Genomic DNA, 63,543 nt, shown 5'->3' with positions numbered 1-63,543 from the left:
GAGTGACCAAAGCCCTCCTACGAGACTCACCTCCTGGACAACACAACTGGATTACGCTTCCACTCTCTTAGTACCATCACCTTAGGACTTGGGGTTTAAGCATCTGTCTGAGTGCAGGAGCTGTATCCTGTCAAAATCAGCATTGATGAGGTATGGGGCCTGTGACCACCCCACTGGGTGTGGGCATGGACATTTCCATCACACCAACAAGGAAAAGACCTCACCCCAGGAAGAGCTTCCCAGAGCCCCATGCCCTTTTGGACCAACACTATTACAAATGGGACTGGAAGACAGGACCCCAGGAACACTCACTGTATCACTAGAATACAAAATTGCTTGTGTGAGTTCCTGGGTCTAAAGGGGAAATAGCTAGATTTTTCCACTATTTTCCACAGGCAGATTAATGTACTCAAGAAACAGTGCTCTACAGTGTAGGTGTTACTAAGAAGACCGGTGCAGACTGACATCTTACCCTGTGGGACTGTGTGCTGTATACCACATCAGACTTTCAGAGTTAAGAAGAAATATTATGTTGGATCCATAGCTCCATACCTCTTGAGAGAAGCTCACGCAAATGTATCTTATTCCCTGGGGTGAATGTGGGGAATGAGATTTAGCATGACTTCAAAAAAATTCTTTATTATTACTGTTGAGAAAATACATCCTCCTTCAGCTAAAGTCTGTCTTAATTTGGGGCCATTTCAATGTAATATTAATAACTATACAATTAATAAATGATTTATTAGCATATTAGAGAATTTATTAATTAATAACTAATATTATATATTAATATTAATAACTAATGAACTGCAAATAGTGAAAGAAACTGGCTGAGGAGTTAAAAAAAATTGGACAGGGTCACAAGTGTAAGGGAACGACAGACCTTGCTGCTTTGTGAAAAATATCTATATTTCACAAATGCCAATTGACCTTTCTGCTCTCTATTTATGCAGAGGAAATGCCATCAGCTATTTCGGGTGATGCGGAGATAAAGCACACAAAGGGGAGTGATGGAAGTGAATTATTCAATGTCTTCGGGGTTGAGGCAGCAGCAAAAGCTCTAGGTCTATTATAAAAGCGTCCAGCCGTCACAGTGGGCTCGGGATAAAGGAGGCAGACAGATTAAGCAGCCGCTCAAGCTGGGAAACACTCGGTTCCTCCTTCAAGATGATGTGAGAACTAACTGTGGAGCCTGAGAAGTGAGTGGAGTGAGGCCACCGGGTGACGGGTGTGTGGAGGCGGAGGGAGAAGAGCAGGTGTGGACACAGAGTAAAGGATATTTTAGAATGCTTCTGCCTCAACCTGCTGTAAGACATTGAACTTGATACTGGATGACTTGGATTCTAGACTCCTGCTGTATTTGTCAACTTTTCATTACTTAATTTAAAATATCCAAGAGGAGCTTCTTGGGAAGACAATGGCTATTTTTGCTCAACAGTTTGGAAGTTCATAGTTCAAGGTCAGGCAGCCTCAACAGTCTGGCTTGCTAGAGGCTGGCAAAGGCAGAGCAAGCCTGGGGAAATGGCCACACGGGGAGCCAGGAAGCAGGGAGAAAGGTTAGACAGAACTGGGCTTTAATAACCAACCCTCTCAAGATGTTCACCTTCTGAGGGCACGCCCCCAATGACCTGACGACCTCCCTCCCACCAGGCCTGCTGCAAGTCTTCACACCTAATCCACCAAACATCAACACAAAACCTCAGAGTTAAACACCTGTGTGGATTTAGGGAGGGAAGTCCTGTTCAAGTCATACTACCTGCCTATGTCTGCAGAACTAGTAAAATTCTCTGATTAAGAGCAGGTGTTCTGGTTCAACAGGTTAAGCTGCAACTTGGGGTGAGCACATCCCATATCAGATGGGATCAAGTTCTGCTTCTGCTTCTGGTCCAGCTTCCTGCTAATGTGCCTCAGAAGCAGCAGATGATGGCCCAAGTACGTTGGTTCCTGCCACTCTCATGGGAGACCTGGACGGAGTTCCAGGCTCCTGGTTTCAGCCCGGCCCACCCTGGCTCTTGTAGACATTTGAGGAGTGAACCAGTGAATGGAAGATTCTCTCTCTTTCTCTCTCTTTCAAATAAATTAAGTAATTAAAAATAATGTAAGCTGAATCTCATGACATTGCCAATGTGCAGAAATGCTTTAAATGCTACAAATTCTCTCCATTCTGGAGGAGAAATCACTCACTGTGTTGCCAGGCTACCTGGCCTTCCATTGGAGATTGTTTAGTTTTCTAATATTCTGCTTTCTTCATACAAATGCACCCTGAGCAAAAAACACATTGAGCCATTCTCATCTAGCACTTGACTAGAAATTAGCTGAGAGCCGGCTAAAGGATGAGAGAGCCGAGAAGAAAGCAGTTCTGAAAAAGCAAATGAGTGAGACCAGCTTTGCCTCTACAGAAAAGCTCTGCTCCTTTGACATTTCATTAACCTGCTTGTGTAACTCCAAGGTCATCACCAGAATGCTTACATGCTCAGTTCTTCCTTGACTTTGTAAGAAGCTCCAAAATTTGGTTCAAAAAATGTATCTCATGGGGTCAGCGCTATGGCAGTGCCGGCATCCCATATGGGCACCGGTTCAAGTCCTAGCTGCTCTACTTCCAATCCAGCTCCCTGTTAATGTGATGGGAATGCAGCAGATGGCCCAAGTGCTCAGGCCGCAGCACCCACAAGGGAGACCCAGATGAAGCGCCAGTTTCCTGACTTTGGCTTGGCCCGGACTGTTGCAGCCATTTGAAGAGTGAACCAGCAGACGAAAGCTCTCTCTCTCCTTCTCTCTCTGTAACTCTACCTTCCAAATAAATGAATGAAATCCTTTAAGAAATGTCCATGATAAGGGCCAGTGCTGTGGAGCAGTAAGCTAAGCCCCTGTCTGTGGTGTCAGCATCCCATATGAGCGCTGATTCCATACCCCCACTGCTCCTCTTCCAATCCAGCTCTCTGATTATGTCCTGGGAAAGCAATGGAGGATGGCCCAATTCCTTGAGCCCCCTGCCACTCGGGTGGGAGACCCAGAAGTAGCTTTGGCTCCTGGCTAGGGCCTGGCCCAGCCCCGGTCCTTTGGCCACTTTGGGAGTGAAACAGCTGATGGAAGACCTTTCTGTCTGTCTCTCCCTCTGTCTGTAACTCTATCTCTCAAATAAATAAAGAATAAAAACAAAAACAAAAACAGTAGATCACAAAATAACATATTCATAAATATTTATGAGGAATAACACAGTAATTACATTTATACTGTGCAACGATTTGAATGTCCTCACCAAAAGTCAGCTTGAAATTTATTCCCCACTGTGAGGTATTAAGAGGTGGGACCAGGTGCAACCTTTCCAGAGAGGATTATCCACACATGGCTGAATGGATTACTGGGCTAAGGGGTTGTATCAAGAAGCAACTGTCATGAAAGCCAGTCTGGTTCTGTCCTGGATGTGCCATGCAATGTCCTGCGCCACCTCAACACTCTGCTGAGTCCTCCCCCAGCACGATGTCCCCGCCAGATGCAGCCTCTGGTGCTTGGACCTCCCGGCATGCAGAACCCTAAGCTGAACAGACCTTTATTCTTTACAATTAATGTAATCTATGGTATTTAGTTATGCAACAGAAAATGGAGTAAGACTTGCAGAATAAAACTCAAGTCCAACAGGAATGTTTGCAAAGTGGATTTGTAGATTTCATTTGGGAGGCAAAACAGCTAAAACATGTTTGTCCTTCCAATGTGTCGTGGCGTCTCCCTGTTTGATAGAATTTCCCATCTCAGTTCACCCTTCCCTATACCCCAGCTATTGGAGAAGGTAGCAGAGCCACTCCAGGTGAGCTGCAAATGTTTATTGCTGTACACGATTCAGGTTGGTGGTTCTGATACAGTATAATTATGGCAATAAGCTAACCAATGATCTTCCTCATCCCAACAGCACTCTCTCCATCCTCCTCTAACACTTATCAGATTCTCATGCTTCATTCTTTTTTGCATTGCTATTTACAAATCTAAGGGATGTTTATTTTCAAGGAAATGACTCTGTGGCTTCTTTTTTTTATTTTAAATATTTATTTTATTTATTTGAAAGACAGAGTTAGAGAGGTAGAGCCAGAGAGAGAGTGGTCTTCCATTCTGCTGGTTCACTCCCCAAATGACTGCAACGGCCAGAGCTGAGCTGAGCTGAAGCCGGGAGCCAGGAGCTTCCCCTGGGTCTCCCACATGGGTGCATGGGCCCAAGGACTTGGGCCATCTCCTACTTCTTTCCCAAGCCATAGCAGAGACCTCGATCAGAAAAGGAGCAGCTGGGACTCAAACTGGCACCCATCTGGGATGTTGGCACTGCAGGCTGGGGCTTTAACCTGCTCTGCCAAAGAGCCGGCCCCCTCTGTGGCTTCTTAAAAGAACATGTGTGCCCTTTTTCAAAATGGCCTGGGTAATCCATGACCTCTAACTTTCCTGGCTTCCTGAATGTATCAAGCCAATGCTGAGTGGGAGCATGGAGACCTGGCACATCTCTTCTGTGCATGTAATATAAACCTTTCAGTATTTCACTTCACCATATGTGGAGTTCCCATCCAGTAAATTTAGGCACACAATTTTGAGTGATAAGAATTCACCAGAGCCAGTACTGAGACATAGAAGGCTAAGCCTCTGCCTCCAGTGTCAGCATCCCATATGGGCACCAGTTCGAGTCATGGTTGCTCCACTTCTGATCCAGTTCCCTGCTAACATGCCAGGAGAGCAACAGAAGATGGCCCAAGGGCTTGGGTCCCTGTACCCATGTGGAAAACCTGGAAGAAACTCATGGCTCCTGGCTTTGGCCTAGCCCAGCCCTGGCCATTGCAGCCATTTGGGGAATAAACCAGCAGATGGGAGATCTCTCTCTCTCCTCCTCCTCCTCCTCCTCCTCCTCTCTTTCCTGCTTCTAGCTCTCCTTATCTGTAACTCTGCCTTTCAAAGAAATGAATAAATCTTAAAACCAAAAAGAATTCACTAGGCAAATGAAGGAAAAGATCTTACAGGAATAAAGAACACAAGAATGAAAGACATAGTCTTGTGGGTTTGGGGAATTTCAAGTCTTTTGGTCCCAGGAGTAGATAAAACAAGAGAGAGATTACATCAGGTTTAGAGAGGAAGGGTTGTTAGCCAGCCCCCGAGACGGCCCTCAATAATTCTCATCCCTGGTAGGAGAACCCCACCTTGGCACAAGAGTGGCCACTGCAGAGGTAATGTGGTGTGACTTGTGAGAACAGGTCACAAAAGGACCAATTCCATCTTGTTTTCTCTTGGTCTTTTGCTAACAGCCAATATCAACTTGCTGGCCAAGTCAGTGTGCATCTAAGCCCCCATACAAGAGCTTTGAATGCAGACACTAGATACTATCAGGCCCCAGTCTCCTAGCCACTCTCCCTGAGCTTAACTCACTGAATCAGGGGAGTGGTACAGGAGGCCCTACAAGATTCCAATCTCTGGCTCATGAGAGCCTTTGCTTCTCCAACAGATACCGTGTCGGTGGCCAGTGTGGTCATAAGGGGTTTTGCTTAAGGGACTCTCAGGTCTGGACCCAGGCTGACTGAAGCCCACTTGGCCATCAGACCAACCAGGTGACACTGTGCAAACAGCTCATGCAAAGTATCTTGTTAATGCTTCAGGACTGGGCTGCCGACTTCCCGCTCACTAGTGCACACTGCCCTGGTCTTCATCTTACAGCCTGGTCAGACTAGGTCTAATCTCGCCACCTGTGGACCTCAAGGTGAAACAGAGAAAGGATGTGTGCGACTCAGCACCTGATTCCAGAGCCTTGCAGCACTTTCCCCATCTCACCCCACTAGCTCTCCCTTCTCTGTAGCCTCTCTAAAACCCCAAAATGTGGGAGCTCATACATACAGTACAAAAACAAAATGTAATATATATGTGTGCAATTGGCATCTTGAGATTTATTATTTATAGCCTTTGTCTAAACTCCTGCAGAATGGTGGTCTTTCTACTTTCTACTTGTTGAACTTTTTTATTTAGTGGAAGAATAAACCTGTGGCTATAAATTGAAAGTATGTTATCACAAAAATTAAAAGGAAAAAATGCATGAAATATGTTCTCCTTATGTAAATAAACAAAGAAAAAAAGATTAATAAATAAAACACATACACACAAACCCAGAGCACCCTCAACTGGCAGGGCAGTGATTCTTGAGACCCAGAATTCTGCTGCACCTTCATCTGCAGATAAAGCTTCTTCCTTTGCCCCCAAACGTTGTCCTTGTTATTCTGATGTGGCATCAGGGACAAGGACTGAGTTTTCAGTAACAGGTGAGCTATGGAAAGCAAATTCTCCAGCCTGCAGCTTCCTTTGACTGCAGTCTGGGCTGACTAAAATTTCATGAGAAACTTTGAGTCAGACTCACCCAGCTAACCCATTCCTTATTCCTGAGTTACAGACCCTGTGAAACAATGTCTAATTATTGTTCAGTAATTGAACAAAAGCTGAGTTACAGAGTTCCTTGCTGTGTCCTGTAGTCACGGGCGTCCCGAAGAGGGAGCGCTGGGTATGACTTTTGCAGTGTCCTGGCACTGTGTACAGGGCAGGTTTAGAGAGGGAGGTGTAGTCCAGGTGAGAAAGATGAAGGCCTTACGTGCATCTGAGGAATGCAAGGCTGAGGACAGGATGGAGGTGGGGGAGGTTAAGGAGCTGTTTGTGAGAAATCCTGGGCTCTCTCACATGGCTGCCTGGGCAGGAGATGGGTGACTTCAGAGAGCTGGGATGCAGCATGTTGGCTTTGGGGTGCTTGTAGGGTAATAAGCTGAAGAGCCCAGGCATGCATCTGGAGGTGTCTGAGGAATTCTGCCCTTATAATAAAGGTACCTACCTAATGGATCCAGACACACACACACACACACACACACACAGCAGTGGATATTATTGTACTATACCAGAAAACAAAAACAAAAACAAAAAAATGCAGGCCTGTATTCCAGATTATCTCATCCCCTTTAAGGCTGATGGATGTGATTTCAGGTATGTGAATGCTAAAAAAAGAAAAGAAATAAGAAAATCATAATAAACATAATGGAGCCATATCACAAAGTGGATGGGGAACTAACCAAAACCTTTTTTTTTTTTAAAGATTTATTTATTTAATCGAAAGTCAGAGTTACACAGAGAGAGAGGAGAAGCAGAGAGAGAGAGAGGTCTTTCATTCGATGGTTCAATCCCCAGTTGGCCGCAATGGCCAGAACTGCCTGGAGCCAGGAGCCAGGAGCCAGGAGCCAGGAGCCAGGAGCCAGGAGCTTCTTCCAGGTCTCCTACACGGGTGCAGGGGCCCAAGGACTTGGGCCATCTTCTACTGCTTTCCCAGGCCATAGCAGAGAGGTGGATCAGAAGTAGACCAGCAGGGTCTCGAACTGGCGCCCATATGGAGTGCCGGAGCTTCATGCCAGGGCGTTAATTCACTGCGCCACAGCGCCGGCCCCCAAAATCTTGAATTTATCTTACACAACACCAGTGATTTCTTGAGACTCCCACATAAAACTGGTCAAAACCAGTCAGAACCATGAAACAGCAAATGGCCGATCTGCCACTGGTCCCTGGGTGAACATGCAACTTTTTGGGCCCAAACCCCCTGCCACTTGGGGTGCCATGGCCACCATTTTTTAATGGTGTGATGTACAAAGAGGCTTCCACTGAGCTGCCCCTGCTCAGAACAGAAATTACTCCTTTCTTCCTTGACCAGTTTACCGTCTGTACTCATCTCCACCCCTTACTCCCTTCCCAGTAAATGTCTTTGGCATAAGCAGTACAGGAGGTTGGATTGGAGCACTGTCCTGCCTCCTTCCTCGGCAGCCTCCTAACAATGTCTCCTCCAGAGACAGTGGCTTCCTTGTGTCCTTGGACAAACAGACTCATCGAGATCCTGTCACCACTGCACCCAGCCCTTTCAGGAAGTCCTGCTGTGTAAGCTCCCAGCTGAGGATACCATCTGATACTCTTCAAAACCAGTGGTTCTCATCCTGCACCTTGCATTCAAAGCACAGGAGAAATCTTGGGAAATAAGATCACCCGACAGATGGCAGGTGTCAGCTGTAGCCTTCTTCCTGCCTCTGACCTGAGCCTGGACCACAGCTCTCTCTTCCTGCCACACTTAAGGGATCCTGCCTGTGAAAGGGTTCTGGGAAATGCAAAGCTTCATTCAAATGTAAATTGCAACCTTTAGCTTCAGAAACAGCAAAACATCTTTTTTGTTTTTTATGTTTTACTATAGAAAACATCTAACCATATTAAAGAAAAGGGAATAATATAATATTGTAACATTATATATGTGATATATAATAATAAACTTTAAATTCTCCTTCAAAAATTATCAACTCATGCCCAATTTTATTTTATTTATATGTTCAGTCTCTATTCCTTGAGTTATTTTTATCATGTCATTCATAAATATTTCAGTGTGTATATCTAAAAAATAAAGAATCCTTTAAAAAGAAACCACAATACTATTACCACACCTCAAATAACTACCAGTGGCTTCTATATATCAAGTATCTGATCAGTATTCTCATAATCCCACTAGGTGAATTTTTCTTTTAAGTTTGTTCAAATTAGAATGCAACTAAAGGCCGATTCCTTGGATTTTGATGCGTTTCCAGGGTCTCTTTTGATGTATGGATTCTGCCTTCAGGTCTTTTTTTCTCCTTGTAATCAATTTATTGAAAACACCAGGTAATTTGTCTTGTAAACTCTCCTTCAATCCAAGTTTTGCTGATTGCATCCTCCTGATTTGTTAGAACTTTATTTTCTAGATATTTTACATTTACAGAAATACTGTGACGCCTATAGAGCTCCTGTCCACGTCACCCAGTTGTTCCTATTGATTGGCATCCTGCATTACTCTGGTACGTTTCTTACAATAATGAGCCAGTCGGGATACATTAGTATTAAGTCATGTCCTGACTTTATTCAGAATCCCTTAGCTGTTACCAGATGCCCCATTTCTGCTCCAGGAGACCCCCCTGCTCCCTTCCTGCTGTCTGATAACATTTGTATCCATAAAGTGCTTTGTTTCAGACCTTCAGGAGAAAACTCAGGGAGAAGTTTCTTAACATTTGCATCCAAAAAGCCCTTTGTTCTAAGAGGAACAGGTGGGGAAGCAAGACCCATCTCCTAAAACACACACACACACACACACACACACACACACCCCGCCTCAACTGGACTGCCCGCTCAGCCCTCTGCCTCTCTGCTGAGTCGCCCGCCTGGTCTGGCCAGGTGTAATCTCTCCACCCAACCATGTAACCTCGCTTCTTCCCTCCCCACCCCTCCCCAGTCCGAGCGACTGGGCACTCTCTCTCAGGTCCTGTCTGGAGAGGTGCCCATCCGTTCTTGCGGATGTCCCTTCCCTAATAAGCTTTGCTACTTTTACCTCTTACTACTCTCTGTCTCACGCCTGAATTCTTTCTTGCGGAAGACAAGAACCCTGCAATTTCTCCAGTAACACTTCTATATGTAATCATCTGTGATGTGTCCAACTCCAATGCATACCACACGGATTACTCTAGTCTCTCCCTGTTTTTTTTTGTTTTTTGTTTTTTGTTTTTTTGACAGGCAAAGTGGACAGTGAGAGAGAGAGACAGAGAGAAAGGTCTTCCTTTGCTGTTGGTTCACCCTCCAATGGCCGCCACGGCCAGCACACCGCACTGATCCAAAGGCAGGAGCCAGGTGCTTCTCCTGGTCTCCCATGGGATGCAGGGCCCAAGCACTTGGGCCATCCTCCACTGCACTCCCGGGTCACAGAAGAGAGCTGGCCTGGAAGAGGGGCAACCAGGACAAAATCCGACTCCCCGACCGGGACTAGAACCTGGTGGACTAGAACCTGGTGTGCCAGCACCGCTAGGTGGAGGATTAGCCTATTGAGCCTGGTGGCGCTGGCCTCTCCCTGTTGTTTTACAAAGGTGTTCCTTTGTATTCCTTATAAGTTGGTAGTTAAATTGAGATTCAAATTCCATTTGCTGGCAAAAACGTTTCATAAGAGGTAATGTGTTCTTCTATCATGAGGTACAAAAATAATTGCTTGTATTTTTGTGACACAATAACAATTTTTGGAGATCCTTATCTAGGATATAGTAATCATTTAAGGCTTTAGAAAAGTTTAATTTGGATTGATTCCTTCTTTCTTTTTCCGGATTACTTATAAGAGAAATACTCCCCACTTGACTACTAGTCAGCCCTGAAGTAGAGGCCATGTGAAAAGGAGAAGATAAATGCTTAATTCTTTTCCTCATTTTTAAATGATAACTTGGTTTCTGGCATGCTCCACAACAACCACTGAATCACTTTTGTCCTTGAAGACCCTTGTGAGCTTAGAGCTGCCCTTACGTCGCATGGCTCAGCCTCTTGACGTCTCGGCCGCCTTTCTCAGCACCGTGGGCTGAAGGTTGGGGACTGGGGAAGTAGGGCAGAAGGAAAGAGTAATTTGAAAAGAAGGGAAGCTCGGGGTCAGAGTAGGAGGCCAGCCTTGAGGGCTGCCTTACACACGCATCCTGAAAGAGCTCCGGGCTCAGTCGTGAATGCCTGGGTGGATGGCGCTTTGGTTTTATAGATTTTCATGTTGCCTTAAAAATAGCTGAATCCATCTTTAAAACCTCCTCACGCAACCATGAAGGAAAAACAGAAGAGTTACTGCCCTGGAAAAGGCATATTTGGGGCCAGTGCTGTGGCGTAGCAGGTAAAGGCGCCACCACCTGCAGTATGGGTGCCGGTTCCAGTCCCAGCTGCTCCACTTACGATTCAGCTCTCTGCTATGGCCTGGGAAAGCAGTACAAGATGGCCCAAGTCCTTGGGCCCCTGCTGCATGGGAGACCTGGAAGAAGAACCTGGCTCCTGGCTTCTGATCAGCACAGCTCTGGCCGTTGTGGCCAACTGGGGAGTGAACCAGCAGATGGAAGACCTCTCTGCCTCTCCTTCTCTTTCTGTGTAACTCTTTCAAATAAATAAATATTGAAAGAAAAGAAAAGGCATGTTTTACCCTACATCCTTAAAGCTCACCAACTTAGGAGAGAATACATGCTAAATTTGGAATGCTAGGGGAAGAGGGGAAGACATTGGTTCTCAACCCTGGCTGTGTACTGGTCACTGGAGACAGGTTTGGAAAATCACCTAGGCACTGCACCACCAACAGATATTACTATTCAGTTGGCCTAGATGGAGCTCTGGATTAGACAGCCATTACAAAATTTTACAAGGGTACCTCAGATAGTTTGTGGGAAAATGTAGCTCATACGTAAGCTTATTTCTTGCAAGAAATTTTGAAAATCAGTTTTTTCACAATGCGCGTTTTCCATGAACTCTTTGAAGACCCACTGTATAAATGTTTTGCAAAGTGATGCTAATGATTTACCAAGACTATTTTCAAGTCCCCAGGAACCCCAGCAGGCTGACAGCTCTATCACTTACACAGCCTCATCACCTTGATCAAATGCCTGTTCGCAGGTGCCATCCCTGACCTACCACTCAGAAGACCAAGCTGGGAAACATGACAACAGGAAAGCCTCATCCTTGGCTGAGTGTGGCTGAGCTCCAAGCCTGGGGACCCCACCCTCCACTACAACAGTGGATCCACTTACCTCCAGCACGGCACCGTTCTGGGCGCTTTACGTCTCTCAACACCCGTAGAAGGTTGGTGGTGTCCCCATTTAACACACCAGCAGCCTGGGACTGGGATCTGACTGTTCAGTGACTTGGGAAGGTCATGGCCTGTGTCTGGCTGGGTTCTGGGCTCGTTCCTATCACTGCCTCTTGAAAGCTGACTTCATTCCCAGGCCCTGTCAAGGGGCTGCCTCTGCTTTCCACTGTGCGATAAACACTGACTCTTGGTGTGGGAGAAATCTTCAGCGTGGGGCAGGCCGGATCTGGAGCCGGGGATCCCAAATCCCGACCCTCAGGGGCACCTCGCCCTGTGGTAGGCTGGGCGTCTTCTTCCACACTCCGCTCACTGCACGAAGGTCTGAGGGGGCCGCTTCTCCCTCTGCCCCTCCTCACTCTCCACCCAGAGCTGCTTCCTGCCCCTCCCGTCCTGTGACTGCTCCAGGTGTCACTTCCTGTGGCCCAGACCAGTCCCCCACACCGCGCCACTGCCCGCGCCCCAACTCCTGACCACATTTAGATTGCTTACCCGCCCCCCCCATCCCAAAAATGACAGTGACTTCCACTAAGGCCAGAAACTCTGACTTCACCCTAGCCCAATTCCTCCACCTCCAGCTTCTGCCAGTTATGGAGTTGTGTCAACGAAACCGAATTTGAACGCCATCCCTGTTTCTTCAGCTAACAGGACTCAGCTGACAGAATCTCACAACCCTACCACTCTCCTGAGTTCCACGGAATTCTGTGAGCTCCAGACTGTTACGTCATCCTGCAGTCACCAGTCCAGTTCAAGCTTTCAGCCCTGTCACACCTCCAGCCAGCACCCTACCAGAGGAAGTTTTCTCCCCTCCGCTTAAGCCAGGCTGAAAACTCCGAACTGATTGGCTAGAGCCCACGTCCCTCACCAGCACCTCCTTGGAGTGACTTAAATCCCACCCCAAGACAGGGCAAGGATTGGTCCTGGCGGCACCACTAGAGCTTTGATTGGTCCTCACTGAGACCCTCCCACCTGCCCACGTGGCCTTCCTGAGCCCAGCGTGGCTTGGGAGGGACCTGGCCATGGCCGGGTCCGGCAAGGTGGAGCTGGCCGAAGCTCTGGCGCTGGGGCCCGGCTGGCGGCATGCGTGCCACGCCATGCTCTACGCACCAAACCCGGCCATGCTCTTCGGCCGCATCCCGCTGCGCTACGCCGTGCTGGTGAGGAGGGGTCGCCGGGCCACCCCGCCCCGCGTTCTCCCCTGGGCGCCGCAGCCAACCCGCCTCCCCCATCCCGCAGATGCAGATGCGCTTCGACGGGCGCCTGGGCTTCCCGGGCGGCTTCGTGGACTCGCGGGACGGCTGCCTGGAGGACGGGCTGAACCGGAAGCTGCGCGAGGAGCTGGGCGAGGCGGCGTCGGCCTTCCGCGTGGAGCGCGCTGACTACCGCAGCTCGCACGCCGCGGCCGGGCAGCGCGTCGTGGCGCACTTCTACGCCAAGCGGCTGGAGCTGGAGCAGCTGGTGGCCGTGGAGGCCGGCGCCCCGCAGGCCAAGGACCATGGGCTGGAGGTGGGGCCGGCTGGGGCCCTTCTGTCCCTGCCCGAGGGGAGCGTCCCTCCAGGAGGGAAGCCACAGAGGGCTTGGGAGACCTGTGGGGAGGATTAGACTTGGTGGCGCTGGGTAGCATTGGCCTGTGGAGCCTGGAGCCCACCAGGCCCCACTGAGGGATGAGTGGTGGAGCTGCTGCTGCTGAAATGTCGAGAGACCGCTGCTCCAGAAAGATCTAATGGAGGTGGGGAACCTTTTTTTCTGCCAAGGACCATATGGATGTTTATAACATCATTTGCAGGCAAAAAAATAATGAATTTTAAAATTAGCTTGCTATAGATTTATTAATTTAAAAATTAGCTTGCTGTAGATTTATTGAAATCCCGCCTATTGTTGCCTTGGCGAGCCAGACCAAATGATTTCGTGGCTTGTGGGCCGGATGTTCCCCACCTCTACAGGGATTGAGTTAAGGGGTTGAGCTACTGGGGATCCCAGTGTCTGCTGTCTGCCTCCTTCCCAGGTGCTGGGCCTGGTGCGGGTGCCCCTGTACACCCTGCGTGATGGTGTGGGAGGCCTGCCCGCCTTCCTGAAGAATTCCTTTATTGGCACTGCCCGGGAGCAGCTACAGGAAGCCCTGCAGGACTTGGGACTGCTGGAATCTGGCTCTGGCCGTAAGACTTCAGCCCATAGACCTCAGTAGACACCACCCTCCCTGGAAGCCTGGAACCCGAGGTGAAGACGTGGGTTCTGGGAGTGCAGGGTGGGGACAGGGGACAGTTTTCCCCTCCTGCGCCTGAGAGATGAGAAGTGAGACCAGATTAAAAGAAGGAGATGTGTGTGCAGTAACCTGTGAGCACCCAACTCATGACATCAGAGGCAAAGACACAGTGCAGCCCTGCGCCCTGCCTGCACCCTGTGCATGTGCACACAGATGACCTGGTGCCCACAGGCATGCGCGTGCCCATACAGCCTGCCATCTTCACCCCATCGCGTCCAGGATAACTTTTTAACCAGGCAGTGGCACCAGGGCCTGGCGGTCACTATACCTTGCTCTTTGCTGGGGTGGGAGGAGCTATGAAAGAGATGAGTGTCTCTTCCTGCACTCCCACCTGGCTGCTCCCCTGGGTGTAGCCGGCCCACGTTTCTTGGGGAGGACAGAGGCAGAGGACTGTGTATTCTCTGAAAGTGGGCCCAGTCTTACCTGAGTTCGGCCAAAGCAGAGGGCCATGAAAGAGAGAGCCATTCCCTTCCCTTTTCTTCCCCAGAAACAGCAGAAGGGGTCAAGAAGTGGGTGGGTCTCCTTGGACTGACCTTGAACCTGAGGCCTCTGAGTCCTGGTTCCTCTCCTCCAGGGCTGTCATCTTTGGGGCCCCTTAGATCCTGGGGGATCAGAAGGGGAATTGACCCAGCTCCTGTCTAGCCCTGCCATGCCCCAAGAACCTCCCAGGATAGGAGGACTAACTGTTGGGTCTGGAGGCACTCAGTCTTAGAACAGACATGTATTGTATTCCTCCTAAATGCCAGGAGCTCTGAAAGGTATCTCAGAAACTGTAGGCCTTGCTATTTAAGACTCTAGTGCAGGATCAGCAATGTTGTGTTTAAAGGGCCCGATAATGAATTTTAGGCTTTTTAAGTCCCTTCTTAAAAATTCTTTCTAATTGACAAACACAAATATTGTGTATTTGCTGTGTATAACATTATGCCTTAAAATATGTGTGCATTCAGGAATGACTGAGTAACTTCATCATTTTAAAGTGTTTCTTGGGTCCGGCGCTGTGGCGTAGTAGGTTAAGCATCTGTCTGTAGTGCTGGCATACCATATGGGCACAGGTTCGAGTCTTGGCTGCTCAGCTTCTGATCCAGCTCCCTTTTGATGGCCTGGAAAAGCAGTAGAAGATGGCCCAAGTGCTTGAGCCCCTGCACCAGTGTGGTAGACCTGGAAGAAACTCCTGGCTCCTGGCTTCAAATTGGCTCAGCTCCAGCCATTGTGTCCATTTGGAGAGTGAAACAGTAAGATGGAAGACCTCTCTCTCTTTGTCTCTCCTTCTCTCTGTCTGTAACTGTGTCTCTTAAGTAAATAAATAAATCTTTTTTTTAAAAAGTGGGGATTTGGGCTCAATTTTTAGTTGAATCATTTGTTATCTTGCTGTAGAATTAAATTCCTTACATATTTGGGATATTAACCTATAATCAGATGTATAGGGCAGAAATATTTTCTGCCATTCCATCAGTTGTCTCTAGTTTGTTGATTGTTTTTGTTCTGAATATACTTTTGTTCATAATTTGAGATAAGGGCCCAATTTCATTCTTCTGTGTGTGGATATGTAGTTATCTCACAGCATTTATTGAAGAGATTTTTTTCCCATTCTGAGTTGTTGGCACCTTTGTTGAATGTCAGTTGGCTGTGCATGTGTGTTTACTTCTGGACACTCCGTTGTGTTCCGTTGGTCTGTGTGTGCGTTTTTATGCCAGTATCATGCTGTTCTGAACACCAGATGTTTGGTATATGTTAAAGGCAGGAAATATGCCTCCAGCTTTTTATTTTTTCTCAAGATTGCTATTAAGGGTCTTTTGTGGTTCTGTATGAGTGTTAGGATTGTTTTTCTATTTCTGTGAATGATGTGTTTGGTATTTTGATTGGAACTGCCTTGAATCTGCATTGGTTTGGACATATGGACATTTTAACAATGTTAATTCTTCCAGTCTGTGAACATAAGATTCCTTCAAATTTATTTGTGTCTTTTTTGGTTACTTTCATTATAGTTTTTAGTATATAGGTCTTTCACCTCCTTGATTAAATTTTTTCCTGGATATTTTGTTTTGTACAACGTGAAATTTTGTCTTGATTTCTTTTTGGTATAGTTATTAATACATAGGAATGCATCTGATGTTTCTATCTGCAACTTTACCAAATTCATTTATTAGTTCCAGTGGTTTTATGGTGGACTCTTTAGGGTTTTCTACATATAAGATCATGTCACCTGTACACAGGGACAGTTTAACTTCTTCCTGTCTTATTTGGATGCCCTGTATTTCTTTCTCTTGCTTAATTGCTTTGTGTAGGACACTGAGTATTATGTTGAATAGCAGTGGTGATGAGCACTTGTCAAGATACTGATCTTTTTCCTGATTTTAGAGGAAAACAACTTTTCATTATTGAATATTGTGTTATCTTTTGATCATATAAAGTCTTCATTGTATTGAGGTATATTTTGCTAGCTAATTTGTTGAGTGTTTTTCTCTCTCTCTCTCCCTCTCTCCCTCCCTCCCTCCCTCCCTCTCTCTCTCTCTTTAACAAGATTGATTTACTTAATTGAATGTCAGAATTACATGGGGGGGGGGAGAGAGAGAGAGAGTGCTTCTGTACACTGGTTCACTCCCCAGATGGCTACAACAGCCAGTGCTGGACCAGACCAAAGCCAGGATTCGAGAGGTTCATCCAGGTCTCCCAGGTGAATGTCAGGGGTCCACTGCTTTTCCTAGGCCATTACCAGGTTGTTAGATCAGAAGTGGAGCAGTCAGGACTCAAACTGACACCTGTATGGGATGCTGGCATTGCAGGTGGTGGCTGACACTGCCATGCTGCCACACTGCCAGCCCCTGTTGAGTGTTTCCATCATGAAAACTTGTTGGAATTTGTCAAATGATTTCTGCATCTGTTGAGATGATCAAATAGCTCTGTTCTACCTTTTGTTAATACTGTATGTTACATTTATTAATTTGCACAAGTTGAAATATCGTTGCATCATAGGGGAAAATTTACTTGATCATGGTGAATAATCCTTTATTGTAAAATTCAGTTTGCTACTATAATGTTGAAGAGTTTTGAATCTATGTTATCACTGGCCTGCAATTTTTTATAGTGCCCTTGCCTGGCTTTGGTGTCAGAGTAATGCAACCTCATAAAATAAGCTTGGAAGTATTTTCTCCAGCTTCTTGGAAGAGTTTGAGAATAATTGATATTCTGCTTTACATGTGTGGTAGACTTCAGGAGTGAAGCCTGGCTTTTCTTTGCTGGGAAATTTTTTGTTATTAAGTCAACTTCCTTACACATTACTGGTCGGTTCAGATTTTCTTTTTCTTTGATTCAGTCTCGGTAGGTTGTATGAGCCTAGGAACTTATCCATTATAGGTTATCCAATTTGTTTGTTAATAATTATTCATAGTAACCTCCCAGGAGCCTTTCTTATTTCCATGGTATCAATTTCAGTGTCTCCTCTGTAAAGGAGAGAAAGGTCCCCTCTGCCCCTTGGTTCTTGTGTGGTTCTTTGGCTCGATCTATTCAGGTCCATTGCAGCCCCAGTTACCATCCTCTAGGGTTAAAGGCTGTTTTCCACCTTTGTATGGGGAGGGCACCCTTCCCAAAAGAGCCTTCATGGCTTGTTGCATTAAAGGCCAAATGGCCTCCTCTGAAGTTACAATACTGCCTACAATTTCAGCTTGAAACAATCAATATACTAATTTGACATGTTTTGAGATGACATAAACTTAACTCTTTTACCTCTTTTGCTATTGATTTTGTTTATTTTTGTCTTCTTTTCTTGGTATAACTAAAGATTTGTCAATTTTGTTTCTCTTTTCAAAAAAACTCAGTGTTGATATTATTTTTTTCTAGTCTTATTTATTTCTATTCCTATCTTTATTCCTGTTCTATCTTTCCTTTTACTAATTTCGAGCTTAGTACTTGTTTTCTAATTTTAAATTTTAATGGTAAAATGGCAAGACTAAGTCTTTACTTATCAATATAAACCTTGAACTAATTTTCCAATTAAAAGATGCAGACTGCCTGAGTGGATAAAGCAACAAAACCAAGAATATGCTGCCTACAAGAAACTGACCAGTAAAGGCACAGAGACTGAAAGTGAAGGGATAGATGAAGATATTCCTTGTGATAGAAATCGAAAGTAATCACAGTAACTATAGTTATAACAAAGTAGGTGATAAGACAAAAGCTGCAAAAACAGACAAAGAAGGTCATTATATAATTTTTTTAAAATTATTTATTTATTTGAGAGAGAGAGTTACAGACCATGAGAGAGACACAGAGAGAAAGGTCTTCCATCTGCTGGTTCACTCCCCAAATGACCGCAATGGCTGGAGCTGCGCTGATCCAAAGCCAGGAGCTGGGAGCCTCCTCTGGGTCTCCCATGCGGATGCAGGGGCCCAAGCATCTGGGCCATCTTTCACTGCTTTCCCAGGCCATAGCAGAGAGAAGGATTGGAAGAGGAGCAGCCAGGACTCAAACTGGTGCCCATATGGGATGCTGGCACTGTAGGCAGAGGATTAAGCTACTGAGCCACAGCACAGCCCCAACATTATATAATGATAAAAAGATAATTCAAGAAGAAGATATGACCATTGTAAATATATGGACCCAGTGCCAGAGCATGTAGTTCTATAAAACAGATGCTATTTGATCTAAAGAGAAAGAAAAGTTCCAATACAATAATACTTGGGGACTTCAACACTCCATTTTCATTAATGGACACATCATCCAGAAAAAAATTCAACAAAAAGATTAAACTGCACTACAGACTAAATGGACTTACTAGGCACTACAGAACATTTCATCCCACAGCTATAGAATACACCTTCCTTTCATTAGCACCTGAGACAATCTCTATAGGTCATAGGTGAGAATACAAAACAAGTCTCAACACATTAAAAACCATTAAAATTGCATCCTGTATCTTTTTCTGATCAAAATGAAATAAAATTAGAAATTAACATCAAATGAAACTAGAAATTTTACAAAACATGGAGACTGAACAACATTCTCCTGAAAGAACAATGGGTCACTGAATAAATCAAAGGGCAAATTTAAAAACTCCTTGAAACAATGAAAATGGAAACACAACATACCAAAATGTAGAGGACACAGCAAAAGCCATACTAAGAGGAAAGCTGTAGTACTAAACACCTACATCACAAAACTGGAAAGATACCAAATAATCTAACAATGCATCCCAAGGACCTAGAAAAGCAAGATCAAAACAAAGCCAAAATTAGGAGAAGGAATTAAAAATTATAGAGGAAATACAATGCAAATTTGAAAAGTATAATATGGGGCCAACATTATGGCTCAGTGGGTTAAGCTGTGGACTGTGTTGCCAGCATCCCATCTCAGCACCAGTTCTAGTCCTGGCCACTCTGCTTCTAATCCAGCTTCCTGCTAATGTGTCTGGGAAAGCAGTGGAAGATGGTCCAAGTACGTAGATCCCTGCCACCCATATTGGAGACGTGAATGGAGTTCCAGACTCCTGGTTGACTTTAATCTGTCTCAACTGTGGCTGTTGTGGTCATCTGGGCAGTGAAACAGAGGATGGAAGATCTCTTTCTCGCTCACTCTCCCTTTCTCTCTGTCACTTTGCCTTTCAAATAAATAAATATTTTAGAAAATACATATATAAAAGATTAATAAAGAGTTGATTCTTTCAAAAGATTAGCAAAGTTGATAATCCACTAGCTGAAATGAAAAAAAGACTTAATAATACCAAAGATAAAAAAGGAGATGTTACAACTGATACCAAAGAACTGCAAAGGATCATGTGGAACTGTTATTAGCAGTTTTATAGCAACAAATTGGAAAATCTAGAAGAAACAGATAAATTTCTGGGAACATGTAACTTACCAAAACTAAATCATGAAGACATAGTTAACCTGAACAGACCAATAATGAGAGATGAGATTGAGTCAGTAATAGTCTCTCAACAAAGAAGAGGCCAGGACCAGATGGCTTCACTGTTTATGTGCACCAAACTTTTAAGGAAGAACTAATACCAATTCTTCTCAAACTAGTCAAAAAGATTTAAAGGGAAGGAACTCTTCTAATTTCTTCCTATAATGCCAGCATGATCTTGAGTCCAGGGCCATAAAAGGGCATAAGAGGCCAGCGCTGCGGCTCACTAGGCTAATCCTCTGCCTGCAGCACCAGCACACTGGATTCTGGTCCTGGTTGGGGCGCCGGATTCTGTCCCGGTTGCTCCTCTTCCAGTCCAGCTCTCTGCTGTGGCCCGGGAAGGTAGTGGAGGATGGCCCAAGTGCTTGGGCCCTGTACCGGCATGGGAGACCAGGAGGCAGCACCTGGCTCCTGGCTTCGGATCGGTGCAGCATGCCGGCCGTAGCGGCCATTTGGGCGGTGAACCAACAGAAGGAAGACCTTTCTCTCTGTCTCTCTCTCACTGTCTAACTCTGCCTGTCCAAAAAAAAAAAAAAAAAGGGCATAAGAAAAAAGAAAACCAGAGACCAATATCCCTGATGGATATAGATGCAAAAATTCTCAACAAAATACTAGCAAATCTAATCCAATTCATACATAAAAGCTCATTCATCCTGCTCAGGTGAGATTTATTCCAGCGAAACAGTGATGGTTCAACATGTGCAAATCAATAAATGTAACAGATCACATCAGCCAGGTGAAGGATTAAATTACATGATCATCTCAATACATGCAGAGAAAAAACATTTAATAAATTATAACACCCAGTCATGAAAACTAAATATAGAAGCATGCCTCAATAAAATAAAAATGATATAACACAAACACACAGCCACATCATAATTGAGTGGGGGAAAAGTCAAAAGCATTTCTACTATGAAGTTATTAGAAAACAGAGGGAACACTAAAGTATTTTGCCATGGGGAACACATTTTTGAATAAGACCCCAAAAACATAAGCAATAAAAGTGAAAATAGACAAATGATATTTTATCAAAGTAAGAAAATTTTGCATAGGAAAGGAAACAATCAACAGAGTTACCACTGATAGAATGGAAGAAAATATTTGCAAGATATGGTTGATAAATGATTAATATTAAGAATATATGAGGAACTCAAATCAACAAGAAAGGAAGCAATCCCATGAAAAAATGGGCAAAGGATCTAAGCAGATATTTTTCAAAAAGAAGAAATACAAATAGCCAACAGGCACATGAAGAAATGTTCAGTTCACTAACTATCAAGGAAATGCAAATGAAACCACACTGAGGTATCACCTCCTTGCAGTTAGAATGACTATTATCAAGAGGATGAAAAATAACAAGTGCTGGTGAAGTTGTGGACAAATGGGAACTGTGCAAATTAGTAAAGCAATTATGGAAAACAAAATGGAAAATGGAGGCTCCTCAGAAAAATAAAACCAGATTTATCATATGACCCAGCTATCCCACATCTGGGAATATATCCGAAGGAAATGATAGCAGCATATGAAAGAGACAGCTGCAGTCCCAAGTTTATTGCAGCACTATTCACAATAGCAAAGATAATGGCATCTACATAGATGTCTGTCAATGGATGAATGGAAAAGGAAAATGTGGCACATATACACAGTGGAATATTACTCATCCATAAAAAAGAATGAAATCCTGATGTGTAGCAAAATGAATGGAATTGGAGTTCAGACACAGAAAGGCAAATTTCACATATTGCTATGAAGTTCAAAAAGATAGAAAGAAAAAGCACAGACAGTCTTCTATTTCTGCTGTTTAAAAAACGTATTTATTTGAAAAACAGAGTGGCAGAGAAAGGTATCTTCCCATGTGCTGGTTCACTTCCCAAATGCCCATAACATCCAGGGCTGGACCAGGTTGAAGCTAGGAGCTGGGAACTCCATTCTGGTCTCCCAGTGCGTGCCTGGGGCCCAAGACTTGGGCCTTCTTCTACTGCCTTCCAAGGTGCATTGGTAGGAAGCTGGATGGGAAGCAAAGTAGCCAAGACTTGAACTGACACTCTAGTATGGGATGCTGGAGTCACATGTAGCAGCTTAACCCACTGTTCCACAATACTGGCCTATCTACCTCTTGTTCATTAGACCTCACTCCTTTTTAAAAAAAAAAAATTACGGGCCGGCGCTGCGGCTCACTAGGCTAATCCTCCGCCTTGCGGCGCCGGCACACCGGGTTCTAGTCCCGGTTGGGGCCCCGGATTCTGTCCCGGTTGCCCCTCTTCCAGGCCAGCTCTCTGCTGTGGCCAGGGAGTGCAGTGGAGGATGGCCCAGGTGCTTGGGCCCTGCACCCCATGGGAGACCAGGAGAAGCACCTGGCTCCTGGCTCCTGCCATCGGATCAGCGTGGTGCGCCGGCCGCAGTGGCCATTGGAGGGTGAACCAACGGCAAAGGAAGACCTTTCTCTCTGTCTCTCTCTCTCACTGTCCACTCTGCCTGTCAAAAAAAAAAAAAAAATTACTTATTTATTTGAAAGAGTTACGGGGGGTGGGGGGAGAAGAGAGACAGAGACAGAGAGATAGAGATTCTCCATCCATTGACTCAGCAGATGGCCACAAAGGCCAGGACTGAGGCAGGCCAAAACAAGAAGCCAGGAGCCAGGAGCTTCATCAGGTCCCTGCGTGGGTAGCAGGGCCCTAAGCTGTTGGACCACGCTCCCCTGCTTTTCCAGGTGAATTAGCAGAGAGCTGCATTGGAAGTGGAAAGGCCAGGACACAAACCAGCATCCATATAGGATGCCAGCATCACAGGTGGCAGCTTTACCTGCTATACCACAATGCCAGTGCCACCCTCCTTCCTTTTTAAATTGAATTTCCTCTACATATCTGTATCAATTTCATTCTAATTTTTGAAAAAATACTTTTCAAGCTTTTTTATATGTAATTTGAGGTTTGGTGGGTTAAAAATTTTCGTTCTTATATTTTCTTAGTAGTAGAATTACTACATAAAACTTAAGATCTTAATAAATATCATATATTCAATAGTTTCATTTTATTTTTTTAAAAGTACTTGGACATACATGTATTGCATTATACTATACTCCATAAGTGTTTTCAAATATTATGTGTCAGTAATTTAAAAAGTACATAGACAATACACAAACATATGGATGTGGGTGTGTTTGAGACAGCTGGCCTCTGGGCTAGAGTTGACCAAATCCTACTCTAGTAGGGAAGGATTACATGAATAATTGAATTGTGATTCCTATTCACCTGCTAAGTGTTAGCAAGGAGATACACCAGGAATGGATACAGCCATATTTTGGTATTTTTTACTTCTAGTTGGGGTGCAATGGAAGGGTATTCTTTGGACTACATATAAGCAGAAGGACAAAAAGAAGTAATCAGGAAAGAGAATGGGAATCATGTTCCAGAAACAAGCATGTTTCGTGGCTCAGAGGTGAGAAAAACCTGGCAAATCATCCAAAAATGTCATGCTTAAAGCAGCAACAATTTTATTATATTTTAAGATTTTCTAGATGAGAAGCTTGCATGGAACCCAGTCAGGTAATTTAGTTCCACCTAATTGATGCCAATACCAGGAAAAAGGCCAAATGTGATTGAGCTGGCACATAGGGCCTGTCTGGAGAATCCAAGACAGCTTCAGGTCAGGCGCCCGGGTAGGGTGTGGAAAGGCAGGGCTCAACAGTGCTCAGCTAGAACCAGCAGTCCAGAATGTGGCTTCACCAACATGGTGGTCTAAGGAGATGGAATTCACACTCCATAATTCAGGGCTCCCGGAGAAGCATTCCAGACCAGGGTGCAAACTGCAAGGCATCTGAACTCGCATTGGGAATTGTACAGGGTACATTTTGCCACACTCTGTTGATGAAACAAATGTTTAAGGGAAGCCAAGATTAAAGGGGAGGGGCATGAGACTCCATTTTTTTTTATCTTAAAAATATTTATTTATTTGGAAGGCAGAGAGATAGCTCCCATCCTGGGCTCACTCCCTAGGCTCCCACAATAGCCAGCACTGGGCAAAGATCAAATCTGAAGCCAGGGACTCACTGCTAGTACTGCAAGTAGGTGGCAGGAACCTAATAAACCAAACTAGCACTGCTGTCTCCCTGGATGTGTACTTGCAGGAAGCTGGAGTCAGGAGCCCGAGCCAAGCACTGAAGTTGGGCTCTGTGATATGGTCCATAAAGCTCTTAACCACTAGGCCAAACACTTGCTCTAAGACTTCTTTCTTGGTGGGGGCATGAAGGGGGCTGAGAACTAGCACAGAATATGTAGGCAACTTTAGCATCCTGTGGCATGGTGTAGAAATGTGAAAAGGCCAGTGTGATGAGACTACCATAAGCAAGGGGAGATAATGCAGGAAAAACAGGCGGGAGCTCCATGGCACGCATCCTGAAGGCTGCCGTAACTATGCAGGTGTGGTATGGAACATGGACAGGAAGGGGCGAGGACACAAGGGAGGACAAAGAGAATTCTGTCACAGCATTTTCGGTGGGAGCAAGTGGTGACCAGGAGCAGGGGGCAGCAGAGGACATGGACAGATGTGGATATGTGGAAAAGAAGTTTGGTGGTAGCATTGGCAGGGACTCCTGATGAGGTAGAACACTGAATAGCCAAGAGTGACTCTGAAGTTTGCATCTTAAGACACTCGAGCTGTGGATTGATAGAAAATCCTGGTGTGTGGGAGAACAGTTTGTTTTGTTTTTCTTAAGGTTTATTTATTGATTCATTTGAAAGGCAGAGTGACAGAGAGAAGTCTCCTTCCATCCCCTGGTTCACTACCCAAATGCTCACAATGTCCAAGGCTAGACCACACCAAAGTCAGGAGCCAAGAACTCATCCAGTTCTCCCACATGGGTTATGGGGGCCCAAGGACTTTTTTTTTTTTTTTTTTTTTTTTTTTTTTTTTTTTTTTTTGACAGGCAGAGTGGACAGTGAGAGAGAGAAACAGAGAGAAAGGTCTTCCTTTTTGCCGTTGGTTCACCCTCCAATGGCTGCCGCGGCTGGCGCGCTGCGGCCAGCGCACCGCGCTGATCCGATGGCAGGAGCCAGGAGCCAGGTGCTTTTCCTGGTCTCCCATGGGGTGCAGGGCCCAAGCACCTGGGCCATCCTCCACTGCACTCCCTGGCCACAGCAGAGGGCTGGCCTGGAAGAGGGGCAACCGGGACAGAATCCGGCGCCCCGACCGGGACTAGAACCCGGTGTGCCGGCGCCGCTAGGCGGAGGATTAGCCTAGTGAGCCGCGGCGCCGGCCGCCCAAGGACTTTTAAATGGTGGTTTAACACATGTGTCACAATGCCAACCCTGGACAACAAACTTTGAACAGGATCAAAATGACCACTCGGGGCATGTGCAGACAAAATGAGTCACGTGCATAAATATGGTATAAGATTTTCCTGGATTGGACGGAGTCATTAATGGAGAGAAAGGAGAAAGTCAGGACTGGGCCCCCAGGAAGGCATGGCTCAAGGGTGGGTGAAAGCTATGGGCCTGTTAAAGAGGCCAGGAGGTGGGGGAAGATGCTTTGAGAAGTGGGTCTGACAGTGTCTGTGAAAGTTGAAGTAAAATAAGGGGTTTAGGAGCACAAGAATTTTGATGATCTGTCTCCCCCTCATTGGTGTTGATCAAACTGGATGAAGACATTTACTGCAAAATACAAGGAAGGGAGAGAGATGCCCAAAGCTGTTATACTGACATGCTCAGGGAAAACAGAAATGAGGGACTTTGCGTCCAAGTTTCAGACTGACTAAGATGGGAAATGGAACCAGCGAGGTCTCTCAAAGAGTTACTCCAACACAGTGAGGTACAGGAGAGTTTCGGATGTGGGGAGGCAGAGCAATCTCAGGAAGCTGTGGTCCAGGCCATGACCTGGGCCAGCCAGAGGCAGGGGAGCAGCTGCAAGGGGATGAACTCTGCGGGTGGCAAGGACAGAGGGAAGGGGCTGCATCCATGTGGGTGATGAAGGGAGATGGCCAGGTGTTGGAGAGGATGGAGTGGACCAGGAGGGACTGCTAGCCCAGTGACAGCTGTGGGGGAAGCAGTCCTGTCAGGAGAGAGCATTGCAGGAGTGCGGCTAGGAAGAAGCAGGAGTGGGCTGTGGTCTGGACCTGCAACATCATGGCCATGGCGGCTGCTCTTGGTCTTGGAAGTCCAGGTTAGAAAGTTGCAAGCACTTTTCACATATTCCAGGTGATGAAAGTGAAGAATGATTTTAACTATGAATTTTATGAGTACTGGTCTTATGTAAAACATATGTCAACAGAACACACATTATCTAGTAGAAGCAGTTTTTTAGTTCTTCATCATCTATTTCACACAGTCCTATTTCACTTAATAATGAAACCCATGAGAAAAAGAATTACCAGTTGATGATTGTTCAGAACACTGTTGAAGTGGCTCAGTTCCTTAATAACAATCCAGAATTTTTGCAACTTGCTGAGCTGTTCTGGAAGGAACTCTCCCACCTTCCCTCTCCGTATGAATACAGTGCTTACCTAGGAGTAAACGACCTGTATGGGATGTATCATCTACAGTTGGGGTCCTTAGGAGGAGAATACAGAGTTCTACTTGACTCAGATTCAGAAAAAGTGAACAAAGCTCAAGATCAACTAGACTCCCAGAGGGCTTAATTCCTGTGTTTCGTTCCCTCCTCGTGGACCCTGCCCTTCTGTCAGACGCTATCCAGGCTAAATTCTCAGGATGGAAGCTGCAGGGCATGGACACAGGAGTGCCGCCCACAGCCCAGCCTCCACGACTTCATCTGTGCCTCCTGTCATGTAGCACAGGACACTGGTCATCTCTGCATGGACAGTGGAGACCCTGAGGCTAAGCACGACTCCAGAAACTCACCCACGGCTGTACCCCTAACAGACCCCTCATCTCAGATCTGATCCCGGGCAGCTCTGGCTCCAGAACACATAATCGGATGCCCTCTGGTCCCCCCAGTTACTGAGTGGGGCCCCTGGGCAATCCTCCCTCTTAATGTGCTTGGGCGTCCCTGCCGATCGTCTCTCAGTGCCTCCTGGGAAGTTCATTTCTCTACTTATTTATATGAAGTTTCCTAAAATACCTGAGTCCCTGGGGATGGTTGAGGGGCGATGCCCCCACCTTCCCTGTGTTACCCACAAACATCCCCTCCTGGGCAGCGGCTGGGTCTGAGCTCACCACCTGGAAGGCTGCTGGCCTTGGTGGGTCTCAGATCATCTCACTGAAATGCCCCTCGGTGGGCAGGAGGGAGGGGGTGCAAGCCAGACTCTGCCATTCTCCTCTCTCGCCCACTCCCATCCTGCTGAGCGATGGGGGAACCCAGCCATGGCTGCAGTGGAGGCTTCTCTGGCCTTGATAAATCCCCACACCGGGGACAGACAGAAGATGGGGCCCCTGTCACTCTGTGACCTCCACTCACTGCTGTGAGGCCAGGCCAGCCATGGGGCCTGCTTTCCTTATCTGAAATGTTGGTGTTGATTCCTGTGGTGAAGGTTAATTGACTAGCGCTTGGGGTAAGCCTGGGAGAGATGCACTCTGCACTATTTCAGCCCCAAATGCCACGCTTGCTTCCTGCTTCTTAGCACGTTTTGTGTCTTGGAAGGCAAGTGTCCCCAGCCACCTCCTCCCAGACACGTGAGTTTGTCTGCCTTTCTCAGCACAGCCTGCAAGGTGCATCCACTCTGAATTTACACTTTTTCCTCAGATTGCCAGCTGTTCCTGTGGAGTAAAATGAACGGTGGCTCAATCTGTCCTCGGCCAAAATCTTCCTCGGTTACAAGGTTGTTGCAAACCTGCTGCTTCTCCAAGGAAACATTTGAGGAAATACTGACACCTCCTTCCTCTACCTGGGCCTTTGGGAAAGCAAAGTGAATCAGAGCAGGGAAATGGAAAAACAATGGGGAGTTGCAGTTTATTGCACAGAAAACATTTTTTAAAAAATTCTACCCCAGGCAGCAAAATCATGGGAAAGAAACTGAATTCTTATTGAAGTTGGGGAAAGCCATCAGATATGAAATTAACAAAGAGATGCTGGTCTTTGGCCCACCTTTGAAGGGGAGAAGAGCAGGTGGTGGAGGTTCTACCTAAAACACACTCAGTCCTGAGAGAGAGGGGTCCAGGCAGGGGGAGGGCAAAGGGGAACTCTCCCATGGACTCAGAACCACAGAACGTGAGCTTATTCAACACAGAAACCACGAGGCCTTCCCTTGTCCCCCCACCTGCTTTCTGACATGAACAAATGTGGCGGTTCCCACTGCCTGCAGTGGCAGAGGCCAGCTATGAAACCACCGTGCAGAATCTTCTCTCTGGAAAAGCAACATAGCTAGCGAGGGGCAGACTGAGGCCTGGAAACACAGCAGGAAGCTCCTTCCCAAAGGCTCCAGACTGGAGGGAGTTTGAGTGTCTGAGCATCTCCCAGAGCGCTGAGTCACCCTGGTGCACACACACAAACACCGGTGTCCAACCCCACCAGGGCTGCTGCTCCCCACGGGCACTGCCAGCTGCTGCAGTGGCACAGGCCACTCTGCTTCCACTCCGGAAAGGGTTCTACAGAGTCCCCTGGAAAAAGAGGCCCCAAGCAGGACTGCTGTCACTCACAGTCTAGTGCCCCCACCCTCACCAAGACTCAGAGGAGCACAACTGATGGGTTCATGACATCCTGGTGTCCAGCACCAACGCCCGGGTGTGGATGTAGGCAAAGGCCATGTAAACAGGGGTGGAACAGGCGAGTGATGGATCTCATGCCTGTTGGAGAGCAAAGGAGCTGAAGAACTGCCTCCAGCTAACCTAAGCACACAGGAAGTAATGTTAGGTCTGTGCCACATATTACAAACAGTACAGGAAGTGAACACCACATGTAAATTACAAAGAACACTTCTCTAGCTGGGCTTTTCCAACAGACTGATGCAGTAGTTGTTCAGGGACTTGAAGCAAAACATGAGCTCTGGAATGAGAACAAAGATAAGTCACGCAGAAACAGCTGGCAGTACTAGTGAAGGCATTACAGATATGGGGACATCACGCAGAACTCCAGGAAAAAGTGCAAATATGGAAGGTGACCGAGACCATGACAGAAATAGAGATCAAAGAACCATTCATTGTTCGAATGGAAGTATTAGCAGGATACTTGTTGGAGGGAAAATAATTCAGAGAATTTCCCTAAACTGAAAGATAATTACATCTGCAAATTGACTGGAGTCACTGTTTTTGGGGGAAAAAAAGACAACACCAAGGAACAGCAACACAGTGTTTTTCAAGTTACAATATTTGTAAGATAAGAGAATGAAAAACTCACAACAGCGAAGACTTCATGTTCCTCCTGTGGGGAGCAACTCGGACTAGACTAAGTTACTGGAATTAAGACTTATTCTATGCATCTGCTCTCCCACAATATGGCGCTGGGAGAGGAGTAAACAACTTCTACACAGCTGCCTCTCTTTGGAAGAGAGCAGCGTGCTCGGCGTGTGGTTAGCAGAGTTGGGATTGGTGGAAGAGGACTATAAAGGAGGAGAGAGACAACATGCACCGGGAACATCTAAGGGGAACATCCGGATAACATCTGAGCAGCCCCTGAGAGAGCCGGCCGGCGGTGTGCCGCTCCCCTGCGGAAGTGGGGAAAGTGGCAGGGGGCACCGCCCTTCCACGGAGGTGGGAGGGTCTGCAGCCAACCCGGGAAGAACCAGCAGCAAACCCGGGAAGGGCCGAGCAGACAAAAGAACAGCACAGGGACAAAAGAACAGCACAGGGTCCTGTGTCGTTCCTCCGTGAAGAGGGGGAGCGACACCTCCAAGTGGACATCAAATGCTAACGCATGGATATCACCCACGCAGTTGTCTGGAAGACAGCGCAGGTGTCTTAGCGATGCACCAGGTGAACCACCAGGTGAGCTGCTCCGTGGGGAGATGTTCTAGGACAGTCGTGAGCTGCTTGTGTGCAGAGCCTCCAATATGTCCAAATCTAGTGTTAAGTCATTGTGCGGAGGGCTGTCAAACAATACAGTTATTACCAATTGAAATAAAAGTATGTGTGATATAAATCTAAATCATAAGGAATGTGATTAATGTAATTTGATTTAATATTTGATTAGAATCTTAGATCATCCCAGTAAAAGATATCAGAGATAAGCTAGAAGCAGCCCCCCAAGTGCACCAATTTTGGGGGGAAATAATTATGTATTGTTCAGCATTTTATCTTAAGATTCTTAGCTTGGAGTAATACATGAAATTTTAATAAGGCAATGTGATTCTGACTGAATAAAAAAGGATGGGCAAAAAATACCAGGCAAGGGGCCAGAGTTGTGGCATGGAGGATAAAGCTGCCACCCAGGATGCAGGCATCCAATATGAGCACCAGTTCTTCTCAGCTGCTCCACTTCCAATCCCGTTTCCTGCTAATGGCCGGGGGAAAGCAGCAGAGATGGCCCAGGTGTTTGGGGTCCTGCCACACACGTGGGAAACCTGGACGAAGCCCCTGGCTCCTGGCTTCAGCTTGGTCCAGTATGGCATTGTGGCCATTTGGGGAATAATCAGCAGATGGAAGATCTTTCTCTGTCTCTCCCTCTTTCTGTGTAACTCTTTCAAATAAATAAATCTTTTTAAAAAAAATCCAATGTCAAAAGCATTGTCATTGATCAAGAGATTATCCACAATGATGTTGCAATTACCATTACTTTCACATCACATCACCCTGACTGACAGCAACATCAACTTGAAATGCAGGTCGGCATTGGCCCAGCAGCATTGTGTGAGCACAGCATGCTTCCTTCCGTCCTGGACAGAGAAAATGTCACCATATCCATTTGGCTATCTGGGACCCAAAATAATAAAAATGACAATGATCATGACAGCAATTAACATTTTGCAGTGTTCCCTATGTGGCAGGCAATATTCTAAGCTCTTTTTACATATTAATAGATTTAGGCCTTAGAGGATCATTCATAGGTAGAGATACTATCATATCCATGTGCCATATAATAGAAACCCATGCCCAGTGGTCAATAATATGATTGACATATTTTGCCTAAAAGATAAGTGTTCTCTTCAAGCAGAGAATCTATATTCAAGGTTCAGGATACATTTACCAAATTAATCCTCTTGAGCCTTTTTTTTTTTAAAACAGCTTTTCATATCACATCTTTCTCGCTCTCTCTTTTTTTTTTAAAGGTTTATTTATTTATCTGAAAGAGTTAACACAGAGAGGAGAGAGAGAGAGGTCTTCCATCCACTGGTTCACTCCCAAATTGGCCGCAACGGCCGGAGATGCACCAGGAGCCAGGAGCTTCTTCCAGGTCTCCCACGCGGGTGCAGGTGCCCAAGGAGTTGGGCCATCTTCTACTGCTTTCCCAGGCCATAGCAGAGAGCTGGATTGGAAGTGGAGCAGCCGGGTCTCAAACCGGCGCCCATATGGTCTGCCGGTGCCTCAGGCCAGGGCATTAACCCGCTGTGCCACAGTGCCGTCCCCCTCTTGAGCCTTTTAAAACCTCAGTAAATCCTCTCCACTCTTCTATTGCCCTCTCTGAAATCATAGAGTATGTACCATGTCCTGTGACTACCACGTGAACAAAGTGACACCATAGAAATGTTACAAAGAAAGACACTCTAAAATGCTGTATTTATGCTTTTTCATGTTGTATCTAATCTATGGTTATAATGTGGATAGTTAAAAATCAAAAGTAAATTCTAAAGCAAGCATTTGGCCAAATGGTTAATATGTGGGTTGGGTTGGCCATTTCCCATTTTGGAGAGCCTAGATTCAGTTCCTGGCTCCGCTTCCAATTCTAGTTCCTGCTAACATACACCCTGGGAGACAGCAGGTGTTGGCTCAAGCAAATGGGTCTCTACCTCTCATGTTAGTGACCTGGACTGAATTCCTGGCTCCTGGCTCAGCATGGCCCAGTCCCATCTTTGTGGGCATTGGGGGAGTGGACCAATAGATACATGTTTCTTTGCCTTTCAAACAATATGTAATTTTTAAAGTAAGTTATTTTTTCCTGTGAATTTACAGAAACCAGCCCAAAATAAGTCTAAAGGAAGAAAAGGATTCAGGGATGGGCATGGAAGCATGCCAGGAGGAACCCTGGGGTAATTTGTGAAGTGGAAGGAAGATGTGTTTCCAGACTCAAATTAAAAAAAAAAGAATGCAAGTAGAGCCTGATCGGCTACGTGGGTCCTGTGCTCACCTCAGTCCCTCCCTGAGCTCACTGGAACACTGCAGTGACTGCCAGGTGCACGTACCCTGCCCTACAGCAACCAGGGGGTGAGGAGCTCTGATGGAAATTCTCACCAGGTGGAAGGAACAGATCTGCAAGGGCGGTGGCAAGATGCTGTATAGCAGAAACACCTAATGGTCACCACACAAAGAAAAGGCCACACACTCCAGACTCCCCTGTGTTCCAATAGGAGCCTTGGTCGTGTGGTTCCATAATTCCTCCTCGGTGTAGAAACAACATGTCTATAGTTTTTCACCATAAGCATTGCTCCAGATAGCTAGGCAGTCTTCACCAGGATAATGTTCCCTGGAGGCACATCACCTGCCTTTAAATCACCCCATTAGCTTCTTACTCTTCCCCGCCGGAGCTGAGAATGCCATTTTGATCTCAGGCTTACTGGCAATGCCCTCTTTCCCCATGTCACTGTCTTTCCATCCCTCACTCCTCCATGCCACACACATTTTGTCTTCTTAATTCTGACACTGTTTTTTTTTTTTTTTCAAATAAAAAATTTATTTATTTTGAAAGATGAAAACACAGAGAGAGGGAGAGACACAGAAATATCTTTCATCTGCTGGTGTATTTCCCAAATGGCCACAATAGCCAGGACTGGGCCAGGCAGAAGCCAGGAGCTTGGAACTTCACCTGGGTCTCCTACATGAATGCAGTGGCCCAAGCACTTGGGCCATCTTCTGCTGCTTTCCTAGGCACATCAGCAGGGAGCTGGATTGGAAATGGAGCAGCCAGGACTTGACCAAGTGCTGTTACAGGATACTGGCATTACAGGTAGGGGCTTAACCCACTGCACCATAATGCCAGCCTCCTGACTCTGTCTTTCTTATTTTTAATGTCATATTCTAAAGAAAGTATCCTCTGACCTTGACATTCAGACCAGGATAATTTCATCAATCATCTTTCTTTAAATCACTTACCATGGCTTTAATCATATATTCCTATGTGGTTCTTTGATTCATATTTATTGTCTTAATATACTAATGAGCATCCTTGGTTGCAATCAATGGAAATGAATTCTAGTACATGTATGAAAAATATCTGTTTTGTTGGGAAGATTACAGTTTTAATATTCACATTTATTGTCTTAATATACTAATGAACATCCTTTGTTACAATCAATGGAATTGAATTCTAGTACATGTGTGAAAAATATCTATTTTGGGGGGAAGATTACAGTCTTAAAGGAAGCTAGAGGAACAGAGTGGCAAGGCGTAGTCGGCATCTTGCCAAAGATAGTCACATTAGGATACTGTGCCTTCCCCACTAAACACTACTGGCATCCACCTCCTGGCATTTATCACTGTACTCCTGAACCATATTTGATCATGTACCTCCTGTCACTTCCCTCAGATCAGTGTCCTGGGTGGCAGCATCTGATGGACTGTGTTTTTGTCATGAGTCAGCTCTCTGGCTCCCAGGGCTAGAGAGGGAGTATCTGCCTGCTTTTGGCTTTCAAAGAAGAGGGACTTTGCTGATTTGTATTGATTGTGCCCCAAACTGGGAACCATCGCAATGCTCCTAAGTAGATGGATTGCCCCTACAGGAAGTCTTTGGGACAAACCCCAACTGACTCTGCCTGGTAGCTCTCTGTTGGGGACAGCACTTCCTCTCCCCACCTCCACCCTATATTGGTCTAAACCAGTGGTTGTCAACCTGGACTCTGTATTCAAAGCACTGGGAGAAATCAATCAGGATTAAATATGATGCATAAAACAACCTAACAGATGGAGAGTGGCAGCTGCAGTCTTGCTCCAGCTTCAGACCTGAGCCCAGATTCCTACCTCTCTCTTCCTCTGCTGCACCCAAAGGTGTCCTGCCTGTGAAAGGATTTTGTGAAATGCAAAGCTTTATTCAAATGCAAATTGCAACCTTTAATTTCAGGAACAGCAAAAGATCTTTCCATCTTTAAAGTTTTACTATGGAAAACATCAAACAATATAAAAATGGTAATATAACATAATAAGCTATTAATGGACCCATCTCTTAGCTTCAAAAATATATCAATTCATGGCCAATGTTATTTTATTTATACACTCAGCCTCTGTCTACCCCCTCACTGGGTTATTTTTATCATGTCATTCATAAATATTTCAGTGTGTTATCTCTAAAAGATAAAGACCCTTAAAAACAAAGCCACAATACTGTTACCACACCTCAAACTACCCATGACTTCTTTGTATCAAACATCCCATCAGTATTCTCATGACCCCACTGTGCTTTTGCCATAGAACCCCAAAAACTTTCCAATGTGTAGAAAACCAATCACTGACATTGGAGTGGTGAAAGGAAGGAGGTACTTACTGCAACGTGCAGAGAAAGGTGCCAGGCAGCAATAGCCTAATTCCCAGGCCCCCCACAAGGTTAGGGGTGAAGGATCTTACACGTTGGCGCTGAGAGGTGCATGTTCACCTTGTGTCTAAGTTCCTGGTTTGTTGGAGGAGCTTGTGGCCCTTCTGATTGGTCAGCAGTATGGTATCCTTTAGGTAATTTTGATGATGGAAAAGTGGGCATCAATCCAAGGGCTATGTGCAGGTGGCAGTTCCTGTTTTCTTGAAGTCTGGGTTTCCAGGAAAAGAAATCCCTCAAAATAGGGCTGAACATCAAGATGTTTTCTGCTAAAGAAACAAATGACCTCCAGCATCTGGTGATGACAATCTTGTAGGGCCAACGGCACCACTCTCTCAATTCAGGGAGTTAATTCTAGGAACTCCTTTCATACATGTGGGGTGAGAACACTGAGCTAAGGGCGACAGGCTGGGAGACTGGTGCCTGATGGTACCTGGCTCTTGCATTCAGGGCCTTCTAGAGGGGACTCTGTTTCACTTTCTATGTTTGTTTAAATTAGAATCCAACTAAGGCCCAATCCTTTCCATTGATGAGTTTCCTGAATCTACTGATGTATGGATTTTACTTCCAGGTCTCTTTTTTCCTTGTAATTAACTTATTGAAAACACCAGGTAATGTGTCCTGTAAACTCTCCTTCAGGCCAGGTTTTGCTGATTGCATCTTCCTGATCTGCCAGAAAATAAACCTTATTTTTTAGATGTCTTATATTTCAGAAACATTGTGGATAGTACAGGGCTCCTATACTTTTCACCCAGCTGCCCATTATTAATCCATGAATTACTGTGGTATATCTCTTACAATAATGAGCCAATTATATTGTTGGTATCAAGCCACATCATGACTTAATTCAGAATCCCTTAGCTGTTACCCAATGCCCTATTTTTGCTCCAAGAGACCCCACTGCATTCAGTCATGTCAAGTTCCCTTGGGGTCTTCTGAGTTGTGAGTTTATCAGTCACTGTGCTTCATGAGTGCTATTTGTACTCCCCTCTTGCCCCAGCCCCCAAATTCCTTTGTTGAAATCATAATCCCCAGTGTGTCAGTATTTGGAGGTGACTAGTTCATGGAGACAGGGCCCTCAAAAGAGACCCCAGAGAGCTCCCTTCTCCTTCTGACAAGTGGGGCTGTAGCAACAAGATGGCCTCCTGGGAACCAGGAGGTGGCCCTCAGGAGAATCAGAACCTGTCAACACTTTGGCCCTGGAAATCCCAGCCTCCAGGACTGTGAGAAATAAATGCCTGCTTCTTTTAAGCTGTCAGTCTATGGAGTTGTGTTGCAGCAGCCCTAAGGGACTGAGATCATTCCTTTCAAAATGTTGATGCTTCCTGGTCAGTATTTTGTAGAATGTTCCTCGGTGGGAACTGGCTTGATGTTTTTCTTGACCTTAGACTGGAGTTGCATCTTCTGGGGAGGAAGACCTCAGGCAAACATTCCCTCTTCTGGCAGGCATCGCGGCTCACTAGGATAATCCTCTGCCTATGGCACCGGCACCCCGGGTTCTAGTCCCGGTTGCTCCTCTTCCAGTCCAGCTCTCTGCTGTGGCCTGGGAAGGCAGTGGAGGATGGCCCAGGTCCTTGGGCCCTGCACCTTCATGGGAGACCAGGAAGAAGCACCTGGCTCCTGGCTTCAGATTGGCACAGTGCACCGGCTATGGTGGCCATTTGGGGGGTGAACCAACGGAAGGAAGACCTTTCTCTCTGTCTCTCTCTCTCTTACTGTCTAACTCTGCCTGTCAAAAAAAAAAAATTCCCTCTTCTTCACATGACATCCAGGGTGTATTCTACCAATGTGACCTCTCAATGTGGACACCTGGATCACCTGGCCAAGGCAGTGTTTGATCAGTTTCTGCAGAGTTAGAGTCACTCCTCCCGCCTCGCATTTCCCCAATGTTCACATCCTTCTGCATGGGAAATTGTTGTCTTCTCCCTTATTTATATACTTAGACATTATTAGAGAATATCAGTATGGATCTGTATTTATTTTACACTTTGAATTACAATCAAATTATTTTGTTGCTGAAATGGTATCAGTCTTAACCATTGGGAACTCTCTCAGCTGTCTCTTGTTGTCCCTGTCCCTTCCACAAACTCCATCAATATGGCTTTTCTTCTCTCTCTCGGAATCACAAGGTCATCCAGGCTCACTATGGACTCATTTTGTATAGCTCCTGCCGAAATGCTTACATCAGCCTTTTCTCCAGAGAACCTTGGTACCATTTTGTAAAAAATTCTCTCAGAAATCAAAGCAAGATTGGAACACTAGATGTACTGTTGACACTGGAGTATCAGTTTCTAGGTCCTCTCAGCTGACAAAGCAAATAAATACAAGGGTGTATACTAAGCCATATATATGTGTGTGTGTGTGTTATATGTGTATACTAAGCTATATATATGTTGTATATATATATATGTTTCTATAGGCAACCATCTGTGATGTCTTATTTTAAAATGGTGTTCTTTCATATTCCTGATAAATGGCTAAATTGAAGTTTAGGTTCAAACTGTTTCCAATAATATTTCATGGGAAGTAGCATGTTTTTCCATCATGAGGTACATGTTAACTGCTTGTGCTTTCACAGTAACTACTGATGATCCTTCCCTAGGATACACTAAACCCTTCCAGTTTAAATTTTGATTAGTTCCTTCTTTCTTATATTAGGGAAATATTTCCCCATTCAGCTATCAGGTAGTCCTGAGGTAGAATCCATAGAAAAAGGATAAGGTAAACGCTTCATTCCTTTCCTAATTATTTTTAAAAGGATGAATTGACTGGCCAGAGTTTAAGTTTTTGAGGGCCGTTGTGTCACAAGGCTCAGCCTCTGTCTCCAGCCTTGGTTCCTGGGCAATCGTCCTCAGAATGGTAGAGGAGGGTTTGGGTGGGCTGGTGGTGTGGAGGGTTAGGGTGCAGAGGTGCAGAGGCAGACAGCAGTTCGAAAGGAATGATGTGCTTGGTGGGGCGGAGTGGTGTGGCTTCCATATACGTTCATCCTGAAGCAGCTCTGGTCTCAGTCAATAGATCCTGTTTGGATGATGTCTTGGTTTTGTAGATTTTCATGTCATCTAAGAAATAGCTGAACCCACACTTGAAAGTCTACTCAAGTAACCAGAGGAAAAAGACAAAAAAACCCAGACTCTGGACATATTCGACCCTAAATTCTTAAATGTAACCCACTTAAGAGAGAAATCAAGACACCTTTGCAATGCTAGGGAGGAAGGGAGGATATTGGATCTCATGGGTTTTTTCTTTTAATTTATTTCAAAGGCAAAGAGAGAGGCAGGAAGAGAGAGAAAAACAGAGTGAGAGTGCTCTAATCCATGGTGCACTCCCCAAATAGCTCCTACAGCCAAGGCTGGGCTGAGGTGAACGCCAGAAGCCAGGAAGTCAATCCAAGCCTCCCACTTGAGTGGCAGGATCTTCACTGCTTGAGGCATGCTGCTGCTGCCCAGTATGCACATTGGCAGGAAGCTGGTCAAAGCCATGGTGGATACTGAACCCAGGTACTCCAATATGAGATGTGAGTGTCCTGACTACTAGGCACAACGACCTTCACCCCAACCCAGCATTCTCAATCCTAGTTGGTTATTTGTCACCAGAAATACACTTGAAAGACTATCTAGGCCCCTTCCTCACCCGTGATTCTGATTCAATTGGCCGTTGTGGGACCCTGAAACTGGCAGTTGCTATATGCTTTTTCAAAGTGATGCTAATGCTTTACCAAGGCCATTCCCAAACCCCCAGGGCCCCTAGCAGGCTAACAGCAGTTGGGTTATGTGTACAGTACTGTCAATTGCCTGTTGCTGCAGATGTATCTATGCCCTAACACTCAAGACTAAGCTGGGGGTGGCCGGCACCGTGGCTCACTAGGCTAATCCTCCACCTTGTGGCGCCGGCACACCAGATTCTAGTCCCAGTCGGAGCGCCGGATTCTGTCCCGGTTGACCCTCTTCCAGGGTTGACCCTCTTCCAGGCCAGCTCTTTGCTGTGGCCAGGGAGTGCAGTGGAGGATGGCCCAAGTGCTTGGGCCCTGCACCCCATGGGAGACCAGGATAAGTACCTGGCTCCTGCCATCGGATCAGCGTGGTGCGCCAGCCGCAGCGCGCCGGCCGCGGTGGCTATTGGAGGGTGAACCAACGGCAAAGGAAGACCTTTCTCTCTGTCTCTCTCTCTCACTGTCCACTCTGCTTGTCAAAAAAAAAAAAAAAAGACTAAGCTGGGGGGCCGGCACTGTGGCACAGCAGGTTAAAGCCCTGACCTGCAGTGCCAGCAACCCATACAGGCGCCGATTCTGGTCTCAGCTGCTCCACTTCCGATCCAGCTCTTTGCTGTAGCCTGAGAAAGCAGTGGAAGATGGCCCAAGTCCTTGGGCCCCTGCACCCACCTGGGAGACCCAGAAGAAACACCTGGCTCCTGGCTTCAGATTGGCACAGCTCCGGCCATTGCAGCCATCTGGGGAGTGAACTAGCAGGTGGAAGACACCTCTCTCTCTCTGCCTCTCTGTAACTCTTTCAAATAATAATAATAAAAAAAAAACTTAAAAAAAAAATACTAAGCTGGGAAAGATGACGCCAGTAACACCTCAATCTGGCGCCGAGTGTGTCTGAGCTCCATCCCTTGGGACCCCACACTAGACTCCAAGAGCGGCTACATTTCCTTCTAGGTACTCTTCTGAGATCTTTACAACCCCTAGAGGGTTGACAGCATCCCGATTTAACAGCTGAGCAGGCTGGGACCTGAGGGATCAGTGACATGGGAAAGTCACAGGCTGCATCTGTCTGGGTTCTGGGCCCTTCCTACACTGGCTGTCTTTTACAAGCCGACTTGATGCACAGGCCCTGTCAGGGGGCTGCCTCTCCTTCCACTGTGCAATAAATACTGACTCTTGCTGTGGGGGATACCTTCAGGGAGGGGAAGGCCTGGTGGGCAAGGGATCCTGCATCCCTATCCCTATCCCTGTCTTGCACTCCCAGAACCCATGTCTTCACCTCAGGTTCCAGGCTTCTAGGGAGGCCCTGTTTTAAGTTGTGCCACCTGTTCCACGCTCTGCCCACTGCTCAAAGATCTGAGGGGGCATGAAGGTCAGACACAAGGGGCTGTTTCTTCAGGTGCACCCTCCCTTCCATACGCCACACCCCCCCAACATAATGCCAGTGGCTATAGGCACAATTCCCGACTAGCACTACACTTGGCAAAGCCCACCCCTCCCCTATCTCTATCTCAATGACCGCGATATCAAGAGGCCGGAAACTGACTTCACCCTTGCCCAAGTGCCACCTCCGCGTTCCAACGCCTACTGAGTCTGAACTGGTAACCCATCGCGCCTCTGCACTCACAGTGCCCTAGCACAGGCTAAAGTCTTGGAGACAGCCCTGCCTCCCGCTGCTTCCTGTACCAACCATACCAAGCCTAGACCTCAGGGTCGCTCATCCAGCTCCCCGATCTAAATCCCGCTCAGGCTACACAACCCTCCAAGCCTCCCAGCTCCTCTAACCTCCCAGGCAACTCCGCCGGCGCAGACAATGACGTCACCACCTGCTCTCCGGCTCCCGCCACGCCCACGCCTCCAGCCACTCTCAAGACAGAGGCCTAACCCGGCGGCTTTCCGCCTCCCAGCTTCAGCAGGGCAGCAAATCACGTCCTGATTGGCTGCGCCTAGGCTCGTCAGCGGAGCCCCGCCTCAGCAAGCTAGGTCCCGCCCCCACCCTTGCAGTGATTGGCCCTGGCGGCCTCGCCCGGGCTCAGATTGGTCCAAGGTATGACCCATCGCTTTGCCTAGGAGGCCTCCCGGAACGTGGAGCAGAAAGCCTGGCCATGGCCGGGTCCCGCAGGTTGGAGCTGTCCGAGGCCCTGGCGCTGGGGCCCGGCTGGCGGCATGCGTGCCACGCCATGCTCTACGCGCCAGACCCGGGCAAGCTCTTCGGCCGCATCCCGCTGCGCTACGCCGTGCTGGTGAGGAGGGGTCGCCGGGCCACCCCGCCCCGCGTTCTCCCCTGGGCGCCGCAGCCAACCCGCCTCCCCCATCCCGCAGATGCAGATGCGCTTCGACGGGCGCCTGGGCTTCCCGGGCGGCTTCGTGGACGCGCGGGACGGCTGCCTGGAGGACGGGCTGAACCGGGAGCTGCGCGAGGAGCTGGGCGAGGCGGCGTCGGCCTTCCGCGTGGAGCGCGCCGACTACCGCAGCTCGCACGCCGCGGCCGGGCAGCGCGTCGTGGCGCACTTCTACGCCAAGCGGCTGGAGCTGGAGCAGCTGGTGGCCGTGGAGGCCGGCGCCCCGCAGGCCAAGGACCACGGGCTGGAGGTGGGGCCGGCTGGAGCCCCGCCCCAACCCCTCACCCAAGCCCCCTTGCCTTCCTGGGTTCTCCAAAAGCCCATCTGAAAGGTGGTCTTGGCCACGCCCCCTATCCACCTCCCCTGCATCTTGGTAGCGCTCATCCTGGTCAGTTCTCATCTGGGTGATACTGCCCACCTGCCCTCCCTGCCAAGGCCTCTCCTCGCCCCTCCCTATCTGTGATACTGATACCTAGGCCCTTAATTTGGGGCTCCCTGTTTTCTTAGGTGGAAGCTGTCCAGTTACATTGTCAAGTATCAGAGTCGCTCGCGGAGGGGGGGAGGGTAGGCCTTGTTAAAGCACTGATTACTGCAACCTGACCCCAGTGGCTGCTGGTTAGCGGCCAGGAGGAGGCCCCGAGAATTTGCATTTATGACAGGTTCCCGGGTGATGCTGATACAGGCGGTCTAGACTCCATGGTTTGAGAGCCACAGTGAAAGACTGAGCCAGTTTCCTGGAGTCGGGGCACTACGGGTCTGGGAGAGATGTGGGAAGGAGTAGAATTTATGGAACGGGGTACCATGTCTGGTGGTTGGCCTGTGGCAGGTGGAGCCTCACTGAGGTCTGAGCACTGGGGCTGGTTCTGCTGAGATTTTAAGATTGCTGTAGCAAGATCGCATAGAGAGAGGGTTTGGTTAAGGGGTTGAGCTACTGGGGATCCCAGTGTCTGCTGTCTGCCTCCTTCCCAGGTGCTGGGCCTGGTGCGGGTGCCCCTGTACACCCTGCGTGATGGTGTGGGAGGCCTGCCCGCCTTCCTGAAGAATTCCTTTATTGGCACTGCCCGGGAGCAGCTACAGGAAGCCCTGCAGGACTTGGGACTGCTGGAATCTGGCTCTGGCCGTAAGACTTCAGCCCATAGACCTCAGTAGACACCACCCTCCCTGGAAGCCTGGAACCGGAGGTGAAGACGTGGGTTCTGGGAGTGCAGGGTGGGGACAGGGGACGGTTTTCCCCTCTGTGCCTGAGAGATGAGAAGTGAGACCAGATTAAAAGAAGGAGATGTGTGTGCAGTACCCTGTGAGCACCCAACTCATGACATCAGAGGCAAAGACACAGTGCAGCCCTGCGCCCTGCCTGCACCCTGTGCATGTGCACACAGATGACCTGGTGCCCACAGGCATGGGCGTGCCCATACAGCCTGCCATCTTCACCCCATCGCGTCCAGGATAACTTTTAACCAGGCAGTGGCACCAGGGGCTGGCGGTCACTATACCTTGCTCTTTGCTGGGGTGGGAGGAGCTATGAAGGAGATGAATGCTGCTCCCCTGGGTGTAGCCGGCCCATGTTTCTTGGGGAGGACAGAGGCAGAGGACTGTGTATTCTCTGAAAGTGGGCCCAGTCTTACCCGAGTGTCGGCCAAAGCAGAGGGACATGAAAGAGAGAGCCGTTCCCTTCCCTTTTCTTCCCCAGAAACAGCAGAAGGGGTCAAGAAGTGGGTGGGTCTCCTTGAACTGACCTTGAACCTAAGGCCTCTGGAGTCCTGGTTCCTCTCTTCCAGGGCTGTCGTCTTTGGGGCCCCTTAGACCCTGGAAGATCAGAAGGGGAACTGACCCAGCTCCTGTCTAGCCCTGCCCTGCCCCAAAGAACCTCCCAGGATAGGAAGACTTATCACTGGACCTGTAGGCACTTAGTTCTTGGAACAGACTGGTGTTATGTACCTACTAAATGCCGGGTGCTCTGAAATGCATGGAGAACCATAGGCAATCCACAGCTCCACAGCAGGTGTTGGCATTCTTAAAGGACTAGACAGAAAATAGTTTAGGCTTTATTGGCCACATGAATTGTGGTAACTGCTAACACTGTTGTGTCAAATGTATGTGGATACTGCATAAACATAGCGTGGCGGTGTTCCAATAATACTTTATTGTAAGAAGAAGGTAGGCAGCCTCTTGGTCATATTTTGCTGACTGCTTGCCAAAGAAGATAATATGAATAATTTAATTGATTGCTATTACTTGTTGTCAAGAAGGAAATAAACAAGGAACTGATATAGTCCTGTCTTAATATTGTTTATTGTATTTTTAATTGAAAAAATTTAATTGACACATAATAGTTATGAATATATATGGGGTATAATATGTAATGATGAAATCAGGGCAATTAGTCTATCTATCACCTGAAACATTTTTCATTCCTTTGTGTTGCAAACATTCAAAAATCCTTTCTTCTACCTATTTTTTTAAAGATTTATTTATTCATTTGAAAGTCAGAGTTAACACAGAGAGGGCAGAGGCAGAGAGAGAGAAAGAGGTCTTCCATCCGATGGTTCACTCCCCAGTTGGTCTCAACAGCCAGAGCTGCACCAATCCAAAGCCAGGAGCCAGGAGCTTCTTCTGGGTCTCCTATGTGGGTACAGGGGTCCAAGGACTTGGACCATCTTCTACTGCTTTCCCAGGCCATAGCAGAGAGCTGGATAGGAAGTGGAGCAGCAGGGTTTTGAACCTGTGCCCATATGGGATGCCGGTGCTTCCTGGGTTAAGGCCAGGGCATTAACCCATTGTGCCACCGCGCCGGCCCCTCTTCTACCTATTTTTAAATATACAATAAATTGATGTTAATTATAGTCATACTACTGTGCAGTAGAATGCTGGAAATTAATCCTCCCATCTAACCATATTTTTACTTGTGCTAACCAACCTTTCCCTGTCTCTTCCTTCTTCACCCAGTGAACAGGGAACAGATGCAACCCAAGTGCTGATCTCTGTGCCCCTACACACAGCTGGGTACCTAGTATTTTTTTATTTTAAGATTTATTTATTCACTTGAAAGAGTTATATCTTTAAGCCACTGGTTTGCTTCCTCAATAGGCCAAAGCCAGGAGCTTCATCTGAGTGTCCCACGTGGGCGACAGGGGCCAGACACTTTGACCAACTTCTGTTGCTTTTCCAGGGCATATTAGGAGGGAGCTGGATTGGAAGTGGAGCAGCTGGGACGTTAACTAGCACCCCTGTTGGATGCCAGTGTTGCAAGTAGTGGCTTTAGCTGCTCTGCCATCGCGGTGGCCCCTGGATATCTAGTTTTCTACTGTAAACTGCAGCTCACAGCTCAGCTTTGTCCATTCTGCTGTGTTTAACCAGCTTTTCACTGACAGCCTCACTCATCTCAGCAAGAGGAGATGCAAAGTCCCTCTTGGCCCCACCCTCGCCTGTGTTCGTGACCATTCTATTTTCTATTTCTATGAGATCAAGTTTTAGCTTCAGCATACCACTTTGTTAATGGTGCTTTGGGTTGGAGTGTTCTGGATGGGCCCTCCTGGAGAGCATTCAAACTGAAGTATGAGGGAGACAGTGACAGGTAGGAGTGTGACGGGTAGGAAGAGTCTTCCAAGGAAAAATCTCGGCAAACCAAAACTCAGTTCTCATAGCAGCCATCACTTGATTAGATTTCAATATTTTGTAGATGTGAAGTCTAATGGGCCCTACTGGGTGATTCTGTTCCATGTGATACAGATGCCTGAAAAAGTATGCCAAGTGGTGTTGAACAGGGATATAGGGCCTGTCTGGAGAATTGAAGACAACCTGAGCCACACATTGGAAAACTTGGCTGGAAGACAAGTCTCAGCATAGACTGGGGGTGCCGGATGTGGCCTCGCCAACATGGGAGTCTGCATTGATGAATTCCTACATGGTAATGCAGAGGCTCCCAGAAGTGTTCTTGAAGACCATGGTGGAACCCATGAGGTGTGTGATCCGGCCTCAGAGACTGCACACTCTTGCCATAGTCTCTTAATGAAGTAAGTGGGTTAAGGAAAGCCGAGATAAAAGGGAAGAGAAATGGAAGAAGAGAAATGGAACTCCGACTCTTGATAGACCCAAGGTCTGAGGGGTGGGGCTGAGGACCAGCAGGTTAGGACAATCTGATAAATGTTTCCTGGACCTTTCAAGGTGCATTCTTGATTTGAAGTTAGAGTCCAGCACTTATTTTTAGGCAGAATATGCCAATTATGTTGTTAACCTTTGTGCCTGGGTTTCCTTTATTTGGCATATGAAGATAATAGTATCCCTACCCCTGAATGATACTGTAAGGCCTAAATATGTTAACACATAAAAAGGAGCTTAGAATACTGCCTGCCACACAGGGAGTGCCATAGAATGTTAATTACTCTCATGGTCATTGGCTTTTTATTATTTAGCTCCTAGCCAAACATACATGTATGGTGACATTTTCTCTGTCCAGGACAGAAGGGCACTGTGCTCACGTAATGCTACTGCTCCAGTGTCTACCTGCAGTGCCAGTTGATGTTGCTGTAATCAGTGTGATGTGAAATTTGTAAAAATTACACGATCATTGGGGATGATCTCTTGATCAGTGTAAGAATTCTAATGCTTTTGACATTGAATTTTGATGTTAGCATGCAGATCCCCAGCCTTTTGACTGGAATGGACTGGTATTTTCTGCCCATCCTTTTTTATTCAACCAGAATCTCACTGCTTTACTAAAATTCCATATTTTTCCCTAATTTAGGAGTCTTAAGATCAAAACCCAAACAATACACAATAATTTCCCCAGCAAAAGTAGTGTATTTTTATGTTTCTCCCTCACCCCTGCTGTCTTTTATTAGAATGATCTAGCGTGATCAATCAAATTATTTATGATTTCATTTTTACATAACTCATACTTTTACTTGTTAACTGTATTATTTCACAGCCATCATTAGCACAGTTACTTAGCACTAAATGTGGATATATTAGAAGGCTGTGTACACAACCAGCTCACTAATCTTTTACACCATCTTCCCACTGAGCAGTTCTTCCCTGGGATCCACCTGCTACATCAGTGTCCTCCAGACAACTGTATGGGTAATAGCCATGCTTTCACACTCCATGTCAGTGTGGATAACCGTCAAGTTTTTGCTACTGTGTGTGAGCGCATTCTCCCATCTTACAAATGTCCTAGTCTGGAAAGCCGCTGTGATGCTGTTCTTTGGTGTTATCTTTCGTCTCCCTGAGCAGTGAGTCCTGTCAACTGCACGTATTATCTTTGTTCTCATTCTGGAGCCCATACTTTGCTTCAAGTCCCTGAACAACTACTGCATCAGTCTGTTGGAAAAGCCCAGCTAGAGAGTGTTCTTTGTAATTTACATGTGGTGTTCACTTCCTGTACTGTTTGTAATATGTGGCACAGACCTAACATTACTTCCTGTGTGCTTAGGTTAATTGGAGGCAGTTCTTCAGCTCCTTTGCTCTCCAACAGGCATGAGATCCATCGCTCGCCTGTTCCACCCCTGTGGGGAGCAAACCGGACTAGACTGAGTTACTGGAATTAAGACTTATTCTATGCATCTGCTCTCCCACAATATGGCGCTGGGAGAGAAGTAAACAGCTTCCGCACAGCTGCCTCCAGTTCAGCTAATAAACTGTAGGACTTGCTCCTGATTGGAGGAGAGCAGCGTACTTGGCGTGTGGGCAGCCGAGTTAGGATTGGCGGAGGAGGACTATAAAGGAGGAGAGAGACGGCATGCACCGGGGAACATCTATGGGGAACATCTAAGGGGAACATCTAGCTGAAGGAACACCCGTGCAGCCCCCGAGAGAGCCGGCCGGCGGTGTGCCGCTCCCCTGCGGAAGTGGGGAATGCGGCCAGGGGGAACTGCCCTTCCACGGAGGTGGAAGGGATAGTAGCCAACCCGGGAAGAACCAGCAGCAAACCCGGGGAGGGCCGAGCAGACGAAAGAACAGCGCAGGGTCCTGTGTTGCTCCTCCACGAAGAGGGGGAGCGACACACCCCTGTTTACGTGGCCTTTGCCTACATCCACACCCGGGCGTTGGTGCTGGACACCAGGATGTCATGAACCCATCAGTTGTGCTCCTCTGAGTCTTGGTGAGGGTGGGGGCACTAGACTGTGAGTGACAGCAGTCCTGCTTGGGGCCTCTTTTTCCAGGGGACTCTGTAGAACCCTTTCCGGAGTGGAAGCAGAGTGGCCTGTGCCATTGCAGCAGCTGGCAGTGCCCGTGGGGAGCAGCAGCCCTGGTGGGGTTGGACACCGGTGTTTGTGTGTGTGCACCAGGGTGACTCAGCGCTCTGGGGAGATGCTCAGACATTCAAACTCCCTCCAGTCTGGAGCCTTTGGGAAGGAGCTTCCTGCTGTGTTTCCAGGCCTCAGTCTGCCCCTCGCTAGCTATGTTGCTTTTCCAGAGAGAAGATTCTGCACGGTGATTTTATCTCTGTATATCTGGCCTCTGCCAGATGGTGCCTGCCACTGCAGGGCGTGGGAACCACCATGTTTGTCCATGTCAGGAGGAAAGTGGGACCACGTGGTTTCTGTCCTACATGTGGTCAGGTTCTCTGGCTGTGAAGCTCATAGAGGAGATTCCCTTGTCCCTCTGCCCTGCCTGGACCCCTCTTTCTCAGCATGGGCTGTTTCTTCTAAAGAAACCCCTGCCTCCTGTTCTCCCTTCAGAGGTGGCCCAAGTTCCATCATCTGTTTGTTTTTTTATTTAATTTTTATTACACATTTTAAAATTTGTTAAAAATATATTTATTTGAAAGTCACAGATTAGAGAGAGAGAGAGAGAGAGGTAGATCTTCCATCCAGTGGTTCATTTCCCAGATGGCCACAATGGCCACTGCACAGACAGGTTGCAACCAGGAGCTTCTTCCAGGTCTCCCACGTGGGTGCAGGGGGCCAATCTTTTGGAATATCTTCCGCTGTTTTTCCCTGGCCATTAGCAGTGAGCTGCATCAGAGGTGGAGTAGCCACAAGACAAACCAGCACTCATATGGGAATCCAGTGTCACAAGTAGCGGCTTTATCAATTACACCACAGTGCCAGCCCCTAAATGTTTTTTGACACATGAAAATTACACACGTTTATAGATTTACATATTTATGGGTTGCCATGTGATGTTTTGATACATGCATAAATTATGTAATTTTTAACTGGGGGAGACATATCCTTCTCTTTAAAAATGTAACCCTTCTTTTTGGTAAAAACATTGAAAAGACTACCTTTCTTTCTAATAGAGAGAAATCTATGGTCACCTTACTGTGCAACAGAGCCCTAGAACTTCTTGCTGCTATCTTGCTTTGACTTAGTATCCATTGATCAACTTTCTCCTTTCTTCCCTCCCCAACCTATGCCAACCATCATCATGCTTTTTTTATTTTTTTAACTTTTATTTAATAAATATAAATTTAAAAGTACGGCTTTTGGATTACAGTGGCTTTTTCCCCCCATAACTTCCCTCCCACCTGCAACCATCCCATCTCCCGCTCCCTCTCCCATTCCATTCACATAAAGATTCATTTTCAATTATCATTATATACAGATGATCAATTTAGTATATATTAAGTAAAGATTTCAACAGTTTGCACCCACAGAAACGCAAAGTGTTACGTACTGTTTGAGTACTAGTTATAGCTTTAATTTACATTGTACAACACATTAAGTATGGAGATCTTACATGGGGAGTAAGTGCACAGTGACTCCTGTTGTTGACTTAACAATTTGACACTCTTGTTTATGGTGTCAGTAATCTCCCTAGGCTCTTGTCATGGGTTGCCAAGGCTATGGAAGCCTTTTGAGTTCACCAACTCCGATCTTATTTAGACAAGGTCATAGTCAAAGTGGAATTCTCTCCTCCCTTCAGAGAAAAGTACCTCCTTCTTTGATGGCCCATTCTTTCCACTGGGATCTCACTTGCAGAGATCTTTCATTTAGGTGTTTGTTTTTGTTTTTGTTTTTGTTTTGCCAGAATGTCTTGGCTTTCCATGCATAAAATACTCTCATGGGCTTATCAGCCAGATCTGAATGCCTTACGGGCTGATTCTGAGGCCAGAATGCTGTTTAGGACATCTGCCATTCTATGAGTCTGCTGTGTATCCCACTTCCCATGTTGGATCCTTCTCTCCTTTTTAATTCTATCAGTTAGTATTAGCAGACACTAGTCTTGTTTATGTGATTCCTTTGACTATTAATCCTATCATTATGATCAATTGTGAACTAAAATTGATCCCTTGGACTAGTGAGATGGCATTGGTACACGCCACCTTGAAGAGATTTAATTGGAATCCCCTGGCACATTTCTAACTCTACCGTTTGGGGAAAGTCCGATTATGCACGTCCCAAATTGTACATCTCCTCCCTCTCTTATTCCCACTCATATTTAACAGGGATCACTTTTCAGTTAAATTTAAACACCTAAGAATAATTGTGTGTTAATTGAAGAGTTCAACCAATAGTATTAAGTAGAACAAAAAAAATACTAAAAGGGATAAAGTATTAAGTTGTTCATCAACAGTCAGGACAAGGGATGATCAAGTCACTGTTTCTCATAGTGCCCATTTCACTTCAACAGGTTTGCTTTTTGGTGCTCGGTTAGTTGTCACCGATCAGAGAGAATATATGATATTTGTCCCTTTGGATATTTCACTCAGCATCATGTTTTTTTTTTAAAAAAATAAAAGATTTATTTATTTGAAAGTCAGAGTTACAGAGAGAGAAAGAGAGAGAAGGAGAGAGAAATTTTCCATCTGCTGGTTCACTCCCCAATTGGCCACAATGGCTGGAGATGTGCTGATCTGAAGCCAGGAGCCAGGAGCTTCCTCCAGGTCTCCCACGTGGGTGCAGGGGCCCCAGGACTTGGGCCATCTTCTACTGCTTTCCTAAGTCACAGCAGAGAGCTGGATCAGAAGTGGAGCAGCCAGCCGGGACCCGAACCGACGCCCATAAGGGATGCCGCCACTGCAGGTGGTGGCTTTACCAGCTACCCCACAGCGCCGGCCCCACCATTATGCTTTGAACTTCCATGAGATCACCTTTGGATACTTCACGTGGGTGAGATCATGGGATACATCTTTCTGTGCTTCGCACACTTCATTTCACACAATGATCTTCAGTTCCGTCAGAGTTGTGAATGACAACACTCCGTGATCCGTGAACGACTGAGGCATATTCCCAGTGTGGCTGGGTCACACTTTCCTTAGCCACTCCTAGGGTGGATTGACACTGAGGCCATTTCCCTTTGTGGGCTGTTGTGAGCCGTGCTGCAGCAAGCATGGGAGAGCAGGTGTCTGTGGCAGGCTGACTTCATTCCGCTGGGTCTTACCCCCTGTATTGGGATTGCTGGATCGGAGGGTAGTTACATTTTTAGTTTTTTGAGAAAGCTCCGTTTGGTTTTCTGCAACAGCTGCGTTAGTTTACATTCCTCCCAACAGGGTGCGAGGGTTTCCTTTTCTCCGCGTCTTCTCTGGCACTTGTCATCTTTTATCTCTCTGACAGTGGTCGTTCCAGCTGCGGTGGAATGGCATCTCGTTGGCGGTTCATTTTGTGTTACTGATGATGAGTGAGGCTGAGCGTTTGTTCATGCCACGTTGGCTCAGTTTAGATCTCAGCATCTTCTGGTTTAGCTTGAATTCTGACTCTCTCTAGTTTCACCCAAGATTAGGCTTTGAATCCCCTCTTTTCCCTTTGTCTGTTGAGGGTAGACGCTTGGGAAGAAAACGTTTCTGTGCAACAAACTGACTTCCATTCCTGACCTTGTCGGCTTTGCTTTCCAAGGGAAGGAGGCATCATCTTCCCACAGACGTCTCAGTGGGGATGAAGCAGATTTGCCAGATTTTCTGAAGGTTTATTTATGTATGCAAAAGTTAACAGAGAGAGAAGGAGAGACAGAGGGAGATCTTTCCTCCACTGCTCCACTCCCCAGTTGGCTGCAATGGCCGGGGCTGGACCAGGCGGAAGCCAGGATCCAGGAGATTCTTCCAGGTCTCCCATGTGGGTATGTGGGGCCTAAGCACTTTGGCCATCCTCTGCTGCTTTTCCGAGGCCATTAACAGGGAGCTGGATTGGAAGTGGAGCAGCTGGGACAGGAACCAGCACCCATACGGGATGCCAGCAACAGCTTTCCCTGCTAAGCCACGATACCAGCCGACAGAAACTTCTTAACTGGAAAGGTTTAGTTTAGGATTAGGAGGGCCCGCAGCAACAGCAGGCAATCTGGGGAAAAAGTGCAAATTCAGAGTGGATGCACCTTGCAGGTTGTGCTGAGAAAGGCAGACAAACTCACGTGTCTGGGAGGAGGTGGCCGGGGACACTCACCTTCCAAGACACAAAGCGTGCTAAGAAGCAGGAAGCAAGCGTGGCATTTGGGGCTGAAATAGTGCAGAGTGCATCTCTCCCAGGCTTACCCCAAGCGCTAGTCAATTAACCTTCACCACAGGAATCAACACCAACATTTCAGATAAGGAAAGCAGGCCCCATGGCTGGCCTGGCCTCACAGCAGTGAGTGGAGGTCACAGAGTGACAGGGGCCCCATCTTCTGTCTGCCCCCGGTGTGGGGATTTATCAAGGCCAGAGAAGCCTCCACTGCAGCCATGGCTGGGTTCCCCCATCGCTCAGCAGGATGGGAGTGGGCGATAGAGGAGAATGGCAGAGTCTGACTTGTACCCCCTCCCTCCTGCCCACCGAGGGGCATTTCAGTGAGATGATCTGAGACCCACCAAGGCCAGCAGCCTTCCAGGTGGTGAGCTCAGACCCAGCTGCTGCCCAGGAGGGGATGTTTGTGGGTAACTCAGGGAAGGTGGGGGCATCGCCCCTCAACCATCCCCAGGGACTCAGGTATTTTAGGAAACTTCATATAAATAAGTGGAGAAATGAACTTCCCAGGGAGGCACTGAGAGACGCACGGCAGGGACGCCCAAGCACATTAAGAGGGAGGATTGCCCAGGGGCCCCACTCAGTAACTGGGGGGACCAGAGGGCATCCGATTATGTGTTCTGGAGCCAGAGCTGCCCGGGATCAGATCTGAGATGAGGGGTCTGTTAGGGGTACAGCCGTGGGTGAGTTTCTGGAGTCGTGCTTGGCCTCAGGGTCTCCACTGTCCATGCAGAGATGCCCAGTGTCCTGTGCTACATGACAGGAGGCACAGATGAAGTCGTGGAGGCTGGGCTGTGGGCGGCACTCCTGTGTCCATGCCCTGCAGCTTCCATCCTGAGAATTTAGTCTGGATAGCGTCTGACAGAAGGGCAGGGTCCACGAGGAGGGAACGAGACACAGGAATTAAGCCCTCTGGGAGTCTAGTTGATCTCAGCAGCTGCTCTCAATCATCCAGCCTGGGCTTCCAAGACCAGGAGTAGCCACCATGGCCATGATGTTGCAGGTCCAGACCACAGCCCACTCCTGCTTCTTCACAGCCGCACTCCTGCAATGCTCTCTCCTGACAGGACTGCCTCCCCCACAGCTGTCACTGGGCTAGCAGTCCCTCCTCTTGCTCACTGAGGGTGCTGGCTCCTGGCCCACTCCATCCTCTCCAACACCTGGCCGTCTCCCTTCATCCCCCACATGGACGCAACCCCTTCCCTCTGTCCTTGCCACCCCCAGATTTCATCCCCTTGCAGCTCCTCCCCTGCCTCAGGCCAGCCAGCACACATCCCAAACCTCAACTTTTCCTGAGACTCTCTCAATGTCCAAAACTCTCCTCTGCCTCAAATGCACCCCACTGCTCTCCCCCTCACCATGTTGCATTTTTTTCTGCGTGGAGATCGCTAATTGTCTAACCCCCCAGAATCACCTCTTGTTTCATTTCTCATCTTAGCAAGATTGAACCTAAGACCCCACAATCTAACATTACAGTATCTCCCAAGGATTTCGCCTTAAATGCCTTGCCTCTCTCTCCCTTGTACTTCCCTGGAAAACCCCAGCTCTACAGTGTCTTCACCCAACGAGGAGAAAGCAGGTGCAAGCAAGCAAGCCCAGTCCACGGGAACCCAGGTACACAGCCGGGCACCCAGTTTTTAGTGTGACCCGAGCAGCTCACAGCTCAGCCTTGCCCATGCTGCTGTGTTTAATAGATTTGCTTTTCACTGATCAGGTCTCACTCGTGTCACCAAGGGGAGATTCAGATCTCCTGGTCCCACCATTAGCTGATCCATCCTTAGCCTCTTGTCTTTGCGCCCAGCCTCTTCAGAGCCCTGTGAAGCTACAGGATGGTCTCCTGTCCTGCGAGAGGCCCTCCCCCTCCCCCCTTTCCCTGGATTGTGCCCCTTACCACTTCCACTCCCATCCCGTCTCTCATATGTTGGCATCGACGTCACGTACTTAGCCTCTCACTTGAAATGCTGCCCAGGCTCCAAAGTCCTCTCTGACACCCCATGACCTTTGTGGTGGACTTCTTACACTGTCCATGTCGACACTGCCCATTCTCTCAGCCAAACCAAACTTTTCCACGTCTCACCTGACCCTTCCCAGAATTACTCCCATCAAGGCCATCGAAACCCTGTGCTCCTAAACCCAAGGGCAAATCTGCCCTTGCTTCACCACAGGTCTCATGGGCGCTGTGCAGAGTTCACTCCACACAGCAGCTTCCTCTCTCCCCCTGCTCTTCTTTTAAAAAAATTTTAATAAAGATTTCATATGTTTATTTGAGAGGTAGACTTACACAGAGAGAGGGACAGACAGAGAAAGGTCTTTCATCTGATGGTTCACTTCCCAAATGGCCGCAACAGCCGGAGCTGTGCCGATCCAAAGCCAGGAGCCAGGAGCCTCCTCCAGGTCTCCCATGCAGGTGCAGAGGCCCAAGCAAAGAGCTGGATTGGAAGAGCAGAAGCCAGGACACGAACCCGTGCCCATGTGGGATGCCAGCACCGCAAGTGGAAGTTTAACCTACCCCACAGCGCCCTACTCCCCCATCTTCTTTAGAAGGCTTGGCGCCCTGAAACCTTCAGCCTTGCTTCCCACAGGACCCAGTCCCGACCTTCCTCTCCTGTATCTCTCCGTGGGTGGCCCCATCCAGTCTGGGGAAAACTTATACCATCTTTTAAAACCTCAGTAAGTCCTCATCAATCTTTCGTCACCCTCTCTGAAATTAGAGTGTGCACCATGTCCTTGTGACACCATGTGGAAAAAAGACAAAGTGACAGAGATGGGCTAAAATGCTTAATTTTTTGTGCTTTCTCATACTATTAGAATCTTTATAATATGTATACATTCTAGGGTTATAAAATGACTAGAAAAAGTAGAAAGGAGTTTATACAAAACAGTCTACATTAATTTAATGAAAATAGAAAAGGATTCAGGCATGGGCATGGGACCTAGCCAACTAGGAAATCCATGTAGATCCTGATTGGTTGAGTCTGGCCGCGTGCTCACCCCAGCCCCTCCCCACTGGCCCACTGCCCTATGACCCCGAGTCTGGGTCCTCTGCCCTCAGCGTGGCCAGGAGAGCTGGGAGCTGTGGTTGCCACTCTCACCTTTTGTGAATTTGTATTTGCAAAATTTACAAAATGATGAGTTCTCCATCCCAAGCGGTGCAGACTAACTCATTCCCTTACAACACCGCATGGACATTTCTGCTGCTGTAGGTGATGTTGGAATGGCCACAGGCATTCTTGGCTCTGGTTGCAAGGGTGTTCCAGAGGAGAATTGAACAACGCAGCTGCAGTGGAATGTATTGTGTGGTTTATTTTTAAGTGATGGCCAGGTGTTCCAGTGCAGGAGGGGCTTCTGGGGTATTCTACCTATAACTGTGCGGATGCACATAAAGGTGTTATGAGAGGAATCTGTCCTACTACACGCAGCCTGGAAGGGTGAGGAAGTGGAGCAGAAGTGAGGTTCCGCATGAACATGGCTGGGGCTGGCATTAATCCTTTGATTAAGCCTCTGCCTGCGACAACAGCGTCCCATGTGAGTGCTGGTCTTGTCCTGGCTGCTCCACTTGCAATTCAGCTCCCTGCTAGTGTGCCTGAGAAAGCAGCAGATGACCCAAGTGCTTGGGTCCTTGCACCTACATGGGAGATCCAGATAGAGTTCCTGGTCTTGGCTTCAGCTTGGCCCAGCCCAAGCTGTTGCAGCCATTTGGGGAGTAAACCAGCAGATGGAAGATCTCTATCCCCCCCTCCCTCCCCATCTCTATCCTCTCTCTCTCTCTCTCTCTCTCTCTCTCTCTCTGTAACTGTGCCTTTCAAATAAACAAATATATCTTTTAAAAAAATGAACACTGCCAGAAGGTAGCTCGTGGAAAAATTTTCCACGTCTTAAAACAGTTCATACAAGGAAAAGTCCACAAATTCAAAAGAGGTTTTCTTACATTCTAATAAAGTCCTAAAAGTTTTCTATGACATTATCAGTAATGAGCATGGTTCCCACCACTCCACCCCAGTAACAAGGAGGGCCAGGCCTCCTTGTGTGGGCAGAACAGGTTCTGTGGGGCTGAAATGTCAGAGGACTTCAGGAATAGTCTTCCAGAAAAAAAGAAGCCCAAATTAGATAGGAAACGGAATATTGATTAAGGATGTAAATTCACAACAAATGACAACTTCAGAAAAGTTTAAAAAATTGCCACAGACACAATGGGATTCAGAAAAATAACATTGAGGTACAGTGAATGACCTGATAACTGTGTGGGAGTTTTAGGAATACCAAAGTCAGTGTATCTTGTCTGTTTTCTGTGTAGTCACAGAAGTGATCTATGATAAAAACCAAGGTCTAAGTATGCCTAAAAGATCTCTTTCAATGTGTAGGAAATTTTGCAAAATTCTAAGTGATAAAAAAATCACATTATGGCTTGAGAATTCTTAAAAATCAAAAGACTGAGACATCCCCAAAACTTTGAGCTAGAGGACAAGACTGCAGCCATGACCACAACACATCTGTTATGTATATATTTATATATAAATATATATTTTAAAGACTTATTTATGTGGAAGCACAGCAACAGAGGGAGGAGAGAGAGAGAGAGAGAGAGAGAGATCTTCTTTTCTCTGGTTCACTCCCTGAGAAGGGTACAACAGCCAGGTCTGGTCCAGGCTGAAGCCAGGAGTCAGGAACTACATCTGGGTCTCCCACATGGATGTCAGGGGCCCAACTACTTGGCCATCGTCTGCCGGCTTCCCAGGTGCATTAGCAGGAGGCTGGGTTGGAAGCGAAGCAACCAGGACTCTCATATGGGATGCCAGGCGAGGCAAGTGTTGGCCCCACTCAGCATATGTTGAGGCCTCTCCAGGCTCCAGGCTCTCCACATCCTGTTGGTCACACGCTGGGAGCTACAGTGGAGTATCCCCATCCTATGGACAGCCATCAGGTCCTTGGGCCCCTCAGCCCACTGTCCCAGGGATCTCTGTTCCTGTCCCTCTCTCCTCTCCCTACTGAGAACGGCTTCATGTTCAGTCCTTAGTCACACAGTCCCTTACAGACCAGAGAGAATGCTCCCGGCCTGCACCAGCCTCAATTCCTGGCAAACAACTTGTATAATCCCCTCTCCACGGACAGCCCTTGCTCCCAAAACCTGTTTGAAATCTCCAAGACCTCAGAACACAAATTCAAGACTGCTTGGTTCATCTTTACTGGGTGCAGCTGTGAGCAAGCCCTCCAAAAACCTCTTTGTTTCTTTATCCAGTCATGCTTGTTTCTCTTAAGGGTCAACAGGCTGAATGGTAGCAGCCCCTAAAACAATACTGCGTGTCTCCATTAATGATGTCTTGGAGTGGGTGAACTGCAGGAGAAGGTCAGCTTCACTTTTCACTTGTGAGGCACCAGCCATGCCTGCTCTCTGTCATCTAACAGTGTGCCTGTGAACTAAAAGATACAAGAGCTGCATAAAACCAGCTAATTATGTTACACTGGCCTCTCTGCCTTTCTTGTGTTTGTCAGCAGCCTACATCAAAAGGCTTTTCCAATTGATTTTTAGAAAGCCTTTGAATGTATGTTTTTGGCCTGGTTTTATTCGATAATGTGTTTAATTAGTGCTAAATGTGAATTCGACCCTGTTCTTAAGCCCCAGAAAGCAATTATGTCCTAGACAGGATTAAACCACTAGTGAGATTGCCATATTATTGGGCTGGCATAGTGGCACAGTAGCTTAGGCTGCCTCTTAACGATGCCAGTGTTTCATATGAGTGCCTGTTTGAGTCTCGGCTGTTCCACTTCCAATCCAGCTTTCTGCTAATGTACCTGGAAAAGCAGTGGAAGATGGCCCAAGTGCTTGGGCCCCTGTCACCCACATGGGAGACCAGGACAGAGCTCCTGGCTCTTGGCTTTGGCTTGGTCCAGCCCCAGCTGCTGAGGTCATTTTAGCTGTTAACCTGCAGATGCAAGATTCTCTCTCTGTAACTCTGCTTTTCAAATAATAAACAAATTCTTTCTAGAAATCACCATGTTACACATATCTTCACGAAATTTGAATGTTAAATACATTTTACATTTACCTGAAAATAACTTTTCAGGTTTGTTGCTTAAAGGAGGGCTAATGCTGCATTTGGATTTTCAATTCAGAGAAATGTTTCTGGTGGAACAATTTAGCCATTGGCACCACTCACTGGGACTTTGGCACGTGGTGCTTTCAGATCTACTCCCACGTTGGCTGCATCACCTCATTCCCCAGGCTAGAATCTGTCTTCTGTCAAGGTTTCTCCAACTTGTTGGACAGAGGAGCCGAACATTTGAAACTAAACACGTGGTTCTATAGGTATCAGGTGCACTGCTCTCAGGCACTCCTGAGAAAATGTCAGTCCTTTTTAAGTAACATCTTAATCACATCAAATGCAGCTCACGTGCTGCCCATTCCTGAAAAGTCTCACTTGTCCCGAGTTCCTCTAATGCCCACTTGTACTTCAAAACTTATCTCTCCGTTAGGGCGGCTTTGGTCCCACATCCAGGCTGCCATGGCAACCAGAGCATGTCTCTGCAATAGGACATAGCCCACTGCCAGGAGGCTGAGCCTAAATTGCTTTGGGCCCTACTAGAACATGACTTTATGTCTCCAGCATCTGGTATGTTGCTTATTAAGTAGACTCAATAGCACTCAATCAAGTACCTTTTGAATGTATATTTACAGAGAATATTTATAGAGAAGTCTTTTTTTTTTTTTTTTTTTTTTTTTGACAGGCAGAGTGGACAGTGAGAGAGACAGAGAGAAAGGTCTTCCATTGCTGTTGGTTCACCCTCCAATGGCCGCTGCGGCCGGCGCACCGCGCTGATCCGATGGCAGGAGCCAGGTGCTTCTCCTGGTCTCCCATGGGGTGCAGGACCCAAGCACTTGGGCCATCCTCCACTGCACTCACTCCCTGGCCATAGCAGAGAGCTGGCCTGGAAGAGGAGCAACCGGGACAGAATCCGGCGCCCCAACTGGGACTAGAACCCTGTGTGCCAGCACCGCAAGGCAGAGGATTAGCCTATTGAGCCGCGGCGCCGGCCTATAGAGAGGTCTTAACTCTTAGGGAGCTTTAACAAACCTCCACATAGAAGTTGATTTTGAATGTGAGTTCTCTACCCCAGAGTTTTTCCATGATGTGGCACCTAGCATTGTACTAGGACTCAAGACTCTTTGACTAGCCTGGTGGTTGTATGACCTCAGGGAACTTCCCCAACCCTGCTGAGTCCTCCTCTCCCCACCTTCCACTAGCATCTCAAGGGTGCCTTGTGAGAGTTACACACACACAGACACACACACAGAGAGAGAGAGGGGGGGGGGTCTTCAATTTGCTGGTTCAATCTCCAAATGACAGCAATGGCCAGAGCTGAACCGATCAGGAGCCAGGAGCCAGGAGCTTCTTCCAGGTTCACCACGCAGGTGCAGGGGCCTAAGGACTTGGGCCATCTTCTACTGCTTTCCCAGGCCATAGCAGAGAACTGGATCAGAAGTGGAGCAGCCAGGACTCAAACCAGCGCCTATATGGGATGCCGGCACTGCAGGCAGCGGCTTCACCCACTACGCCACAGCGCCGGCCCCACGTGCCTTGTATTTTACAATATTTAGAAATCCATGCATCCAAGTATTAAAAAGTTTATGAAAGATGTGTGTTATGAAGAAAACTATAGAGATTTCAAAATTTTTGTATCAATATAAACTTATCTTTTTAAATTAAATTTATTTATTTGAGAGCCAGAAAGAAAAAGAGAGAGAGAGAAAATGTTCCAATCTGCTAGTTTAATCCCTTACTCCCCAAAGGTCCAGAATGGTTGGAGCTGAGCACAGGCTGAAAGTAGGATTCTAAAACTCAGTCCAGGTCTACCATGAGACTGGCAAGGATCTAACTATTTGAGCTGTCAGCTGCTGCCTCCCAGGGGGGATATTAATAGGAAGCTGGAGTCAGCAGTAGATCCAGGACCTAAAACTAGGCAATCCTGTGTAGGATGCAGGCTTGCCAAGCAGCGTCTTAACTGATACGCAAAACATCCACTCCTAAATTTACCTTTTTTAAAAAAAAAAAAAAAGATTATTTATTTATTTGAGAGGCAGAGTTACAGATAGAGAGAAGGAGACGTGGAGAGAGAGGTCTTACATCTGCTGGTTCACTCCCCAAATGGCTTCAATGACTGGAGCAGAGCTGTTCTGAAGCCAGGAACCAGGAGCCTCCTCCAGGTGTTCCACATGGGTACAGGGGCCCAAGCACTTGGGCCATCTTCCATTGCCTTCCCAGGCCACAACAGAGAGCTGGATTGGAAGAGGAGTAGCCGGGACAGAACTGGTGCCCATATGGGATGCAGGCAGAGGCCCAGCCCACTACACCAGAGCTCTGGCCCCAAAATTTACGTTTTAACTCCATTTTTCCATGAACATTTTGAAGCGCCCTCACATTCGTTTGAATAAATGAATCCATAAAACACACGACGAGATGGGGCAAATTATCTCAAATGTCTCTTTTTGGCTTCTGAATAATCCACCCCATCCAGTTAGAACACTTACTAATTCTTAATCCATGCACACAGTTTAACAGAGCCAATCTGCAAGGCTGCTTGCAGTTATTACTGCTGTGTTTGCTGACCATCCAGCAGTGGGTCCAGTGCAGATGAGTTCACCCGAGGTACAAGCTGAGACTCGGAACTCAAGGCCAGTCGGACTGACCATCACGTGATGAGCTCTTCATGGTCCCTGCTCAGGTACTCCTCCACCTGTTGGCTGATACCTGAGATTCCACCATTCACCTTTTTGTGCAAAGCCTTTATGTCCTTTCAAAATTACAGAATATTCATGATGTTCTTTTCAATTGTGCCCATTTTCACGGTAAGAATCTTTGTGTATTGGCTGCGTGGTACTGTTAAAGATAATATTGGTGCGTGGTGCATATCATATTGCTTCAGCTTCATAACATCATTTTAAGGGGATTATGTTAGTGAGTCATGGCTTGAGGTCTGCCAGCATGACAGTTGAAGGCAATTTTTCATCCACTGGTCATGGTGGGCAGGCGAGGACTGCAAGTTCATATATTACTTACATGACAGAAGTCTATGCTTAACAATCTCAGCAGGCTGCACTTCCCTCGGAGCCATGAATATGGAATATGTAAATATTAAGCTAGTATCACTCATCTATATCAATGCCCAAAGGAAGGACTTGAGTCCACTTTGTAAGTGGGGAGAAAGCATGCAATTTCAAGGATGAAAACTGGGACGACAGGCATTGCCATAATGAAAAAAAAAGTTCAGAAAGAGGCTTAGGTCACCCTGGATTCCGTTAAATAGTGATTAATTAATTAACGCTCCATTAGCTAACACTTACTGCAATCGTGTTGTATAGCAAACACACCAACTCAGCATTGTGCAACATAAGCATTTATTTAGCTCGTGTGTCTACACCCTGCAGCCAGCCAGGAGTTAGCTGTTCTGGGCTAGGCATGGCTGGGACTGACAGCTCGGTGTGTTTCTCAGTCACCCCCTGGGGCCAGTAGACAGCAGAGGAGTGTGGTGCAATGACATAAATGGTCACATCACACCTGCCAACATTCCATTAGGTAAGGCCAATCACAGGGCTAAACCTTAAGTTGCAGGATAGGGAAATATACTCTGCCTCTGGGTAAGAACATTGCAAAGTCTCGTGGTAATGGGTATGAATGCATACAGGCATGGGGAAAGAATTAAGACCTTTATGCAATTTATCTTGTACACCAAGATAGAAGTTATTTATATTCCTTACACTCTGACCAGTAAGCCGGGCCCATGGAAAGAATGATGGATTTTTCAGATCTTATTCAATATGTCTGAAAACCTCCCAGCTCAGTCTGTGTTATGCAGCCTCATCCTTCCCAGGTAGGCATCCAGGGAGCCGGTCATTAACAGCTGCTGGATTTATCAAGTTGTTCCTGCCTTTTGATTTATTTTGAAAGCTATATTAATATTTGGGCAGCATGGTGGTTATGATTAAATTTTGCCTTCAAACTTTTGGAAACGACATATTTATTTGAAAGGCAGAGCAACAGAGGGGTGTGTGTGGTGGGGGTGGAGGGAGAGAGAGAGAGAGCGTGCATCCAGTCACTCGTTCACTCCTTAAATGGCTGCAACAGCCAGGTCTGCACCAGGCCAAAACTGGAATTCCAGAACCCCCCCTGATATCCCTTGGAGGTGACAGGGACCTAAGTACTTGGGCCATCATCCACTGCCTTCCCAGGAGCATTAGCATGGAGCGGGACCAGAAGCCAAGCAGCAGGGACTTGAACTAGCATCAGATATGGGATGCTCGAGTCACAGGTAGCAGTTTAACCCCTGAATTTTCTTAGTAGGAGAGAGAAAGCAGCCTCACAGCTTTATTTCATAACATTTATAAGTAAATACTGTATACTAATTACACAAAACCAGACAAGATAAACAGGTATAAATGAGTAGGTAAACTGATAAACCTCATCCAAAACCTGCTTAAACAAATCACCTCTCTTTCCTTGATATCGAGCAAGAGGGAGAAATTGGCCTTTTTTTTTTTAACAGGCAGAGTGGACAGAGAGAGACAGAGAGAAAGGTCTTCCTTTGCCGTTGGTTCACCCTCCAATGGCCGCCGCGGCCGGCGCACCGCGCTGATCCGAAGGCAGGAGCCAGGTACTTATCCTGGTCTCCCATGGGGTGCAGGGCCCAAGTACTTGGGCCATCCTCCACTGCACTCCCTGGCCACAGCAGAGAGCTGGCCTGGAAGGGGGGCAACTGGGACAGAATCCGGCGCCCCGACCAGGACTAGAACCCGGTGTGCCGGCGCCGCTAGGTGGAGGATTAGCCTATTGAGCCGCGGCGCCGGCCTAGAAATTGGCCTTTTGAGGCTGGCCCAGAAGAGACTGTTGGCCCCCACTCTTGATTCCTACTGACCCGATCCATAGGCTAATGGGTGGTAAGCGTCGTGCCTGTCTGATGGCCTCGCTGGTGCTGGACCGTGAGGTAGGTGTCAGGTCGCATTCTGATCCGCTTGGCTTGCTGAGCTTTCCCTGCCTGAGTACCACGCATGGAAACCACCAGAACAACCGGGAGTTCATAGCTCAAATGCAATACTCATGTACTGCAAACTCAGGACTTGATTTCCACATCAGAAGCCAGGGAAAATCACTGCTGTAGGGGGCCCACCTTCCTTTATTATGCATGCCACCAGAGGGAATTGTGGGCTGCAGCTCTGCCATGAAATGCAGGGAGTCAAATGTAATTTTGTAAATTCAAATACATTTCTAGTTGCTGATGGGTGTCTATTATTTATGAAGTTTTTGGTTGTAAGTAGCAGAAGATCCAATTTAAACTTTTTAAGCTCATATTCTTGGAAACCTCCAAGGGCTGTGGGCTTCAGGGTTAGCTGAGCCAAAGGCCTGATGATCCAGTTTTTTCCTCTATCTACACCTTAATCTGTATATAGAGAGTTTAGTCTCAAGACTGGTTTCTTTCATTTGTAACCAGGGGAGAATCCTTAGTTTGCATTATGGAGCCATCCCTGAGCCAATCCTCATGTGCAGGGGAAGGCTGTGAGTTGATTTATTTAGACATTGATGACTCAGTCGACCACCATACCAACAGCAATAAGGGAGAGGGAGGGCACTGTGACATAGTAGGCTAAGCCTTTGGTGCTAACATCCCATATGAGCACCAGTTCATGTCCCATCTGTTCCTCTTCCAACCCAGTTCTCTGCTGATGGCCTGGGAAAGCAGTGAAAGATGGCCTAACTGCCAGGGACCCTGCACCCATGTGGGAGACCCAGAATAAGCTCCTGGCTCCTGGCTTCAGATCAGCCCAGCTCCAACCATTACAGCAATTTGGGAAGTGAACTAGTGAATGGAAGACCTCTCTCTCTTTGTCTCTTCCTCTCTCCATCTATAACTCTGCCTCTCAAATAAATAAATGTAGGTTGTTCCTCGAAGTGCAGCGCCAACATCCCATATGGGCACCAGTTCTAATCCCGGCTGCTCCACTTCTGATCCAGCTCTCTGCTATGACCTGGGATGGCATTGGAAGATGGCCCAAGTCCTTGGGCCCCTGAACCCGCATGGGAGACCAGGAAGAAGCTCCTGGCTTCGGAGCTGCCCAGCTCTAGCCATTGGGCCATTTGGGGAGTGAATCAGTGGAAGGAAGACCTTTCTCTCTTTCTCTCCCTCTCACTATCTGTAATTCTGCCTCTTGAATAAATCAATAGAATCTTAAAAAAAAGGTTAATTCTTAAAAAGATTAAGTGGGGGTCAATTCTATGCCAACGTTATGGCTGTTATTCCACAGAGAAGGGAAAGAGAACCACAATCTCCAAATTGGCAACAGTGGCTCCATAGAGCAGAACATTGTCTCTGAACTAACTGTATGTGATTATCCTGTAAAAGGGACACAAACAGAACTTGTGTGGAGGTACTTCAAAGAGTTCATCAAAAGTGAATTAAAAGATAAGTTGTTAGCACTCTGGCCTCAGAATCAGCCCTTAAGGCATTCGGATCTGGCTAAAAAGCTCATGAGAGTTTCTCAGGCATAGAAAGCCAAGACATTGTGGCAAAAAACTACCTACATGAAAGATCTCTGTGAGTGAGATTGCAGTGGAAAGAACGGGTCATCAAAGAAGGAGGTAACTTTCTCTGAAGGGAGGAGATAACTTCTACTTTGATTATGGCCTTGTCTAAATAAGGTCAGAGTTGGCAAACTCAAGAGGCTTCCATAGCCTTGGCAGCTCATGACAAGAGCCTCGGGTGATTACTGATAT

General features: G+C 47.1%; 2 protein-coding genes across 5 annotated transcripts; both read left to right on the top strand.

Moving 5' to 3' along the window:
- Positions 1-12,515: 12,515 nt before the first annotated feature.
- LOC100338916 (U8 snoRNA-decapping enzyme) lies at positions 12,516-31,905 on the top strand. 3 transcript variants are annotated; one of them, XR_007908685.2, is made up of 5 exons: positions 12,516-12,798; positions 12,878-13,147; positions 13,647-13,858; positions 23,129-23,246; positions 31,799-31,905. XR_007908685.2 is itself a non-coding variant. In XM_070072822.1 (4 exons), the coding sequence occupies exons 1-3, from the start codon at positions 12,661-12,663 to the stop codon at positions 13,824-13,826; spliced, it is 588 nt and encodes a 195-aa protein (XP_069928923.1). In that variant the 5' UTR covers positions 12,516-12,660; the 3' UTR covers positions 13,827-13,858; positions 14,479-14,575. The 3 variants fall into 3 exon arrangements, 2 of the variants coding, with proteins under 2 accessions (XP_069928923.1, XP_002716217.2); XM_070072822.1 differs by lacking the exons at positions 23,129-23,246; positions 31,799-31,905 and adding an exon at positions 14,479-14,575; XM_002716171.5 differs by lacking the exons at positions 23,129-23,246; positions 31,799-31,905 and having other exon boundaries at positions 12,518-12,798; positions 13,647-14,449.
- Positions 31,906-40,106: 8,201 nt separating this feature from the next.
- On the top strand, positions 40,107-42,681 carry LOC100338666 (U8 snoRNA-decapping enzyme). Of its 2 annotated transcripts, XM_008266004.4 has the most exons (4): positions 40,113-40,310; positions 40,390-40,659; positions 41,379-41,590; positions 42,188-42,681. In XM_008266004.4, the coding sequence occupies exons 1-3, from the start codon at positions 40,173-40,175 to the stop codon at positions 41,556-41,558; spliced, it is 588 nt and encodes a 195-aa protein (XP_008264226.2). In that variant the 5' UTR covers positions 40,113-40,172; the 3' UTR covers positions 41,559-41,590; positions 42,188-42,681. The 2 variants fall into 2 exon arrangements, with proteins under 2 accessions (XP_008264225.2, XP_008264226.2); XM_008266003.4 differs by having other exon boundaries at positions 40,107-40,310; positions 41,379-42,681.
- The last annotated feature ends 20,862 nt before the right edge of the window (positions 42,682-63,543 follow it).

This window comes from Oryctolagus cuniculus, chromosome 4 (genome assembly GCF_964237555.1).
Source record: "Oryctolagus cuniculus chromosome 4, mOryCun1.1, whole genome shotgun sequence".
NCBI lineage: Eukaryota > Metazoa > Chordata > Mammalia > Lagomorpha > Leporidae > Oryctolagus > Oryctolagus cuniculus.
The sequence above is the reverse complement of the archived record's forward strand: the minus strand, read 5'-3'. Positions and strand labels throughout refer to the sequence as shown.

Excerpts from the sequence above, each read along its gene's own strand:
- LOC100338666 (XM_008266003.4), top strand. The coding sequence starts at position 40,173 with ATGGCCGGGTCCCGCAGGTTGGAGCTGTCCGAGGCCCTGGCGCTGGGG. Across the intron at positions 40,311-40,389 it reads CGCTGCGCTACGCCGTGCTG|ATGCAGATGCGCTTCGACGG; the intron begins GTGAGGAGGGGT and ends CCCATCCCGCAG. Across the intron at positions 40,660-41,378 it reads CCAAGGACCACGGGCTGGAG|GTGCTGGGCCTGGTGCGGGT; the intron begins GTGGGGCCGGCT and ends CCTCCTTCCCAG.
- LOC100338916 (XM_070072822.1), top strand. The coding sequence starts at position 12,661 with ATGGCCGGGTCCGGCAAGGTGGAGCTGGCCGAAGCTCTGGCGCTGGGG. Across the intron at positions 12,799-12,877 it reads CGCTGCGCTACGCCGTGCTG|ATGCAGATGCGCTTCGACGG; the intron begins GTGAGGAGGGGT and ends CCCATCCCGCAG. Across the intron at positions 13,148-13,646 it reads CCAAGGACCATGGGCTGGAG|GTGCTGGGCCTGGTGCGGGT; the intron begins GTGGGGCCGGCT and ends CCTCCTTCCCAG.